General features: G+C 38.3%; 4 protein-coding genes across 5 annotated transcripts; 2 read left to right on the top strand and 2 right to left on the bottom strand.

The window, feature by feature from the left end:
* Positions 1 to 986: 986 nt before the first annotated feature.
* On the top strand, positions 987 to 3,396 carry hng1 (hinge1). Of its 2 annotated transcripts, none has more exons than XM_067777467.1 (3): positions 987 to 1,390; positions 1,467 to 1,699; positions 2,373 to 3,396. In XM_067777467.1, exons 1-3 carry the CDS (start codon positions 1,083 to 1,085, stop codon positions 2,876 to 2,878), a joined length of 1,047 nt encoding a protein of 348 aa, XP_067633568.1. In that variant the 5' UTR covers positions 987 to 1,082; the 3' UTR covers positions 2,879 to 3,396. The 2 variants fall into 2 exon arrangements, with proteins under 2 accessions (XP_067633568.1, XP_067633567.1); XM_067777466.1 differs by having other exon boundaries at positions 2,370 to 3,396.
* Positions 3,397 to 3,855: 459 nt separating this feature from the next.
* LOC137246370 (protein PET100 homolog, mitochondrial) lies at positions 3,856 to 4,369 on the bottom strand. Its single transcript, XM_067777465.1, has 2 exons — positions 4,327 to 4,369; positions 3,856 to 4,273 (listed from the first exon to the last, which is right to left on the bottom strand). The coding sequence occupies exon 2, from the start codon at positions 4,241 to 4,243 to the stop codon at positions 3,995 to 3,997; it is 249 nt and encodes an 82-aa protein (XP_067633566.1). The 5' UTR covers positions 4,244 to 4,273; positions 4,327 to 4,369; the 3' UTR covers positions 3,856 to 3,994.
* Positions 4,370 to 23,206: 18,837 nt separating this feature from the next.
* Positions 23,207 to 24,328, top strand: LOC137246369 (facilitated trehalose transporter Tret1-like). The gene has a single exon (XM_067777464.1). It carries the CDS (start codon positions 23,207 to 23,209, stop codon positions 24,326 to 24,328), a length of 1,122 nt encoding a protein of 373 aa, XP_067633565.1.
* Positions 24,329 to 26,464: 2,136 nt separating this feature from the next.
* Positions 26,465 to 27,208, bottom strand: LOC137245887 (serine-rich adhesin for platelets). Its single transcript, XM_067777084.1, has one exon. It carries the CDS (start codon positions 27,206 to 27,208, stop codon positions 26,591 to 26,593), a length of 618 nt encoding a protein of 205 aa, XP_067633185.1. The 3' UTR covers positions 26,465 to 26,590.
* Positions 27,209 to 61,603: the final 34,395 nt, after the last annotated feature.

Below are 61,603 nucleotides of genomic sequence, written 5' to 3'. Positions count from 1 at the left end.
ATGAAAGCTAATTTTTTACGATACGCTAGGAAGCGTTTATCGTCTATCGTATGAAAATTCATAATAGGGGTGTTAATATACTCTGTGAGCTCTGCTCAGCTGAGTATAATAACCAGCAAAGCTCTCGCGACACAAAGTTACTCATGGTAATATCAAATCCTTCCCGAGATGTTCGGGCAAGATTTTTTAAACAGAGCGTACCGGATTTACATCTATTAAAGGACCATCAACATCGAAAACTGTTTCCAAAACCTTCGGTGAAGGTCTGTATCGCTACAAGAAGAGACAGATACAGGTCCAAAGTCTAGAGAGGTGTAAAAAGACATATCATAGCGGCAGTATCTATGACTCGAAGGCGGAAATAAAAAATTTGGGTTCTATCAAAAGATATTCCCAAAAAGCCGAAAAAACTACCCCGTACCGCTCCGAAACAGGATATGGGATTCAAAGTATTTTTGCGTAGAACAAATATCTGCTCTGGCGGCCTTCGGTTGCCCGCAGCAAAAATAGCCCTAGGGTGGGTTCAACACCGGTTTAAGGATCAAAATTTTATCCGCGCATAAGCTTATTCCGCAAATTACTTCGGTGTTTACCTACTCCTCTCGTTTCAGAAAAACTATCGGTTATTCTGTTATTTCTCTTCTGCTTCCAGAATGAATTTATTAAACAACCCCAAAGGACCATCGCATCGATAACACTCTCCAAAGCTTCGGGGACTAACCTTATTGCTACAACAACAACAAATAACCTTGCGTTCCAATGAACAGTGAACCAGATACCGATAAAAATTTAACATTGTTGCATTTGCATGTTAAATTTCTATCCGTATCTGGATCACGCTTCATTGGAACGTCATATAAATAATTTAAGCCTATATACCAGTTTGAACGAATTTGCATTAGATGGCGCCTTACACAGATCAAAAATCAAAACGTCAATCATGGGTTATATGACGTCAATCCCGATCCGATTACTTCATACATTTATCCGTTTACGTGCATCTCTAAATAATTAGAAATATCAAATGCCAAATAGAAACAAAATTCTTTAATTTGGCAAAAATTTATAAAATCAGCTTAACAATGACGGGACATCGCTCATTGGAAGAGTGTGATTTGGCGTTGATTGGCCGCGTAAAAATGTCACCAGTATTATATGATCCACGACATCCAGATTTCCGTTTAGCCTATCGCAAGGAACAAGAATGGGATCAAGTGGGCGCCATGATCGGTATGTCGTCATCAGACGCACGACGTCGATGGACCTGTTTACGAGATCGCTATTCGCGTGAGCTGAAACAACTGCGTTTGCATCCGGATAAGAACGAATTTGGTAATAATCCATTTTTTCGACAAATGGATTTCCTACGTAGATATGTGCGAAAACGCAGGTGGGTATGGGCTGGTTAATTGTAATATTTCTATAATGGTTTATAACTGGTTGCTATTCCTCAATACTGCATGTAGAACACGACGACGTAATGGTTATGTTGAATACGACTGTCAAAGTGCTGATGATGCAAAAATGTCTAAAATCGCGCAGAATATGCAAATGCAAAATAGCAAATCAGAAATGACCGATGCTGAAGAAGAAGATGATTATAATTTACAAAGTTACGATGATGGCCATTCGAATGCTTATACGAACAAAATAGAGGAGGCTACTATGGAATCTGAAGATTATCCAGAATTTGTAGATGGTATATTTAGAGCAAAGCTTACGAGGGTGTTGACAAAAGGTCGCACAGTTGTGTCCCATTTAAGCAAAACAATGAGTTTTCAACGATCGCTTGAAATGGAGACGCGAGAATGTGTTTTGTATAACAGCCGGACGGAATCAATAGGGGTTTCCCTCTACCAAGGGCTGTTATATCAGTTACCTTCCATATACGTGAACGGATGAAACGATTAAGCCGGATTAAGTCTTGTTATACGACGACAATGAGAACCCCCCATCGGGTTAGGGGATCAGAATATACCCGCGGTAGGTATGCCTGTCGTAAGAGGCGACTAAAATACCAGATTCAAGGGGTTGTGTAGCGCAACCTTTTCAGGTTGCCAGCGCAATATATAGCTTCTCCAAACCCAATTGTCAACCTCACCTATCCGCGGCGAATCGTGTTTCACTAACAAACGAGGCTCTGGCGACTCCAAGCTCCTCATGGAACCCACGATGTCTTGCCCTCTATTTCGCTGTGTATCTAAAGAATGACAGGGCTTTATTACACTGGTATGAGAAATACTGTTATCTTAGCCCGGCGTCGCAATTTACCATTTTCAGGTGTACTGAAGTACATTTTGTTAGCACCCTCGTACCCGCTAATATTTACTTCTCTTTACACCATTATTTTTTGAATTATTTTTTCCCAGTAGATGCAGGTGAAGTATATGAAGAATGCGTGGAAACTCCAATAAATGAGGAACAACAGATTCATAAAAGCATTCCAACCACACAACCAATTAGCAGCTATAGTGTTACGCAAGTAATGGATAATCCTATAGTGCCAATTGCTGCACATCAGCAACAACAACATCATGATTCAAATCGCTCCATATACAATTACCCAGCATCAAGTCACGGGCAACACCATATACCATCGACAACCGGTATAGCGCACACACAATCGCGTTCACATCACACACAGTTGCCACAACATAGTATACCACATTTTAATAACTATCAGAATGTATGCGCCGCTGCAGAGACGGAAGATGATCTTTTTGGTAAATCTATAGCCGTTTATCTAAAGCAGCTCTCACGTCGCCATAAAATCAAAGCACAAGTAGAAATGTTTCAAATACTTGAAAAGTATATTGAATTGGAGGAGAGTGCGAAAGTAACGACAACAGCAACAGCAACAACAACTAAAAAGAATTGAATCTAACAAGAGTATAATAAGAAAAAGAATTGTTTAAGGCACAAGCTGCTATGCCATGAACAGCTTTTAGCAAGATTCAAATGCGTTTTAAAACTACTAGTTTTAAGATTTTAGTATACGATAAGCGGTTTTTTTTTAGGATTTTTCGATTGTCTCATATTCTTTCTGTACTTAGATGGGAAGGCTAAGACGAGATTTTAAAGAAACAGTATTGTGCTCGTCAACAGCAAGAAAGAAGAGCCAAACAAAAGATTGTAGTAATAAAAAGCGCTAATGCGCTAGATATTCAATAAGGTTTTTACCTTTTTTTTTAATTCTATTAAATAACTAATTTTTTTTTACTCAGTTACACGAAGTACTATAGAAATTGTTGTAAGTTCTAATTAAGTTTGAATGTAAAATTTAGATATGCAACGAATGTATATCTTCATCCACTTTTTAACATTAAATAAACATATTTGTTTACATAACTTCATATGATAATAAAATCTTCTCTTTGTATTTAATATTTTTTTTAAGGAAGGCCTTTTTCTGTTATTTGACGCTGTTGGACCCCATACCATTGTTTGTTTTCGTTGCTGTGCTCTATTCGTTTTTAAGCAACTTCACAGTAACATTTTTTTCTCGACGCCAAATTGATCTTTCTAAAAGACAAAAACAAAAAAAAAATATATATATATATGCAACACTTTGGTCCGGTGGCTGTTGTTTTAACAGCAAGAGCTACTTCAGAGGCGGTTAGGGTAGTATAGATATGGGCAGCCCGAGTACGTTTTGGGAACGTTTTGTTTGGCCTCTTCAAATCTTTGGGTCTGTGTATTGTGTTGTTGTTAACCCATTTGGTGCATTAACATGCTTGGAATTAGGCGTGCTGTGAGAAGTAGAATGCTTGGCCTACTATAAAATTATACCGACCTTTCTGGGATCTCTGATTTGTTAAAGACTGCAGAAGCCTTTGTTACACGATAAACACGACATTATTAAGGATATTCAAGATTTATAATTTCTTCTATATAAATGTAAACAATGCAATTGACAAATGAATAACCTTACATAACTATATTAGTGGATTTAGCATTAAACCAAAACCTTGTTTTTATGACATATTTCCATCCTTTACGTTTTTTCACGTTTCTCTATATCTTCTAACGCTTTCATCATTTCATTATCTCGCTTTTGTTGCATATCCTTTATCGCCTTTTGTAATTCGTCACGGTGCCCCAAGGCCTCTGGTGGATAGAGCTCACGTTTGGTTTTGGTGACCCATTCCTCAAAGTAAGCCGGCTGATTGAATATGTGAAACATTGCCACCGGAAAGCTCATGTACAATGTCATTTTAAATACTTCCAAGCCCCAGCTACCCATTTTTGATTTATTTATAATAACCGCAATTAACTGTTTTTAATTAAAAATATTAACTGCAATGAAATAATTACAAAAATACTAACTTGTATATTGTTAAACAGCTGACTATGTTTTGGGAAATTATCATTTTGCAGTGCTGCCATCTAGCCGAAGACATTTGACAGCACCACATATCACATAAAAGATTGCGCATTGCGCATGTAAACATTAGATCAGCTCTTTTTATCGCCGATTTATGTGTCATTTTTCTTAGCTCTTGTTTTTATCTCTCTTTCTTTCATTCGCTCAAGCAGTCAACTGTGACGTAGATGCTCAGAACGAAGCAATTTTGAACTCGTGAATACGCAATCTGGTTAGGTGATTTGGGAACAGATACCCTGCAACACATTCAAATGTGGACGACATGAAACAATTTGCAAACTAAAGCATGTATGACACTATTTTATTTTTGCTTGGATTCCAAGCTAAAAAAATGACGATACTTTATCGAAACTTCAAAACACAAAAACAATTTCTATCATGAAAAAGCGAGACCAGAATTCCCCCAAAATTAGTGGGTTTGACATGTTTTTGTTTATGTTTTACATTTTATTTTTACATTAACACTTTTAACAATAAAAACAATGCAAATAACACGCCAAAATTATTTCGGTCTCTAATGATTCACTTTTTCCTCAAGAAAGTTGACTTAAATTGTTTTTACGCACCAAATTTTCAAACTAAAAACAAAATTTTCATGTGACAAAAAAAAAAAAAAAATAAAAAAAGGCCGAATGTCAAACAAACCTATCGAAATACAAACTGGCTCGTTTGTTTTTAATGAACTAGATTGTTTTCCTTATATTTCGTTAGGTTTTTCAAATATAGTGTACACACACCAGTACTGAAGCCGTATTAGGAGGGAGTGCGATAAAAAATTGAAAATAAAATACAAGAAAAAATATACGAAAATAAAGCAGTGTTATATGGGTATAACTAAAAGCTTACAAAATCAAATATTGCACATATTGGCCCGTAATCGTAGTCGCTGACTAAAATACTCTTTAGTTAAAATCTTGCCTAAATTAAAAATGGGATTTAAAATTTTGGTCTATCTTAGACATATTAAACACAGATTTCAGCTAAAATAAGCATGGACAGGGTATCCGCATGAAAAAAGGCATTGATTGGTGCTATGAAGACATTTTTTAGAAATTTTAAAAGTTCACCCTGTTCCTTACAACAGTGGTTACTTGACTCCACGTATAAAAAATGGTAATTTTTTACTTGACAAAAACTCGTACAATAGCCGTGTTTTTTTTTCACACGCGTATACGTTTACGTTTGCGCGTAAAAAACGCTTATCCTCGCTTAGATAATGCTTAGGATACCCATCTAGCGGCAGTGGTTAAATAACTAGCTACAGCACAGGGTGTACCGAAAATCGGAGACGCAACCCTCTGATGGCCATAGGGTATAACATATAGCTGAATCAGTTGCGATGATATGTGGACACTCATAGAATACATAGAATTAGTGTATAGGGTGAAACATAGGCACATATTTCAGTTACATCTGCGTATAATGTGTATTGAAATTTAGTAGGACACATTTTCTGCGCAGCAATTTCAGAGGTGTATTTAAAGTTTGTCGCTTAGCAGTCCATATAAAGTTTAAGCGTAAACGTATATAGAATAAAAAAAAAACACAGCTAATACCACAAAAATTGTCAAAGGAATACCTGAAAACGCGTTTTGATCATAATCCGGTGGCGGATAATTATCATTCAATTCTATTTCAAAATTATTAGCAAACGTTTTGTAAAAATTCGCTGTTTTTGTTCAGCCGTCAATTAAAAATTGAGTGCACAATCTATTCGTTGAACATGAACTTACCTATTTAAAGAAAATTTACTTAATTTAATCGCAACATAAACGAATATGTAGTTAAAGCGGATTTGGGCTCCTTAAAGCAAATGAAGCAACAAGGCTATTCACTCATACACTCGTTTCATATAGTTTGTAAGAATGTTGTAAAGAAAAGTTGTTTGCATTAAGACAGATGTTACGGCCAAAATGATGTAAACCTTAAATGTTAGGTGGCCCTAACCGTTAAAGCCGTTTAATTAAATAGACCCCAAATTGAAAAAGAGTTATGTCTAACCTCGATACTAATAATAGCCGTGTTTTTTTTATACACGCGTATACGTTTACGTTTGCGCGTAAAAAAAACGCCTATCCTCGCTTAGATAATGCTTAGGAGACCCATCTAGCAGCAGTGGTTCAATAACTAGCCACAGCCACAGGGTGTAACGAAAAGCGGAGACACAACCCTATGATGGCCATAGGGTATAACATATAGCTGAATCAGTTGCGATGAATTGTGGACACACATAGAATACATAGAATTAGTGTATAGGGTGAAGCATAGACACATATTTCAGTTACATATGAGTATAATGCGTATTGAAATTTAATAGTACACATTTTATGAGCAGCAATTTCGGAGGTGTATTTAAAGTTTGACGCTTAGCAGTCCATATAAAGTTTAATCGCATAGACGTGTACGTGTAAAAAAAAACACGGCTAATATGCAGGACATTCATTGATAATCAGGTTAAATCAAATTTAGGTCTATCTTCGCAAAGTCTGCAAATATAAAGGGAGTTTTGTATAGTTTTCTATAGGAAAGAAGTGACCTAGAATGTTGAGCCATTAGCCTTGTTTTTTTATACACGCGTATACGTTTACGTTTGCGCGTGAAAAAAAAAACGCCTATCCTCGCTTAGATAATGCTTAGGAGACCCATCTAGCGGCAGTGGTTAAATAACTAGCTACAGCCACAGGGTGTACCGAAAAGCGGAGACACAACACTCTGATGGCCATAGGGTATAACATATAGCTAAATCAGTTGCGATGAATTGTGGACACACATAGAATACATAGAATTAGTGTAGATATATAGAAGTTAGCAGGACAAATTTTATGCGCATCAATTTCAGAGGTGTATTTAAAGTTTGTCGATTAGCAGTCCATATAAAGTTTAAGCGTATAGACGTTTACGTGTAAAAAAAACACGGCTATTGTACATGCAAAGTGTAAGTCCCTTTTACATTAGAAAATCATTGAACTCAAGTCGATCATGACATAGACTAAGGGGGTGATAACGGAGGGAAGTAGTACAACAGCGCCCATACCAAGCAGTTCTTCAAATTTTTGTTGCTAATTCTTGTTGTATTCCGTGTTTTATTTCACGCTTTCTTTTAAGAGGAATTGGCAAATGTTAATTCTTTTCTGTGTACAACAATATCACCAAAATTACATCAACCACATGAAAGTCTTAAACTTTTTTTTTGCAAAAATATCTTGACAGACTAAAAGTATTACTTTGGCGCGTTCGGATAAATAATTCCTTCCACTGAATATTTATTTCTAAATTTAATACCAAAATCAGTATAGGATGCTACTTTTTCCTCAAAAGATACTAATATATCAAAACTCACAAATTTCTATGAATGCGGAATAGTTTTAATGCAAGATTTCGCATTTTGGTCACAAACATATTGATACGCATTGTAGGTATAATAAATAAGGTCCTGACGTATATTTGCTTGTCGGGGAAGCCTTTTTTCACTTCCATTTAAGGTCATCGCGTTTAAATAGCAAATTGTTTAATTTCTCACAACTTTTAACAGCTAACCACCAACTTAAAACCTATTTTAAAAACTAAAATCGCGCTCATGTCATTTTAAATTTAAAATACTTTTTTAGAGATAAAATACTGTTTAAGTGGACTATAACAGACTTAAAATGATAATTAATTTAGAACCATGTTTAAACCAGTAAAACCCTATTTTATTTCGACTATGAATACGCGCCATTGTATACATTTTGAGAAATCCATAAGTGTGCGACATCTTCTATTCATCTAAATCATTCTTAATAGAATTTGCACAATTAGACTTACACCAACATTTTCCAATTGGGTATTCTAAGTCAGCATTTCTCGCACCATGATGGAATATTAGAAGGTGGCGCATTGCGCATATAAACATTATTTTAAAGACAATTTTTACGTAATTTTCCTTTAGCTTGCATTGCGCATGTAAACATTATTTTAAAGGCAATTTGTCTCTCTTTCTTCCATTCGCTGAAGAAGTCAAGTGTGACGTATATGCGCAGAACGAAGCAATTTTGAACTTGTGAATTCACAATCTTATGTGTGTGAATTGTGTTCTCGCCCTGCTCCCACGCATAATGACAGCTGAAAAGCGCGCCAGAATAGCAGTTATCTGAAATTCGAACATTCTAAAGTGAATTTCAAAGTGCGCGAACGTAAAAAAGTGATTTATTTACAAAAAATAGTGCCAATCTTTAAAAAAATGTGTTAGTTTTGTGATGTGTACGTACCAACCTGTCCAGCGCAAGTCCAGATTTTTTAAAATCACTATGAATGCAAAGTTGTTGTAGTAAAATGGATAGCCAACTTGGGGTTTGCACCAATTTCCAAGGCATTCATGTGATTTCCAGCTGTGTAATGCATTACCTAAGCTGAATTTATGTAAGTAAATATTTTTCAAAATATCAATAAATGGAAGTAAAGGGTTAATTAAACTTCCTTAACCCTAACCCCATAGTCGCAACCATACCCATATCCATAACCATATCCAATATGATCGATTAATGAGGCCTTAACCTAAAAATCGTAAAAATTTCATAAAAATGAAGAAAACGCAAAAAATTATAAACATATTCCACAAAAAATAAGTCTCTTAGTCATAACGTATCCAAAACAATGAATAAAATCTACAAAAAGTTATTAAATTAACCAACTCAAATATTTTTAGGTTATGGATATGGCGAGAAACCAAAAACCAATTAGTTGGCTATGGTATGGTTACTACCCTGTTTTCACATACGATTTCAGACGCTTTACATAAATTCTTGATCTTTCTTCAAATAAATATATAAATAAATAAATGTATATTTAATTTTTTTATGTTGCTATCGCCTTATTTATCCTGTTGAAACATACAATTTTTATAAGGAAATGGGTAATACTGTAACGAATTTAGGGGCATCCTGATTATTTGAAACCTTCTGCTAACGTTCGAATCGCTAAACTGTTGAATAAATCACTCCAATATTTAGTATGACAAACTGCTCTTATTTAGATTACTTTGGGAGTAGTACTTCACAACCAATAGCGTGTTTAAATCAAAACTGACTATTTATTACTCAGCTTGCGCTGATTTTATACTCTCTGTTGCCTCGTCCGCATATTTCTTCAAAGATCTAGACGTATCACCTTCTAGCACTCTTGTATCTCCTGCTTGGCAATTTACCAGCTATATACATGTATATCTGTAGTCCACGCCTCTCCGATAGCCATATGCGTGTGTATGTGTGAGTAACTACCTCGGCTGATGACTACATATATGTGTGAGTGAGATATCTCATCGTCGCCTTCTACATAAGAGTGGCAGCTTTATTGTTGTTGTGCATTTATTTAGTAGCAGCTTAGTGATGCTAATATTCATCACAATACTATACGACAGCCAGGTCCGTCGAGAGGGGGGGGGGGGCGGGGCTGGGGGAATTCCCCCGGGCCCTGGATTTCTTAGGGGGCCCGCGATTTAGAGGTACTAAGACATTTTTTTTAATTCAATATAGTCTTTAGTTGTTCCATGTGCAAATTTTAAGCCGAATTTCAAAAGCAACGAATATTGATTATGATTTTTTGCCTGGGCTTTCGAACAACGAGGAGACAATAAAAACATCACACAAAAATGTACATATGTTTACACGAATCCGAAATCATAAAGTTTCCGTGGTGACACTGATGAAAGTTCATCTTCAAAAAGTCTTCCAAATATACCACCAATTCTGTATCAAAGTCCAGATTATTTAAGCGACTTCGACATCGGTGCCGTGAAAAATTAGTTTTTGCGATCTGAAGAAGTCAACGAAATAACTCGTCGAGGTCATCTGAAATGTCCTGTTATTTTTCCACTTGATCGTCATGACGAGGCATTTTCTACCTCGTTGTTTAACAGAATCTTGCCAAATGAAGAGAAAGTGGAGGGTGACTGCTTAGTGTGGAGTGCCAGTAGCAATGCTTTTTATTACCTACCATGTCGCCTGTTAAGCACCAATACTTTAAGTCGAGCTAAAATTTGTTGTCCTGGGGGATATTCGAAACTCCAGGTATGGAAGAAGCTATACGATAAACTGCCATCACACGAAAATACTCAAGATCACATTAAATGTTATATTTAATGCCGATCTTTACAAAATCTAAATCAAAAGGAGGCTACAGCTGATACACTTATCAATGAACAGCTGATCACTGAAACTCAAAAGTGGAAAGACTTTTATATAGAATCTTAGACACTATTTTATTTTTGGGTGAAAGAGGCCTAGCTTTCAGAGGCGAAAGTATATATCTTGGTGAAGGAAACAATGGTAGTTTTTGGGCATCTTAGAATCCATAAGCCAATATGATCCGATAGTTAGAGATCATTTGGAGAAAGTTAGGATTTCACAACAGCAGCACAAACGTTTACAAGTTCTCTATCTTTCCCCAGACGTTCAGAACGAGTTTATAGAAATTTGTGCAAAACACGTGAGGTAAACTATATTAGATCAACGCAAGAAAGCCAAGTATTTTGCTATTATCTTTGATGCTACGCCTGATGCTAGTCACGTTGACTACGTTCATTTTGTGCTACCTCCATTTCAATTCGAAAGCAACAAATTTTACAATTCAAGAACGGTTTTTGGCTTTCGTGGATTGTAACCAAAAAACTGGTCAGGAAATCGCTGATTTAATTTGCCATACTCTAAGTAAACATGAAGTCCCACTAAAAGGTTGTCGTGCACAAGGGTATGATACCGGCGCCAACATGTGAGGAGCTTACAACGGAGCACAACGTCACATTCTCGACAAAAACTCGAATGCTGATTACTCGCCTTGTGCAACCCACAGTCTCAAATTATGTGGTGTTGATGCTGCAGAATGTTGTACGGCTGCAATTACTTTCTTCGGAGTTGTGCAAAAATGTTTTACAATTTCAGCAGCAGTCCACAACGATGGGACATCCTCAAAAAAAAAAAAAAAAATGCACCGAGATCTCTTCACAGTCTTTCAGACACTAGGTGGTCGGCTAGAATTGAGGCAATCAGACTATTCGCAAACCATGTTCCAGGATTAACACAAGCAATAAACGCATTACTTAAGCTAAATTTGACTGCACAAGCATACGGAGATGTTACCGCCATTCTCAAGTACATCAACAAGTTCGAATGTATCTTGCTGTCCTCAATATGGTTCAAAATACTGACTACCATTAATGAAAGAAACGTCGTACTCCAAGCTAGAGACGCCACAATGGATGTTGAGGTCCGACATCTAGATGCCTTATTAGCTGATTTTAAGCTAATCAGGAACCAATGGGAAATATTTTTAAACGAATGCAAAACAGGTGCTATTCCATTGAACATCTCGCCAAAGTTTCCGGACAATCGAAAGAGAAAACCCAAAAGATGTTTTGAAGATAATGGAAATGAGATGATTACGGATGATCCAGAGTCTGATTTTAAAAACAATACATTATTGGTGATCGTTGATTCGGCAATCGCTGGCATTACTGAACGATTTGCAGCTATGAGAAATTTGAAAGGGAAGTTTTCCTTTTTGTGGCAATTTGAAGACATGAATGACATGAAAAGCCACTCTTTGATATCCGAACCTTCTATATTGAATAATTGAAATTTATAATCATCATTATATTTATCAGAAATGTACTAATATGTTACCAAATAACTAGAAAAGATTATTTGAAGCAATATGTGACTGTTAAAAGAGAATTTTATTTCCACGTTACAATAAAACAGTATAAATAGTAAATATTCTGTGCTAATTTTATTTTCAGCTCTTAGTCCAAAAATCATTTAGTTGATGTGGCAAAAATTTTGTTTGATGTTATCCAAATTAATCAAATGTATTGGTGGATTTTTTATAGGGGGCCAGGAAATTGTTTAGTCCCGGGCCCGGATTTTCTCTCTACGGCCCTGACAACAGCATGACGCTCTTGTAACACGTCCAAAATATTGGGAGGGGTGTAAAAAGACCCGATCGCGAATTCAAAAACAGAAGTAAAAAATCTTGCGTCTATTAACGAAAAACTGAAAAATGACACCGGAGAACTTTTCCTTTCCGCATGGGCGGCCTTTGACCGCGGTTATATGAAATTACCCTGGAAGGGTCCAACCACGCCTTGGAGACCAAAACTATAGCCGCGCAAAACATGTGTCACAATTTACAATCTTTTTTGTGGGTTCAATCAAACTATCAAAATAACAAAAAACACATGAAAATTTTCAATTTATTTTCCAAATATATCTGACAGACGCAAAGTTTCAAGCTTTCGTTTTCGCATTCGTGGTGCTAGGTCAAAAACGGGTCTTTTGACACCTCTCCCGATTCTGGTTGACGTGTATTAAAAGTATCATGCTGTCGCATATAATTACCGACTGCCAATAAGGAATACTAGCCTGGGTTGGTCCCCAAACGAATAGAAAAAATTACAAAAAATTTGAAACTTCCGCTGAAAGGATCTCGCCGTTATTGAGAGAGCCATAAAAATACGCCATAAAGATTTTGGCTAGCTCCATGGAAATACCAGTCATTTGCTGTATTTAAACGTGGAACATTCGCGTATCAGGACGGCTTAATACTAGCCCTACTGTCATGCGAGAGAATTCCTTTCACTACGTGAATCCTTCCAGGAGATTTCACATGCTTAATTGTGCCACCTAAAGAAGGGGGTATACTGGGATAGGGAAGGATAAAATACGCCATATTCGTACACTGGCCTTCGAGTTGGCCGTCACCCAACTTTTCTACCCTCTTTCCACAATTAAGAAAAACAGGGCTTCCGAAGCTAAATACGTGTACGTATACGTTAATACTTACAATGCTATCATCATCATCCTTAATTGGCGCTTAACCGCCTAAGTGATTTTGGCCGTTTTGTAAGAAGTCACGTCAGGGAGGTCAAGTTTTCCTTCACCTGCCTCTCCCAACTCAGTCAAGGTCTCTTCGCTCCTATGCTTCCAAAGTGCGGTGTCGACTGAAAAACTTTCTTGGCCGAAGCTTCTTCGCCCATTCGCATAAATGACCTATCTAGCGAAGAAAGATTAAACTCCCGGCAACTCTAGCTAATTCTAAAGGACCACTGAAAGCCCGGGCCTAAATATTTTATTTTCGAGTGCTAAGTGACTGAAACATAAGAGCTACAACAATAAACAAACAATACCTTAAAGTCGCTCAAATTTGTTTTGTTTATCTGTTTTAATAGCAAATACAAAACAATTTTTTCGACACGTGAGTAATGTCTTCCTCAGTTGATCGTTTGCAAATAATCATTGTCAACAGATAATAACTAAGCCTAAAATTATCAACAGAGGCCAAACAATAATTTATAAAACAATATATATGACCCGGTCTATGAAAAGGTGGCTTATGACCCAAAAAAGAAATTGCGAGAAACAGCAAACAGCTGTTTTTTTGAGTCACAAGCCACCTTTTCACAGAACGGGTCACATATAAACAAAATCTGAGAATGAGGGCAAATGCAATAACAAAGAGTAACCAATAACACATAAGTTTTACTACAAAGCCGTAAAAAGGTTAGAGTACAGTACAGGACTACTATCTCGACTTTGACATATAGCGAAAATCTGGTCGACGGTGGATTTTCCAGGTTTGAAGGCGCACTGATAAGATCCATGTGCTCACTCGTGGTGGGCTTCAATCTTTCGCAAAATACGCTAACCATATTGATAAGGCTGATTCCTCGATAGCTACCACAGTTTGCAGGATCGACCTTCTTGTGAACTGGGCCAAGAACACTTAGATCGCAAACGTCGGGCACGTCATAATCTCACGTCATAACCGGGTGGGGGGACATGATTTCTTTCTTTCTTTCTGCTTCTGCATTCCCTCGAACTGAATTGTGCTCTTAGGGAGCAGGTGTGAGAGTAGAGTTGCGAAATCACTGGCGAGTTGCTATTGCAGCCTTCCGACGTCTAGCTTTCCTTGGGTTTAATGTCCGTGGGGTTTTGCCGCGCAGGGGGGGGGGGTAGTTCTACCACCATTTATAGGGTGTCATTTCCAAATGGAAGTACGAAACAAACGGGAAACGTGAAAATTTCATAGCTAATAACCTAATTCCCAGAGATAGGACATATGTAAACGTCTCGATTAACTATTTTGGATGCGTAAACGTGGTTTAAGTATGATAAAAACACTTAGAAGGTATAACCGTTCTGTCTTTTGGTCGGCCACGACCGTTTTTTTGTTTTTTAAGCCAATTTCATATTTTAAAATCATTCTCTCAACAAAAAGAAAAAAAACATAAATATGTATGTGCGAAACTTGGAAATTAAAAAAAATCAAACGTCAGTAATGTTAGAAACGGTTATATCTTGTAGTTGTTTTTACAAGCACGTAGTTCGCATTCATTTCTACATCATATACATATTGTAACGAATCTGCCGCAAATCCTCTTATTTGCAATCCTCTGCTAAGTTCGAATCACTAAACTGTTGAATAAATAACTCCAATATTGAATGATGGAAAAAAGGCCTTTATTAAGTACTTCACAATAACACTTATACTTTGCTACTCGCTGGCTTAATAACCAAACTGATTGATCACTCAAATGAAACTTTACTATTGGCCGCCAGATCGCGTGCTTAATCAAACTGATTGATAGCTCAACTCAAACTGAATTACATTTTACTCGCTTGTGCTGCTTTTATAGTTTACGCTGCATACATCTAGGCTCTTCTATTTCCAGAACCTACCAACTATTTCGAGTGTTTATAGTTCTCATATAGTTTCTATTTGTTTACAATTTTCTACTTTTCAGCGTCTCTCAGATGCATGTGAGTTTGTAGTTTACAGTCTCTCGCACACACATAGGCGTATAAGTAAATGCATCTGTGTGTGACATCTCTCGGCTGCCTTATATATGTGTATACATGATTTGATTATTGACGTGAACATCGCTTAGCATCGCCTTAGTGATGGTATAGCTTAGGGATGCTAATATCCGTGACACAGCCCTCCACCTAAGTCTGATCGTCCCGATCAGACAAATCTCTCGATCTAAACGCTGCTAGCATCGCCAAATGTACCACTCTTCTACTCCGTGGTTTCTCAATGCTTGTATGCGGTAGATGGTATCACTGATCTTCTTCACAACCTTGTACGGGCCTTCCCAACTGCACCGAAATTTGGATGGAACACCTTTCCGCCGGTGAGGGTTGTATAACAGTACCAAATCTCCCGCCAAGAAACCTTTCGAATTATTTTCCTTGTCGTACCTGTGTTTCATCTTACTACTCATTATCCTGGATCGTTCCCTCGCACTCTGTTGCTTGACCAATGAAGAACTACTTCGCAGAGCTTGCCCTGGACGGATTTCCTTTGCATAATCAGTATCGTTCCGACGCTTCACAACAGTAGTGTGCCTTGGCTTGAAACCACCCTTGCATTCTTTCTTCGTTTCAGTACGTCCGTTAGGGCTTTTCAATGCCAGAGTTTCTCTCACAGGTACCTTCGGTTTTGATTTGTTTGGCCCATTTGTTCCATCAACCTTTACCTTTGAATTTCGTGGCCTTCGTCGAGTCTTCTCCACCAGTACCCGATTACTGCTGAACTCTTTTTCCAAACTAAAGTTAAGTGGCACATCTTGGTTCTCATAACACATCACCCTTCTCTGCATATCGATCTTGATGTCATGGTCAACCAAGAAATCCACTCCCAATATAACTTCATCAACAATCTCCGCCACAACAAATTTGTGTAGAACCATGACTTTCCCAATCAATACTTCACATATCACTTCTCCCTGAACTTGGTTATACTCGCCAGTGACCGTACGCAACTTTGCTCCAGGTAACGGTTTTACTCTCCTGTTGACCAATTCAGATCGGATCAAGGAATGAGATGCGCCCGTATCTACAGTCAGTACTCGTTCTTTGCCATCCACATTCCCTCTGACGGTAAGACTGCTTGATTTCCTTCCAATTTGCGACACAGATATCACAGGGCATTCAATAGCTGGATCTAGCTCTCTACCTCTTACTCGCTCTTGCTCATCTCTTCCAGCTTTGCGTTTACGGCCACCCACATTGTTGGAACTATTAAGACCAAGATCGCAATGACGTGCTATGTGACCGGACTTCCCGCATTTGAAGATTTGATAACTTTTTCACATCGCTTTTGCGATCCTTTCAGTGCCTCCAATATTGCGTCTACCCACTCTGGCCTTTCTACTTCTACACGGCGTGCTTTGAAAACTGGCTTACACAGAAGCGACGCCGTTTCCTGAATCAGAGCTTGTGACACCGTTTCTGCGAATGTTGGCTTTGGGTTCGCGTATGTGGCTCGCTTCGCTTCGACGTCCCTTATGCCATTTATAAAGCTCTGAATCTTCACTCTTTCCGTGTATTCCACGGGTGCATCCGCATTTGCAAGATGAGCCAATCTTTCAATGTCCAAAGCAAACTCCTGCAAAGTCTCGTTAGCTTTTTGGTAGCGGTTTTGCAATTCTATTTGAAATATCTGTTTCCTGTGTTCGCTTCCGTATCGCCGTTCTACAGCAGCCATCAATGCCTCATAACTGTTCCGTTCGTACTCTGGAATGGTCTGTAAGATTTCGGCGGCTGGTCCTTTCAATGCTACGAAGAGTGCGGCAACTTTATTTTCCACATTCCAGTTGTTCACTGCTGCGGTCTTCTCAAACTGTAGCTTAAAGACCTGGAAAGGAACAGAACCGTCAAAGGATGGTGTTTTTACCTTTGAATTACTAGTTGAAACTGCTGGGCGATTCAGTTGCAACTGCTCGATACGTCCTCTCAAAGCATCCACCTCGGCCTCGATTTTTTCTTCAAACTGTAAATTTTTTGTATCTTGCGCCTCCAACTTCGAGGAAATACGTCCTTCTTGCTCTTCCAGTTGAGCAGAGATCTGCAATGATATATGTGCTGAAATTTGAGCCGACATTTCGGATATACGCGTTTCTTGTGCTTCCATCTTCGATGTAATCTGTGTCGACATTTCTGACATACGCGTTTCTTGTGCTTCAATCTTTGATGTTATACGCGTTTCTTGTGCTTCCATCTTTGATGTTATACGTGTCTCTTGAGATTCCATCTGTGATGACATTGTCGATGTTTGAGCAGATATTGCAGCCAATATCATGTTCAGGTCTGTGTTCGCCATTGTCTGCGGTGTTTCTTCCATTTTTGTTATTTCCTCGCCATCAAGATGAAAGTCATACTCTTCCACATCGATTCCTTCTGCTTCCATTGCCTCTCGTAGCCGTGCCTGAAGTTCAAATTTAACGCCGCTTGTATTCAATCCACGGCTCTCCAACTCCTTCTTTAGTTGCTGGATCTTCAATTCACTGAACTTTGCCATGTCCTTGTTGTCCTCTGGAATTTATTCAACAATTCCTCTTCTGACACCAATTGTAACGAATCTGCCGCAAATCCTCTTATTTGCAATCCTCTGCTAAGTTCGAATCACTAAACTGTTGAATAAATAACTCTAATATTGAATGATGGAAAAATGGCCTTTATTAAGTACTTCACAATAACACTTATACTTTGCTACTCGCTGGCTTAATAACCAAACTGATTGATAACTCAAATGAAACTTTACTATTGGCCGCCAGATCGCGTGCTTAATCAAACTGATTGATAGCTCAACTCAAACTGAATTACATTTTACTCGCTTGTGCCGCTTTTATAGTTTACGCTGCATACATCTAGGCTCTTCTATTTCCAGAACTTACCAACTATTTCGAGTGTTTATAGTTCTCATATAGTTTCTACTTGTTTACAATTTTCTACTTTTCAGCGTCTCTCAGATGTATGTGAGTTTGTAGTTTACAGTCTCTCGCACACACATAGGCGTATAAGTAAATGCATCTGTGTGTGACATCTCTTTCGGCTGCCTTATATATGTGTATACATGATTTGATTATTGACGTGAACATCGCTTAGCATCGCCTTAATGATGGTATAGCTTAGGGATGCTAATATCCGTGACAATATGAAAAATGTTACTCATACGCCCCCACCAACTACTCTGTACATTGTACAGTAAACAATGACTCTGTATGTATAAAAGACCGTGATCACCAGACCTTCGTCATTTTATGAAAACGGAAATTTCCAAACAGGACCCTATTTTAGGAGCGGCTACTTTTTGACAACCGCGTAATTTTTTGAACCGGTTACATTTCTTAGAGCCACATACCTTCTCACAACCGAGTACTGTTTTAGAACTTTGGTCTTGCGGTAAATGAGACAAAGACGAATTACTTGCTGTCATCCAAGAAAGAATCGGCGCATTGGCGCCTTGGCAACCACGTCACTCTTAGTGGATATAAATTCGAAACTATGACGGAACCAGCATTAACAGCAAAAATAATGTCAGCTTAGAGAACAAACGGAGAATAACTCTTACCAACTAGTGCTACTTTGGACTGAGTAAGCAATTGCTCAAGTCGCTCATCCTGGCCTGATGGTCAGAATCATGGACGGTGCGGAGAGATGATGAGATTGTCCTTGGAGTGTTCGACAGAAAAGTTTTCCGGAAGATTTATGGTCCTGTAGGTGATGCCAACGACGAGTATAGAAGGAGGTATAATGATGAACTCTATGAGCTTTAAGCCGATATGACTATAGTGCTGCGAATAAAAACACAAAGGCTTCGCTGGCTCGATTATGTTATGCGAATGGACGAAGACACTCCTGTCAAGAAATTATTTCAGTCCACACCGTAGTTCGGACGCAGAGGAAGGGGGAGACATCCAATGAGTTGGGAGAGGCAGGTGGAAGACGACTTGACCCCCCTTGGTGCTTCCAACTGGCGTCAGTTATCGCGAAACAGGGATAGCTGACGTGACTTGTTACGAAACGGCCATCATAAATGATGATGATGATAGGTACTTTTTTTTAGAACCTAGTGATTTTTGGAATCGGGTATTTTTTTGAACAAGCTATTTTTTCTATAGTCGGGTGCTACTTTAAATCGAGTAATTTTTCAGAACCGGGAACTTATTTAGAGCCAGGTACTTTTTTTAAGCCCGGCATTTTTTGTAGAGCAGCGTGCTTTTGGAGCCGGGAACTTTTTGAATCGGGTACCCTTTCAGAGCCAGGTACTTCTTTATAACTAGGTGAGTTTTTAGAGCTGGGTTCTTTTTTAAATAGAGTCGGGTTGAACCCGGTACTTTTTAAGAGCTGGTTATGTTTCTGAAGCGTGCACTTTTCGAGAACCGTGTGCATCTTAGAATCGGGTACTTTTTGCAATTCGTGTATTATATTGGAATCGGGTGCTATTTGGAGCCGGGAAACATTTTAGAACCGGGTATTTCGTTTTAGAATTGGATAATTTTTTTAGAGATGAGTGCTTTTGTGAGCCAGGTACTTTTTCAGAACCGGGAATTGTTTTGGAACCGGTTACTTTTTCAGAAACGGGTACTCTTTTACAGCGTGGTAATTTTTTTCAGAGCGGCTTCAGCTCTTGAAGAGTTCGTTTTTTAGAACTAGATACTTTTGTAGAACCGGGTACTCTTTTAGATTTGGGTAATTTTTTTATTAGGATACTTTTTAAAACCGGATACGTTTTTAGTCTTGTAATTTTTTGAACCCCGTTTTTTTACAGCTGCTTATGATCTTTAAGCGAGTATTTTTGAGAACCGTGTACTCCTTAGAACCGGGTTCTTTTTGCAAACCTGGTATTCTTTTAGCATCGGGTGCAATTTGGAGCCGGGCAGTTTCTCTGAACCGGGTATTTTGTTTTACAATTGAGTACTTTTTTTAGAGGTGGGTGTTTTTTGAGCTAGGTACTTTTTCAGAACAGGGAATTATTTTGAAACCGGGTACTTTTTCAGAAACGGGTACTCTTTTAAAGCCGGGTACTTTTTCTTAGCGCGGCTTAAGCTCTTGAAGATTTTCTTTTTTGGAACGCTTTTAGATTTGGGTAATTTTTTTATTAGGATACTTTTTAAACCGAATATGTTTTTAGTCTTGTAATTTTTTGAACCCGGTTTTTTTTAGAGCTGGTTATGTTCTTGGATCGGGTAGTTTTGAGAACCGTGTACTCCTTAGAACTGGGTGCTTTTTGCAAACCTGGTATTCCTATGGAATCTGGTGCTATTTGGGGCCGGGCAATTTCTTAGAACGGGAATTTTGTTTCATGGTTTAATTATTAAAGGTTACCCATGTAGCCTTAGACCACCCTGTGCGTTTCACATTCCAAACTCCCAAGTCGCTCCTAAAAATGAAAAGTGTTATTTCTTTTCAAACTCCTTTCTGAATAATGAAAAAAAACTTTAAAACAGTTCTGAAAGTGTTACTTTTCAGAAAAAAAAATGTTAATTGGGTACACTTTTTTAATTTTGATAGTTTCTTTTGATAACATTCGTGAAAAATTTAATAATTTTGCTGTAAACTTTTGGGTAAATTACAAATAAAAACGCAATTTTGTAACAATGTTGAGTACTTGAACTTTCTAATTATTTTGCAGATGCCACAAATAAGCGCAAATCCTGGTTGCTGTGCTGCCCGTATGTTAAAAACCCGAAAGTAAATAACGAGGTGCTGTTTTGATGCACTTCCTGCTGATCAAAAGGATGTTCGGCGCTCTTTTTAAAACATTTGGCTCGGGCGTTTGAACTTCAGATCTCATTTACGGAGTACTAAGCAACTTCCGGAAGTTCCGGCTGTGTGTAACTGCCAATAGTTTGAAACCTAGCGTGTGATCAAGCTGGGCATAGCTAAAGGCAGTGCGTCACTATTTCGTTGTAGCTCTCCTCAACGCAGCTCAAGCCAATGCTGTAAAAGGGGATCTCGGTTCTTTCTTCATGCAGGTGGCCAGTGATTATGGCAATGATCCTAAAGATTTATTTTCTTAAATGATGCACCTCTGCCACCTATGATGCATCCATCGGTGCCTGTTGCGTAGTTAGCAACAGCCTAAAGCGACCTCTTGCAGCTGCAGACGATCTTAGACGATGTGATGGGGGAGGTTAGCGCCATTAGCGCTGCTTGAGTAAGTCCTCGGATTAAATTTTTTTTTTATTTGAAAGCTTTTGAAACGTATTTTTCTTCGAATATAGTTACAGGATAAGACCCCAGGAATTCTGCTGGGAAGATACTAGCCGAGTTTGAAAGATGACAGCGACAGCTAAAATTGCTGAGAAGTTTTCAGCTCCTAAACTTCAGTCCATATATCCATCTTAGGATTTATGTATGACGCGTTACGCACACCACCATTTTCCCTCAGTGTCAACAGGTTGTTTATTACGGCCATATTCTCTAACAAAGCCCCTGGCTAAAGCTATATCAATCGTCATGTCTAAAAAGGAGGTTTTTGTCGAATTTGTGCCTTTTTTAAAAAAGGGGATCTCATTATTCCCCCTTCTCCTCTTCTTCTTAAAAACAACCATGAGTGCGGAGTGTCACATTTTTAAAAAATCTACATGCGAAACCTCGTGTAATTGAATCATGGATTTTCGCCTGTGCAGCGCTACTGAAAGCTTTCGAGAAATGTGCAAGAACACCAAAACTGTCGTATTACACCTTATTTATGTAAACACTTCGCTAAAACAATGGATTTCTAAATACAATTACAAAAAATTGTTACTCGCTATTGTTGTTTTGGCCTAAAAATTAGACCACTAAGATAACAGGAATGTTACAGTTATGGATTGTAATTTAGAATACATGAATCCGGCTCGCTCGAATTAGTACCTTCTGGTTCTAGGCCCACTCCTATTATATCCCATGACATATTTTAGTAAATAATAACTTGGGAACATTAGTAATACATCATGAATTAACTGTCAAGAGCTTATGGGAGATCTTCTGATCAAGTTTGTATGATATATTAGAAGGTCATATGTTTTACTTCCGACTCTCAATGTCAAATCAACAGAGCAGATGGAAAGAACAATGGATTTTTAGAGATCGAAACAGTATTACGATCACTCCCAAGTGTGACTGTAAAACTTTTCATCAAACCCGAAACCCATTTAAGTGCGCAAAGTTCCTACAGTTCAACTATATAATGGTTAACACCTCTCCCACTTATGTTCGATTTTTCGATAAAAGCTTCAACTGCAGTTGAAGTTGAGGTCAGTTTACTTTAGACGCATTATTGTATTTTACTAACCATCGCAGTTTAAGTTTTTAATTTTATTCGATCCCTAAAGTAATATAATTTTGCACTGGTCCTGTGTATCCCTTTTGTATTGGCATTAGGTTGCACTGATATGCTGAAAAAAAAACAGTCTGTAATGGCTTTCGTAGCAAGGCATTTGTTTTTCTACTCCTACTTTTCCAAAGCGGGTAAACATTTTACCCTCTTCTGACCGTTGAAAAAACATCCCTAACGTTTCAGATAGTGTACATCTTCTATCTCTTTTTATTTACTTCACCTGGTGATTCCACCATGCAGTAAATGGTTTTACCTGGTAATATTTATACCATGGCACCAAGGAGTATCAAAATCAAAAAAAAAAAAAAAACAAAATAATAATTTTTAGAGACAACTATTTTACGTGAATTTTGCTTATTTTTTTTTTTAAATCCAGACCATAAATAAAATATAAAGCGTATCTATTTTTTGGAGTCTATCTCTAGTAAAGCAACAAATATGTCGGTTAAACTCTATAGACAATACTTAGCAGGTTTAGCGGCTGCTGGTGGTGCATTAGCGTGTGGCTCAACAATTGGCTGGTCCTCACAGGTGCAAGAAGAATTGACTGGCGAAAATAGTTATGGCTTCAAATTCTCGAACACCGAATTTGCAATGGCTGGTTCATTAATGACCCTTGGCGCGGCTACAGTTTGTCTACCTATTGGCGTACTAATCACACTTATCGGTCCGAAATGGTGTATGATGCTAATGGTTATACCCTTTGAAATTGGTTGGTCATTAATTATACTCGCACAAAATAAAATTATGATATTGATTGCACGCTTTATAACGGGTATGGCTGGTGGTGCATTCTGCATTTGTGCGCCAATGTATTGTACGGAAATATCACAAAAAGAAGTGCGTGGCATAATTGGTAGCTTCTTTCAATTGCTCATAACAACTGGTGTATTATTTAGTTATGTTGTTGGTGCCTTCATAAAAACATTCACATTTAGCATGATATGTGCCATTATACCGTTAATATTCGGTTTGATATTCTTCTTTTGTCCAGATTCACCACGTTATCTAATAGCAAAGGGTAAAACTGAAGCAGCACAAAAATCAATGGAATGGTTACGTGGCAAGGATTATGATGCTAGTGGTGAAATGAATGAAATGAAAGTGGATGATGCTAAAAATAAAGAGAATAAAGTGAGTGTTGGTAAGGCTTTATGTCGCAAAACTACACTCAAAGCACTCGGTTTATCGATATCGCTTATGGTGCTACAACAATTTTCCGGTATTAATGCAGTCATATTCTATTCAACATATATATTCAAATCTTGTGCGGGCGGTCTATCACCGGAAATTGGTACAATTATTATTGGCATTATGTTGGTATTGGCAACTGTTGTTTTATTATTTGTTATCGATATTTTGGGCCGTGTACCGTTATTATTGATATCGGGCATATGTCAAGTGCTATCGTTGGCTTTATTATCGGTCTATTTCTTTATGATGGAAAGCGATGAGGATTCTGTGAAGAGCTTAGGTTGGCTGCCATTACTAAGCCTTTGCCTATATATACTTTTGTTTTCGGTTGGTTTTGGTCCGATTCCATGGTTATTTATGGCTGAGATATTCCCTGAAGATATAAAGAGTATTGCTGGTTCGCTGTCGGGTACCACAAATTGGTCATGTGCTTTTATTGTAACACAAATATTTCCGATTTTAAAAGACGACATTGGCGGTGGTTCTTGCTTTGCGATATTCGCTGGTATATTAGCGGTGGGCAGCGTTTATATATACTTTTGTGTGCCTGAGACGAAGGGCAAAACTTTTGCTGAAATTCAAGCGGAATTGGCGGGAGAGAACAAATGAGAAAAATTGCAGAAATATCGATACATTTGGGATATATATATTTTTTTTTTATTATCGATTTTATATATAAATACACATTATACTTTAAAATCCATATTATATTCCTGATAAAAATGTTATCTTTTTTTGCATTTCGAAAGTATAAAAATTATATGCTTCATATTGAAAACAACGAGCTTATTTATTTTCTTTTAATCACGTTCTATTTATGGCTCAACTATATGGTTGGCTCATCTCATCAGTTGATTTTATATTTTTCATTTCACTGGAGTAGAGATTGTGAAAAGGAGATGGCAAACTCAAAATAAACCAACACATTGACACCGTTTTCTTCCAACACACAAAAATTGCTAAGTTTTATGTTTTCATTCCATTCTATTCGCTTAATACCAACACGCAGATTTTGACAATCTGAACAAAAGCTATGTTGTTGGTGTAGGGATAAGCCAACCATATGTTGAGCCATGGTCATAGCTACAGTAAAAGTTTGAAGATTGAACATAGATTTATCTTCTGTTCTCGCTTCGTTAATTTTTTACGTTCAACACGCCTTTCTCTAGTCCCTGTTTACTTTGCAAATCCGATATGAAATGAGTAACAAAAAACCAGCATGTGAAGATATTTCCTTTCTTTTGATACCCATAGAAACTGCTAACTCTGAAAGATTTAAACGGTTATGGCGCGCCAGTCGCTTCTTAGTTGGATAAACTGGCGCCAATTGGTCCCACCGAAGGGAATTTATATCGTTTTCCACCAGATCCATCCAGCGGAGTGGCCACCCCCTCTTCCTCTGCTTCCATCGGCGGGTTCTGATAAAAATACTTTCATAGCCCGGGCAATATCTTTCATTTGCATGACATGGCGTAGCCGTTGGGTTCCAATTCTCTGGACTATGTTAATGTCTACGCTCGTACAGCTCGATGACAGCAGGTACCTCGTTTTGTCTTCATTCACCCATCAACCCCATCTTTACCGCTTCTTTTTCCAGTTTGGAGTAAGCAGAAATTAATCGGATGTTCAGGCCGATGATATCAAGTCGCCAGCATACGCAAGTAAATGTGCGCTTTTATAGAATATAGAATAAGCGGTTAAGCTCTGCAGCTAGCATAATTTTCTCCACCCTGTTTGCAACCTCGTTTAGTTTTGAATAACTCGGAGAGGTCCTTCGAAATCCTGTTTGAGCTGATGATATTGCTCAACGTCATTTTGCACAGTCGTGTGAGTTTTGCGGGGAAACCAAATTCAGACATAGCGGCATATAGGAAGCTCCTTTTCGTGCTGTCGAGGGCGGCTTTAAAATCGACGTAGAGGTGATGTGTGCAATTATTTTTTCGCAGGGGTTTTCCAAGATTTGACGCATAGTGAAAATCTGGTTGGTTTGCCAGATCTGAGGTCGCACTGATACAGTCCAATCAGGGGATTAAAGGTGGACTACTTTCTTCATTTCTCATAATAAGATTGACAGGACCTTATATGGGAATTTAAGAATGCTGATTCTGCGTTGGTTGGCGCAGTTTGCAGGATCTCCTGAGGACTGGGGACTGGGAAAAGAGCACTTAGATTCCAATCGCCAGGCATGCACTCTTCCGATCAAATTTTGCAAAGAAGGTGATGCATGTGCCTTATATTATATTATATATTATGTGTCCTTGCCGCCGTATGAATAGCTCCGCAGAAAATCCCTCAGAGCCCGCGGCCTTTTTGTTTTTTAATCTAGTTATTGCTATTCTGTCTTCTTCATAATCAGGTGGGGCGACATTAATTCCATCATTGTCAATTGCGGGCTTCTGCCGGTCATCTGCATCAATCCCATTAAGGGACATTCCAGGTGCATGCCTTCAATCATAGTTAAACTTTTGCATGGGTCATCAGCTGTCTTCATGTGCGCGGCTTTGTTTTCTTTTTAATTGGAGTATGGTTTTATGGCAAGGAAAGTAAGAGAAAAGAAAGTAAAGGAACGGAAAGGAAAGGAAATGAAAAAAAAAGAATAAATAAAAGGGGAGTGGAAATTTAAAGCTTTTCAGACAAAACTATTTTTTTTCTTAAGCTTTCACAATTGCAACTTTTTAATCGAATTGCATTCAATTTCAATAATTTAAATTTTTTAATATACACATCCACAAATTCATATTCACACTCGCCTAATACACATAACAAGAAAGATTTCAGGCAAACTTCTACGAATGCCAGTAGCGCCAACAAATCGTGATATGATTGCACTACTTGCATTTCGTATTCGTTTACATTCTGCTGATAACTTTCTCAAATTGCGACACCCGGTTTAGTCATTTGATTATGAAACCAACCGATACGCCAACTCGTCGCTTGGGGATAGTTATATTTGCGATCGGGTGAATGTTCATAGCGCACAGCCAAGTAGGCGCCACGTTGACCACTTTTCAATAGATCACGTTCTTTATCGGGCACTGCTTTCATGGGACCCTTAAAGGTGCCCATAAATTTGGACTCATCTTTGGATAGATCATAAGCGAAATCATTGGCTTGTGCCAATGGTTGACGCATACGTGGTCCCCTCGTGATGAATGAACGAAAAGGTGATGATGCACTATTGTTGCTGGTATGTACTATGAAACGTTTGCTAGTGGAGGAGTTTTTGTTGGCTAAAGAACATTTGGTTGTGTTGTTGGTACCACTCTTGCTCAGTATTCTATCGGTGCTAATACCGCGCCGGTTGTCGCATGAACTTGCGCTGCTTGATGTTGAGTTTGTGGAACGCGTTGTGGGTGAGCCACAGCTCGCTGAAGATCGTACAGAGGTGGAGCTTTGAAGCTTTTGTGATTTGGTTGTTGTTTGCCGCAAATTTGTTGATATTTGAATTGTGGTTGGTTTGTTTTTTGAACACTGCAATTTTGTCGACATTTCAGTATGATGATTTAATAGAAATATACACAAGATAATACAATTAAAATCAGCTTTTTTTTATACTTAAATAATATTGATCATTTACACTTATTTGACAAGCTGCTTGATTTAAACAAAAATCATAAGCAAAGGAAACAATCAATCGTAAGCATTAGGGGGTTTTAAAACGCATACGGGATTTTAAAAAACTTTCTCAGACCATAATTACACATGAAACATGATCCCGACAGGTGAAGTTAATATTAAAGATTACTGCAGCGTCTTTCAGGTGGAAATTATAATAATATCGGCGATTGTAGGTGAAAGTGGGTTTCCCATTGGCATTCCAAAAGTCTGAGTGTATATTTTGTTATTGCACATAAAGTAATTATTCTCTCTGAGACAAAAATCTAGAATTTGTTGGAACTTGGCTTTATTAATCTCAGTTGTATTTTGCATTTTCGTAAACACAACATCAAAGGAAACTAAAACATCTTCGTCACACACATTAATATTATTCAATCGGTCTTTCAATATGAACACATTTTTCACATTATATTCGTCTGAAATAAGAGGTTTAAGTATTTGTCATGGTTCAACTATATACGGGTTGGCTCATCTGCAAAGCAACAAAATATGTCTGTTCAAATTGTCAAAATCTGTGTATTGGTGTTGGTGCGAATGGTATGGAATGGAAACATAAAACTTAGCAGTTTTTGTATGTGTAAGTAAAATGTTGCCAATGTGTTGATTTCATTATGAGTTTGCCATCTCCTTTTGACAATCCATTCGACCATGCAATGGCATAAATAAAATCAGCTGATGAGATGAGCCAACCTGTACATAATTGAACCATGGTATTTGTCCAACGAATTTTGACTGGTTATAACAGGGTACCATAATTGATGAAGCAATAGGGCGTAAAAGTATCTGTGGCTTATGGATTTTTGGTAGCCCATACAGCCTCGGCGCTGCTGCGGCCGTGCAAGTTAATTGCAGTTTCTCTTTTTTATTTATTTGTGTTGTTTTGTAAAGTTCCTCTACTATTTTGTTGTTTTTTCTTTGTAGCATACTAGTTGGATCTGTTCTAATAGATTTATATGTATTCTTATCCTCTAATAATTTATTCATTTTGTCTGTGTACTGAGATTTGTACATTGCTACAGTCTTATTTCCCTTGTCCGCATCTGTTATAACAATGTTAGTGTGAGCTTTAAGGAACGTTTTCGTTTGATTAAACCCCGCAAGTATGGATTTTTCGGCCGAGTTGTGTTTAATGTTGCGTTTGAAAAGTAGTATACTATTGCTCACCTTGTTTCGCGCTATATCTTTAACCTTTTCGCCTTTTATGCCCATGATTACTTGTTCCATTTCCGCTATAATACGTATTGGCGAGAAACTTTTGCTTGTTGTTGGTACTGCGAACTTTCTTCCGAGCGAAAGTAGCCACCTTACCTCCTCAGGAAAACTTAGGTTGGTTTTTTTTTTATGATGGTAGCGTGCTCCGCCAACCACACCGTATGCCCGGGTTCAACCCCCGGGCAAAGCAACATCAAAATTTTAGAAATAAGGTTTTTCAATTAGAAGACAATTTTTCTAAGCGGGGTCGCCCCTTGGCAGTGTCTGGCAAGCGCTCCGAATGTATTTCTGCCATGAAAAGCCCTCAGTGAAAACTCATCTGCCTTGCAGATGCCGTTCGGAGTCGGCATAAAACATGTAGGTACCGTCCGGCCAATTTGTAGGGAAAATCAAGAGGAGCAAGACGCAAATTGGAAGAGAAGCTCGGCCTTAGATCTCTTCGGAGGTTATCGCGCCTTACATTTATTTTTATTTATTTTATTTAAGAATACATATAAATCTATTAGAACAGATCCAACTAGTATGCTACAAAGAAAAAACAACAAAATAGTAGAGGAACTTTACAAAACAACACAAATAAATAAAAAAGAGAAACAGCAATTAACTTGCACGGCCGCAGCAGCGCCGAGGCTGTATGGGCTACCAAAAATCCTTCAGCCACAGATACCTTTACGCCCTATTGCTTCATCAATTATGGTACCCTGTTATAACCTGTCAAATTTCGTTGGACAAATACTTAAACCTCTTATTTCAGACGAATATAATGTGTACAAGTAAGAACGGGACTGTCTTCGGCTGTGCCGAAGAATTCATACCTTTCATGAATGGGGCTGAACAATAATCTTATCCCGTTCGTAATCTCCGAATAATGGGATGTATAAGATAAGAAATATATAGTGAACAGATCTACATACCTAAAACGATTTTTAAGATAAATATAAAATAAACAAGTAAGGAAGGTTAAGTTCGGGTGTAACCGAACATTACATACTCAGTTGAGAGCTATGGTGGCAACATAAGGGAAAATAACCATGTAGGAAAATGAACCGAGGGTAACCCTGGAATGTGTTTGTATGACATGTGTATCAAATGAAAGGTATTAAAGAGTATTTTATGAGGGAGTGGGCCATAGTTCTATAGGTAGACGCCATTTAGGGATATCGGCATAAAGGTGGATCAGGGTTGACTCTAGAATTTGTTTGTACGATATGGGTATCAAATGAAAGGGGTTAATGAGTATTTTAAAAGGGAATGATCCTTATTTCCATAGGTTGGCGCCGTTTCGAGATATCGCCATAAAGGTGGACCAGGGGTGACCCTAGAATTTGTTTGTACGATATGGGTATCAAATGAAAGGGGTTAATGGACATTTTAAAAGGGAGTGGGCCTTAGTTCTATAGGTGGACGCCTTTTCGAGATATCGCCATAAAGGTGGACCAGGGGTGACTCTAGAATGCGTTTGTACAATATGGGTATCAAACGAAAGGTGTTAATGAGTATTTCAAAAGGGCGTGGGGTTTAGTTCTACAGGTGGACGCCTTTTCGATATAGCGCAATAAACGTGGACCAGGGGTGACTCTAGAATGTATTTGTACGATATGGGTATCAAATTAAAGGTATTAATGAAGGTTTTAAAAGGGAGTGGTGGTAGTTGTATAGGTGGTCGCCTTTTCGAGATATCGGCATAAAGGTGGACCAGCGTTGACTCTAGAATGCGTTTGTACAATATGGGTATCAAACGAAAGGTATTAATGAGTATTTTAAAAGGGAGTGGATCTTAGTTCTATAGGTGGTCGCCTTTTCGAAATATCGCCTTAAAGATGGACCAGGGGTGACTCTAGAATATGTTTGTACGATATGAGTATCAAATGAAAGGTGTTAATGGGTATTTTGAAAGGGCGGGGGGCTTAGTTCTCTAGGTGGACGCCTTTTCGAGATATCGCCATAAAGGTGGACCAGGGGTGACTCTAGAATGTGTTTGTACGATATGGGTATCAAATTAAAGGTATTAATGAAGCTTTTAAAAGGGCGTGGTGGTAGTTGTATATGTGAAGACGTTTTCAAGATATCGACCAAAATGTGGACCAGGGTGACCCAGAACATCATCTGTTGGATACCGGTAATTTATTTATATATATAATACCACGAACAGTATTCCTGCCAAGATTTCAAGGGTTTTTTCATTTCGCCCTGCAGAACTTTTTCATTTCATTCTACTTAATATGGTAGGTGTCACACCCATTTTACAAAGTTTGTTTCAAAAGTTATATTTTGCGTCAATAAACTAATCCAAATACCATGTTTCATCCTTTTTTCGTATTTGCTATAGAATTATGGAATTTTTTCGTTTTTCGTAATTTTCGTTATCGAAAAAGTGGGCGTGGTCATAGTCCGATTTCGGCCATTTTTTATACCAATACAAAGTGAGTTCAGATAAGTACGTGAAATGAGTTTAGTAAAGATATATCGATTTTTGCTCAAGTTATCGTGTTAACGGCCGAGCGGAAGGACAGACGGTCGACTGTGTATAAAAACTGGGCGCGGCTTCAACCGATTTCGCCCTTTTTCACAGAAAGAAGTTATCGTCCCAGAATCTAAGCCCCTATCAAATTTCACAAGGATTGGTAAATTTTTGTTCGACTTATGGCATTAAAAGTATCCTAGACAAATTAAATGAAAAAGGGCGGAGCCACGCCCATTTTGAAATTTTCTTTTATTTTTGCATTTTGTTTCACCATATCATTACTGGTGTTGAATGTTGACATAATTTACTTATATACTGTAAAGATATGAAATTTTTTGTTACAATTTGACTTTAAAAAAATTTTTTTTTTAAAAGTGGGCGTGGTCGTTCTCCGATATTGCTAATTTTTATTAAGCATACATATAGTAATAGGAGTAACGTTCCTGCCAAATTTCATCATGATATTTTCAACGACTGCCAAATTACAGCTTGTAAAACTTTTGAATTACCTTCTTTTAAAAGTGGGCGGTGCCACGCCCATTGTCCAAAATTTTACTAATTTTCTATTCTGCGTCATAAGTTCAACTCACCTACCAAGTTTGATCGCTTTATTCTTCTTTGGTAATGAATTATCGCACTTTTTCGGTTTTTCGAAATTTTCGATATCGAAAAAGTGGGCGAGGTTATATTCCGATATTGTTCATTTTAAATAGCGATCTGAGATGAGCGCTCAGGAACCTACATACAAAATTCCATCAAGATACCTCAAAATTTACTCAAGTTATCGTGTTAACGGACAGACGGACGGACGGACGGACGGACATGGGTCAATCAATTTTTTTTTCGATCCTGATGATTTTGATATATGGAAGTCTATATCTATCTCGATTCCTTTATACCTGTACAACCAACCGTTATCCAATCAAAGTTAATATGCTCTGTGAGCTCTGCTCAACTGAGTATAAAAATAGGTAGGTACTTTGTGTGAGGATGCAAAGCTTCACGTTTTTTGTGGTCTGCATGTAAAAACTATGACTACGAATCACGTATTTCAAAAATATATGACGTAAACGTAACTATTTGATGAAATTTGATGAATTTTGAAGCTTCTAGCCGTAAAAAACGGCAAAAATTACAGTTTATATGGGGTATATAATATATGATTTTTTCAGACAATAATATATGCTATATACGTAAGCATTTGGTGAAATTTGAAGCGTATAGCTGTTAAAATGGGGAAGAAATTGCGCAAAGTTTCTTATCTGAACAATCGGTTGTATGAGATATAAACTATATATACAACTGATCTCTATGATTTTTTCAGACAACAATATATGCTATGCACGTAAACATTTGGTGAAATTTGAACATATCTAAACGATTTTTAAGAAAAATATAAAATAAAAAATAGGTAGGTACTTTCTGTGAGGATGCAAAGCTTCACGTTTTTTGCGGTCTGCATGTAAAAACTATGACTACGAATCACGTATTTCAAAAATATATGACGTAAACGTAACTATTTGATGAAATTTGATGAATTTTGAAGCTTCTAGCCGTAAAAAACGGCAAAAATTACAGTTTATATGGGGTATATAATATATGATTTTTGCAGACAACAATATATGCTATATACGTAAGCATTTGGTGAAATTTGAAGCGTATAGCTGTTAAAATGGGGAAGAAATTGCGCAAAGTTTCTTATCTGAACAATCGGTTGTATGAGATATAAACTATATATACAACTGATCTCTATGATTTTTTCAGACAACAATATATGCTATGCACGTAAACATTTGGTGAAATTTGAACATATCTAAACGATTTTTAAGAAAAATATAAAATAAAAAATAGGTAGGTACTTTCTGTGAGGATGCAAAGCTTCACGTTTTTTGCGGTCTGCATGTAAAAACTATGACTACGAATCACGTATTTCAAAAATATATGACGTAAACGTAACTATTTGATGAAATTTGATGAATTTTGAAGCTTCTAGCCGTAAAAAACGGCAAAAATTACAGTTTATATGGGGTATATAATATATGATTTTTGCAGACAACAATATATGCTATATACGTAAGCATTTGGTGAAATTTGAAGCGTATAGCTGTTAAAATAGGGCAGAAATTGCGCAAAGTTTCTTATCTGAACGATCGGTTGTATGAGATATATACTATATATACAACCGATCTCTATGATTTTTTCAGACAACAATATATGCTATATACGTAAACATTTAGTGAAATTTGAAGCTTCTAGCTGTTAAAATGGGGAAGAAATTGCGCAAAGTTTCTTATCTGAACAATCGGTTGTATGAGATATAAACTATATATACAACTGATCTCTGTGATTTTTTCAGACAACAATATATGCTATGCACGTAAACATTTGGTGAAATTTGAACATATCTAAACGATTTTTAAGAAAAATATAAAATAAAAAATAGGTAGGTACTTTCTGTGAGGATGCAAAGCTTCACGTTTTTTGCGGTCTGCATGTAAAAACTATGACTACGAATCACGTATTTCAAAAATATATGACGTAAACGTAACTATTTGATGAAATTTGATGAATTTTGAAGCTTCTAGCCGTAAAAAAGGGGCAAAAATTACAGTTTATATGGGGTATATAATATATATACCACCGATCTCTATGATTTTTTCAGACAACAGTATATGCTATATACGTAAGCATTTGGTGAAATTTGAAGCTTCTAGCTGTTAAAATGGGGCCGAAATCGCAAAAAAAAAAATATATATATACTATATATACCATCATATATATATTATATATATCACTGATCTCTATGATTTCTTGACACAACAATATATGCTATATACGTAAACATTTGGTGAAATTTGAAGCTTCTAGCTCATAAAATAGGGCAGTAATTACGAAAAGTTTCTTATCTGAACAATCGGTTGTGGGGGATATATACTATATATACGACGATCTCATCAATTTTTTCAGGCAACAATATGTGTAATATACGAAAGTATATGTTGAAGTTTGAAGCTTCAATCTGTTAATTTGCGTAAGATATTACAAAAATTCTCTTTTTCTGAAAAATCGGTTGTATGGAGGATATATGCTATAGTGGTCCGATCCGGCCGGTTCCAACAAATGTCTAATCGGACACCCAAATACACCCGCTCACCAAATTTTATCAAGATATCTCAAAAATTGAGGGACTAGTTTGCATACAAACAGACAGACGGACAGACGGACATGGCTAAATCAACTCAGCTCTTCATCCTGATTATTTCGGTATACTTAATGGTGGGTCTATCTATTTTCCTTTAAGGACTTACAATTTTGGGTTTCGTGACGAAATTAATATACCATTTCATTTTCATGAAAGGTATAACAAGAAATACCTACTCGTAGATGAAGGCTATTACGATCAATACATCGTACAATTTGTATGTAAATTTGTATGTCCCTTTGAAAATCAAATATTTCTGCTGAAATAGTAACAAAAAATTTACTTTTACTTATTTTCAGGAAGTATGTAATTCGAAACCAGAATTTCGGCTGTTAAAAAACTGAAAAATGTTTACTTAAAAATAGTTGATCATGAAATACTTATAGCTTCAAAGTACAGTAAAATATTCAACTTTTTTTTTTGCTGACGACGACAGCTCGCATCCATTGAAGTAATATCTGAAGTAAAATGAAAAAAAAAAAAAATAAATTTGTTTGCTTTCTTTTTTCTGTTCAAATTTAAATTCAAGCAGCTTTGTAATACTGTAAATTAGTTCAGCATTTTCAAACCCTGCTTACGAGTAATTCGAGATTCGAGAATCTCACGCGAAGCCGCGTTCTTGATGCCTCGTTGAAAAATAAAATATTGCCATCAAACCTATATGTACATATAATAAATATGTTTTGAGTTAAATGTCATTGAAGTAATATAATCAACAAAAAAGTAAATAAGTAAAAAAACCAAGTGTATAAATACTGTCCATACAGCGATTAAGTAAGAATGTCGAGAAGCTCGTGAGATTTACGAGTACTTCGAGACACGAGAATCTCGCAAGAAGTCGGGGTCTCGAAAATCTCGCTTGTGTTCGAGAAGAAATCGCAAGCTCTAGTCTCGATCGATAAACTTATTTTATTATTTTTACAGGAAAAGTATTTCTTCATAAATCATATTTCCTTGTTGTACTACCTTTAATTTGTGTTAGAAACTTTCCCGACTAAAAACAATTTTTGGATAAAGAAGCAGAATATAACTCTATTTTGGTTCAAATTCGCATCCGAAGACTTTTGGTAAATTTTTGTATGATTTGGTAAATTTTCGTCCTCGTTTGGTACAAAATGAAAAAATCCATTTATCACCACTGTGGCAGCTTCTAACCGCGAGTGGTATGGAGCGTTGTCGCATACAACGACCAAGTCACTGATGCTATTACCTGTTGGGGTGGCTTGAAGAGAATTGCAGCTTGACGTTAAAACAAATCGGTGAGCGTATTCAACGCGATTTTGGCATAGTCCTCTCCCGATCTACAGTGGGCAATTACCTCGATGGTAAACTGTATTCCCTGAAAAATGTTGACTTGCAGCCGGTTACCATGAACAGCGTGGAGAATAAAGAGAAAAGTGCTAGCTATGTCGTGGAACTTAATAACAATATAAAAACAAGTAGTTTGGATCGACGAGACCAATTTTATTTTTTGTTTTGTAGGCATACTAAGGGACAGTCGAAAGTCGGCAGTCGTGCTGTACAGCAGGTTCCCGCAGCCAGAGGGCCGAACGTGCATCTAATTGGAACAATTTCAGTTTCAGGCGTAGTGACTATTGATAGACAACGAGGGTCGTACAGCGCATCTACCTGGCTGAATGGGCAAAAAATATGCTTGACAATTGGGAGCAACAAGGCAATAGCATCATTGACTTGGTGGTATCATAAGCATATATCCTTCATACAACCGATTTTTCAGAAGAGGAAGATTTTTGTCTTATCTTCCTCAATTTACAACGAAATTTGACACATTTGTGAATTGCCGAATTGTTTGTAAACCAATTAAAGAATACAAAAATTTGGTTCATTTCTTTGAGATTTGGTCATGTTTTTCGATGAATTTGGTCCCAAATGAGAACATGGTGTGGCAGTCGTGCTCTTTGCGCCCCTAGCCTAAAAAGTTACAAACATACAACTGCAGCTATTATAAGAGTGTTAAAAATCAAATCAACTCTCTCGCTTCTTGTTCGTCTCTCCCTGATGCATCGTTCTTTGCTAACTAACAGGGATGCCAAACTCCTTCCCACAGGAGCAGGGTCTGCGGTATACTGTGCTGATCCGGAAATAAACAGATCAAGCAGTAGAAACATTGGAAGAAAATGGCTTAAAACAGGGTCCTGCGCAAGGGGGCGGTTTGGGGGTTCAACCGTATCATAAGCATGTAAGCCCCCATAGGCTTACAACGACTGAATTTTTTTCATAAAAAGTGATAGATAGAAGAGTGCATTTGTTGACTGATAGCCAATAAATATGGTAAATGTTTTTATTTACTCCCGTTTCTATTAATTTTTATCGCAAAACTAGTCTTGACAATAACGGATGCTTACTATGAGCTTCCATATGTTCAATGGAAATATTTCAAGAACATTTCAAAAAAAAAACCATTTCAGGGGAGTATGAGAGTCTACCTCTTTAAGAAATCCAGTAAATCTTTCCTCCTGTTTATCACTGTGTGCTTATCTCCGCTACTGAGAATGTTTTGCAATTTATTGGGCCACGTAAGTTCGAGCAGTGTTGTGCTCAAAATTTAGTGCACTGCTACCAATTATGGCTTTCTGGCAGTATACAATGGAACATATTAGCAGTTTGGAAACAATACAAACTAATTAAGTGTATTATTTGTACTTTTCTGTATTTATTTACTAAAATTACGGTAATTGTACACATATCAATTTGATAACACATTTCAGCTGTGCAAACACATATCCCGTATAAAGAAACAAGTACAAGAAAATTTGCTTTTGAAAAAGTATTTTGTCAAATCCGCGTTTATTTTATTTCGCTGAAATATGCGTAAAAACCTTGAATCTGTTATATTAATAGCGGAGGGTGGAGCCGTGTGCAGAAGTCCACGAAAATGGGGAAAGCTTCTGACAGCCATTCACCTGGGAATGGTCAGAGCTATTCTTCTGCATGCTGTTCAAGCAGCTGACTACTTCCGGTTGCTTGCGGCCAAGTATCCTCCGTTTAGTTGTGAGCTAATGTGAGAAGGCGATAAACTGGTTAGGCCACTCTGACATAGTCGGTTTAAGGTCTAGCTGGGGGATCTTTTATCGGCAGCGTCTGTCGACCACGAGGTGCGGCTGCAAGCGGGAGTCTGTCTTGGATCAAGCGCCTCGCTATATAAAACCGGCAAATATTATTTTCATCCCCGCTGAGCGGGTTGTGCGCTATGCTTGGAACCCACCACGTCAAACAACACTCCAATGAAAAACTCAACAAAGCCTCGGATAACTTACAACCTTTTACTGATGACGACCATGGCAAACGTTTGAAGGACAATAATTTGAGAGCATGCATCTGCAACGTCCGCTCCCTGAATGGGATTGGTGCAGATGCCCGGCTGGTTGATGTCCTCGTCATAGCAAAATCTGACATCACCGCCATCCAAGAAATGCGTTGGACAACGCAAGGAAGAAAGAAGATTAAAAACTGTGACATCTATTGGAGTGGCCATACAAAAAAGCGCAGTTTCGGCGTCGGATTCCTGGTGGGAGAGAGACTTTGTCGCCAAGTATTGGCGTTCACGCTTGTGGACGAACGTCTCGCCGCTATCCGAATAAACTTTTTTAATATATCATTCATCTGTGCCATGCGGCGACAGAGAAGAAAGACGCTTTTTATGAACTATTAGAACGCACATAGGAGCGCTGCCCCCGCCATGATATTAAAGTCGTGCTTGGCGACTTTAGCGCCATGGTGAACAAAGAAGGTGTTGTTGGCACCACAGTCGGAAAGTTCAGCCTACACAAAGAAACTTCTCCTAATGAACTGAGGCTGAAAAAACACGAGGAAAGCTAGACGTCGAAAGGCTGCAATCGCAACAGACTGCCAACGATTTCGCAACTCGACTCTCACACCTGCTCTCTGAGAGCACAACTCAACCTGACGGAATGCAGGAGCAGTGGGAGCATATCTCCAAAACTCCTCGTACTGCCGCCGAGGAAAAAATTAAATTGGTTACCGGCGACCACGGGAAAACAACTGGTACGTTGCAACCGAAAGAAAAGACGCTGCTAACAAGGCTAGCGTAAAACGGAGCGCAACAAGAGGAGTGTGTGCACGATATCGCGAATTGGAAAGGGAAGCAATTCGCCTTTTCAGGAAGAAAAAAGCAGAAGCAGAAAGGCGTGAGTGCGAGGAGCTTGAGCTACTAGCCACCAAGAATAACGCCCGAAAATTTTACCAAAAAATTAGGCGACAGAGGGAAGGTTCGAAGACCGGAGCAAACTCTTGTAAAAACGAAAACGGCGACCTTGTAACTGATGTCCAGATACTACTTAGATTATGGAGGAACACGATTCACCGTTACGGGATGATGAACCCGATACCGTAATTCATGATGATGGAGTAAATGTCCCCCCACCCGATTATGACGAAGTAAGAAAGCAATAACCATATTGAAAAGACCAAGGCCGCGGGCGCTGTTGGATTGCCTGCGGAGCTATTCAAATAGTGTGGCGAGGAGTTGGTAAGACGCATGGATCAGCTTTTTTGCAAAATGTGGTCGGACGAGTGCATGCCCGACGATTGAAATCTAAGTGTTCTTTGCCCAGTCCACAAAAAGGAGATACTGCAAACTGCGCCAACTATCGCGGAATCAGCCTTTTTAATATCGCATACAAGGTCCTGTCAAGTGTATTCTGCGAAATATTGAAGCCCACCGTGAATCGGCTGATTAGACCTTATCAGTGCGGCTTCAGACCTGGTAAATCTACCATCGACCAGATTTTCACAATGCACCAAATTTTGGAATAAACCCGTCAAAAAAGAATCGACACACATCACCTCTTCGTCGATTTTAAAGCCGCGTTTGACAGCACGAAAAAGAGCTGCCTATATGCAGCTATGTCTGAATTTGGTTTCCCGGCAAAACTTATACGGCTGTGCAAAATGACGTTGAGCAACACCTTCAGCTCAGTCAGAATTGGGAAGGACCTCTCCGAGCCCTTCGAAACTAAACGAGGTTTCAGACAGGGTGACCCCCTATCTTGCGATTTCTTTAATTTGATGCTGGAGAAAATTATACTAGCTGCAGAACTTAAACGCTCTGGAACAATGTTCTGTAGAAGCGTGCAATTACTGGCGTATGCTGATGACATTGATACGGTATAAACACCCACGCTGTAAGTTCGTCTTACAACAGCAGCTCTGCAAGCGAGCGAAGAATCACTCTTGCCAATAAATGCTTCTTTGGACTAGGTAGTCATTTGAAAAGTAAAGTCCTCTATCGACAAAGAAAGAAAATCATACTCTACAAACCACTTTTCGTACCCGTCCTGCTATATGGTGCAGAAGCATGGATCATGACAAAAGCAGATGGAACGGCTCTGGGAGTGTTCGAGAGAAAAGTTCTTCCAAAGATTTATGGACATCTACGCGTTGGCAATGGCGAGTACCGAAGAAGGTGGAAAACGATTTAACGCCCTTGATGTGACCAATTGGCACCGATTGGCAGATAGAAGAAACGACCCGGCGGGCCCTTATTGCACGGCCATAACCGTTTAAATGTTTAAGCGCCAATTAAGTAAGTAAATGAGCAAATCTGTTTGTTTAACTAATTAAAAACTAAGGAAAGGAGATAAGAGCGGCCTAAAATCTCTTCGGAGGTTATCGCGCCTTGCATTTATTCACTTATTTTTTTTTATAATGAACCGAATGAAAACAAAACAATATTTTTTATTGTATAGCTTTAACTTTAATTAGGATGTATTGTTGTTATTTAAAATTCCTGGAATTTTGACTGAAAAGATTCTTCTTTTTTTCTATTCACACCACTCAATTGGGTATAAGTAGTGCTCACAAAATTAATCTCGATGTACTTTATACTTAAAAAGTGTTGCGAAAGGTCTTAAACTCAAATGAATTCTCTCATTCATTTCCCGATCCTTTTTGTGAGCCTAAGCTGCCATTTCACCGTTATGGATGCGCAGTTTCGTATTATAAATGGCGCAAATATAGGAATAGAGAAGAGCCCACATGCTGTTTCAATAATATTTGACAATAACGTCTATGGTTGCGCTGGTACCTTAGTCAGTATGAAATCGGTGGTTACTGCTGCGCATTGCGTAGTAGGGCAAGAAGCGCGGAGACCCGTCGTACTAGCTGGTGTAACCGATATACGTGAAATAAACACAGAAGGAGGGCAAACACGCATTGTGAAGCGTATAATTTCCGATTGTACGTATAATGAAAAAACGGGCATGATGGATATAGCCGTGATTAGAGTGGATAAGAACTTTGACCAGAATAATTTCGTAAAACGAATACATCTTTGCAATGTTGAATTATCACCGGGAACAAAGATGCAAGTTAGTGGATGGGGTTCGAGAGTTACAGGTGTTAGAACTCATTATCCTATTCTCCAAACAACTGTAGTGCCTATAAAACTAAAGGCAATGTGCCAGATTCTTTATTCGAGTATAGCGAATCCGCAAATTTTACCAGACACAATAATTTGTGCTGGATGTAGTGAAAGTGATGTGTGTTATGGCGATTCTGGAGCAGGGGCCCTTGTGAACGGACGACTTTGTGCGGTGGTAGGAAGTGGTTGTGACAGCCTCGTTGTTCCCAGTTTATATACAGATGTAACAAATTCAAGAGTTAAACGATTTTTAATATCCAATATCAAGTAAGGGGTGTTGTTATAAATGGACTGTTGAGTGGAATATCACCCTTACTCGGCAGAACACCGTATTTCGAAACATTTTGATATAGGGCGTTTTCGAAACATTATTTGAGATATGGTGATATTCCACTCAGCAGTCGAAATGGTGATATTTTTGTCTTGTATCATGTAAAAATAAATTGTTATGACGAGTAAATAAATATTTTTGATTGTATGCAATGTATTGATCACGACTGTAAAGTTTCCTTGTGTATAAATAGATCATGAGATAAAAAGAAAATTGCGGAATAACTACTCTGAGGCCTTGGCAAACTCCGTGTAAAACAGCTGATCCAAACAACTCTATGGAAGTCAACGTAATCGGTTATTGAAGTCATATAATAACGCTTTAATCCTAACGATACCATAGCAGCCCAAACAGTGTATAAATTATAAAGCTCGTAGTGTCCGCCTGTCCGCCTGTAAACTAAACGAATTTAAATGATGCAATATTGATTGTGCAATTCAATGTTTCATACCAGTTGTAAGTATTGTAATAGTCATAAACAGTTTAGTGTTAGAAAGTTACTATTGATAAACTACAAACATAGGGAGTAGGATGGGTCGAAAAACATTTTTTTTCGGAACGCTTTAGTAGTTTAAAAATTTGGAGTCCCTTCAAGTTATGCCGAAAAAAGTGAAAACAAAACAAGTAAGGAAGGCTAAGTTCGGGTGTAACTGAACATTACATACTCAGTTGAGAGCTATGGAGAAAAAGGAGCGAATCACCTCGTAGTAAAATGAACCTAGGGTAACCCTGGAATGTGTTCGTATGACATGTGTATCAAATGGAAGGTATTAAAGAGTATTTTAAGATGGAGTGGGCCATGGTTCTATAGACGGACGCCATTTAGGGATATCGCCATAAAGGTGGACCAGGCCTGACTCTAGAATTTGTTTGTACGATATGGGTATCAAATGAAAGGTGTTAATGAGTATTTTAAAAGGAGTGGGCCTAAGTTCTATAGGTGGACGCCTTTTCTAGATATCGCCATAAAGGTGGACCAGGGGTGTCTCTAGAATTTGTTTGTACGATATGGTATCAAATGAAAGGTGTTAATGAGTATTTTAAAAGGGAGTGGGCCTAAGTTCTATAGGTGGACGCCTTTTCGAGATATCGCCATAAAGTTGGACCAGGGGTGACTCTAGAATCTGTTTGTACGATATGGTATCAAATGAAAGGTGTTAATGAGTATTTTAAAAGGGAGTGGGCCTAAGTTCTATAGGTGGACGCCTTTTCGAGATATCGCCATAAAGGTGGACCAGGGGTGACTCTAGAATTTTTTGTACGATATGGGTATCAAATGAAAGGTGTTAATGAGTATTTTAAAAAAAGGGAGTGGGCCTTAAATCTATAAGTGGACGCCTTTTCGAGGTATCGCCATAAACGTGGACCAGGGGTGACTCTAGAATGCGTTTTTACAATATGGGTATCAAGCGAAAGGTGTTGATGAGTATTTTAAAACGGAGTGGGCCTTAGTTCTATGGGTGGACGCCTTTTCGAGATATCGCCATAAAGGTGGACCAGGGGTGACTCTAGAATTTTTTGTACGATATGGGTATCAAATGAAAGGTGTTAATGAGTATTTTAAAAGGGAGTGGACCTTAAATCTATAAGTGGACGCCTTTTCGAGATATCGCCATAAACGTGGACCAGGGGTGACTCTAGAATGCGTTTTTACAATATGAGTATCAAGCGAAAGGTGTTGATGAGTATTTTAAAACGGAGTGGGCCTTAGTTCTATGGGTGGACGCCTTTTCGAGATATCGCCATAAAGGTGGACCAGGGGTGACTCTAGAATTTGTTTGTACGATATGGTATCAAATGAAAGGTGTTAATGAGTATTTTAAAAGGGAGTGGGCCTAAGTTCTATAGATGGACGCCTTTTCGAGATATCGCCATAAAGTTGGACCAGGGGTGACTCTAGAATTAGTTTGTACGATATGGTATCAAATGAAAGATGTTAATGAGTATTTTAAAAGGGAGTGGGCCTAAGTTCTATAGGTGGACGCCTTTTCGAGATATCGCCATAAAGGTGGACCAGGGGTGACTCTAGAATTTGTTTGTACGATATGGTATCAAATGAAAGGTGTTAATGATTATTTTAAAAGAGAGTGGGCCTAAGTTCTATAGGTGGACGCCTTTTCGAGATATCGCCATAAAGGTGGACCAGGGGTGACTATAGAATTTGTTTGTACGATATGATATCAAATGAAATGTGTTAATGAGTATTTTAAAAGGGAGTGGGCCTAAGTTCTATAGGTGGACGCCTTTTCGAGATATCACCATAAAGTTGGACCAGGGGTGACTCTAGAATTTGTTTGTACGATATGGTATCAAATGAAAGGTGTTAATGAGTATTTTAAAAGGGCGTGGGCCTTAGTTCTATAGGTGGACGCCTTTTCGGGTTACGCCATAAAGGTGGACCAGGGGTGACTCTAGAATTTTTTGTACGATATGTATCAAATGAAAGGTGTTAATGAGTATTTTAAAAGGGAGTGGGCCTTAAATCTATAAGTGGACGCCTTTTCGAGATATCGCCATAAAGGTGGACCAGGGCAGACTCTAGAATTTGTTTGTACGATATGGGTATCAAATGAGAAGTGTTAATAAGTATTTTAAAGGGGAGTGGACCTTAGTTCTATGGGTGGATGCTTTTTCGAGATATCGCCATAAACGTGGACCAGGGGTGACACTAGAATTTGTTTGTACGATATGGGTATCAAACCAAAGGTGTTAATGAGTATTTTAAGAGGGAGTGGGCCTTAGTTCTATGGGTGGATGCTTTTTCGAGATATCGCCATAAACGTGGACCAGGGGTGACTCTAGAATTTGTTTGTACGATATGGGTATCAAATGAAAGGTGTTAATGAGTATTTTAAAAGGGAGTGGGTCTTAGTTCTATGGGTGGATGCTTTTTCGAGATATCGCCATAAACGTGGACCAGGGGTGACTCTAGAATGCGTTTGTACGATATGGGTATCAAATGAAAGATGTTAATGAGAATTTTAAAAGGCGTGGGCTTAGTTCTATAGGTGGACACCATTTAGGGATATCGCCATAAAGGTGGACCAGGGGTGACTCTAGAATTTTTTGTACGATATGGGTATCAGATGAAAGGTGTTAATGAGTATTTTAAAACGGAGTGGGCCTTAATTCTATAAGTGGACGCCTTTTCGAGATATCGCCATAAACGTGGACCAGGGGTGACTCTAGAATGCGTTTTTACAATATGGGTATCAAGCGAAAGGTGTTGATGAGTATTTTAAAACGGAGGGGGCCTTAGTTCTATGGGTGGACGCCTTTTCGAGATATCGCCATAAAGGTGGAAGAGGGGTGACTCTAGAATTTGATGTACGATATGGTATCAGATGAAAGGTGTTAATGAGTATTTTAAAACGGAATAGGTCTTAATTCTATAAGTGGACGCCTTTTCGAGATATCGCCATAAACGTGGACCAGGGGTGACTCTAGAATGCGTTTTTACAATATGGGTATCAAGCGAAAGGTGTTGATGAGTATTTTTAAACGGAGTGGGCCTTAGTTCTATGGGTGGACGCCTTTTCGAGATATCGCCATAAAGGTGGACCAGGGGTGACTCTAGAATTTTTTGTACGATATGGGTATCAGATGAAAGGTGTTAATGAGTATTTTAAAACGGAGTGGGCCTTAAATCTATAAGTGGAAGCCTTTTCGAGATATCGCCATAAAGGTGGACCAGGGGTGACTCTAGAATTTTTTGTACGATATGGGTATCAGATGAAAGGTGTTAATGAGTATTTTAAAACGGAGTGGGCCTTAAATCTATAAGTGGACGCCTTTTCGAGATATCGCCTTAAACGTGGACCAGGGGTGACTCTAGAATTTGTTTGTACGATATGGTATCAAATGAAAGAGTTAATGAGTATTTTAAAAGGGAGTGGGCCTAAGTTCTATAGGTGGACGCCTTTTCGAGATATCGCCATAAAGTTGGACCAGGGGTGACTCTAGAATTTGTTTGTACGATATGGTATCAAATGAAAGGTGTTAATGAGTATTTTAAAACGGAGTGGGCCTTAAATCTATAAGTGGACGCCTTTTCGAGTTATCGCCAAAAACGTGGAGCAGGGGTGACTCTAGAATGCGTTTTTACAATATGTGTATCAAGCGAAAGGTGTTGATGGATATTTTAAAAGGGAGTGGGCCTTAGTTCTATAGGTGGACGCCTTTTCGAGATATCGCCATAAAAGTGGACCAGGGGTGACTCTAGAATTTGTTTGTACGATATGGGTATCAAATGAAAGATGTTAATGAGAATTTTAAAAGGCGTGGGCTTAGTTCTATAGGTGGACACCATTTAGGGATATCGCCATAAAGGTGGAGCAGGGGTGACTCTAGAATTTTTTGTACGATATGGGTCTCAAATGAAAGGTGTTAATGAGTATTTTAAAACGGAGTGGGCCTTAGTTCTATGGGTGGACGCCTTTTCGAGATATCGCCATAAAGGTGGACCAGGGCTGACTCTAGAATTTGTTTGTACGATATGGGTATCAAATGAGAAGTGTTAATGAGTATTTTAAAGGGGAGTGGACCTTAGTTCTATAGGTGGACGCCTTTTCGAGATATCGCCATAAAGGTGGACCAGGGCTGACTCTAGAATTTGTTTGTACGATATGGGTATCAAACGAAAGGTGATAATGGATATTTTAAAAGGGAGTGGACCTTAGTTCTATAGGTGGACGCCTTTTCGAGATATCGCCATAAAGTTGGACCAGGGGTGGCTCTAGAATTTGTTTGTACGATATGGGTATCAAACGAAAGGTGTTAATGAGTATTTTAAAAGTGAGTGGGCCTTAGTTCTATGGGTGGATGCTTTTTCGAGATATCGCCATAAACGTGGACCAGGGGTGACACTAGAATTTGTTTGTACGATATGGGTATCAAAAGAAAGGTGATAATGGATATTTTAAAAGGGAGTGGACCTTAGTTCTATAGGTGGACGCCTTTTCGAGTAATCGCCATAAAGTTGGACCAGGGGTGACTCTAGAATTTGTTTGTACGATATGGGTATCAAACGAAAGGTGTTAATGAGTATTTTAAAAGGGAGTGGGCCTTAGTTCTATGGGTGGATGCTTTTTCGAGTTATCGCCATAAACGTGGACCAGGGGTGACACTAGAATTTGTTTGTACGATATGGGTATCAAACGAAAGGTGATAATGGATATTTTAAAAGGGGTGGACCTTAGTTCTATAGGTGGACGGCTTTTCGAGATATCGCCATAAAGTTGGACCAGGGGTGACTCTAGAATTTGTTTGTACGATATGGGTATCAAACGAAAGGTATTAATGAGTATTTTAAAAGGGAGTGGGCCTTAGTTCTATGGGTGGATGCTTTTTCGAGTTATCGCCATAAACGTGGACCAGGGGTGACACTAGAATTTGTTTGTACGATATGGGTATCAAACGAAAGGTGATAATGGATATTTTAAAAGGGGTGGACCTTAGTTCTATAGGTGGACGGCTTTTCGAGATATCGCCATAAAGTTGGACCAGGGGTGACTCTAGAATTTGTTTGTACGATATGGGTATCAAACGAAAAGTGTTAATGAGCATTTTAAAAGTGAGTGGGCCTTAGTTCTATGGGTGGATGCTTTTTCGAGATATCGCCATAAACGTGGGCCAGGGGTGGACACTAGAATTTGTTTGTACGATATGGGTATCAAACGAAAGGTGATAATGGATATTATAACAGGGAGTGGACCTTAGTTCTATAGGTGGACGCCTTTTCGAGATATCGCCATAAAGTTGGACCAGGGGTGACTCTAGAATTTGTTTGTACGATATGGGTATCAAACGAAAAGTGTTAATGAGCATTTTAAAAGTGAGTGGGCCTTAGTTCTATGGGTGGATGCTTTTTCGAGATATCGCCATAAACGTGGGCCAGGGGTGGACACTAGAATTTGTTTGTACGATATGGGTATCAAACGAAAGGTGATAATGGATATTTTAAAAGGGAGTGGACCTTAGTTCTATTGGTGGACGCCTTTTCGAGATATCGCCATAAAGTTGGACCAGGGGTGACTCTAGAATTTGTTTGTACGATATGGGTATCAAACGAAAGGTGTTAATGAGTATTTTAAAAGGGAGTGGGCCTTAGTTCTATGGGTGGATGCTTTTTCGAGATATCGCCATAAACGTGGACCAGGGGTGACTCTAGAATTTGTTTGTACGATATGGGTATCAAACGAAAAGTGTTAATGAGCATTTTAAAAGTGAGTGGGCCTTAGTTCTATGGGTGGATGCTTTTTCGAGATATCGCCATAAACGTGGGCCAGGGGTGGACACTAGAATTTGTTTGTACGATATGGGTATCAAACGAAAGGTGATAATGGATATTTTAAAAGGGAGTGGACCTTAGTTCTATAGGTGGACGCCTTTTCGAGATATCGCCATAAAGTTGGACCAGGGGTGACTCTAGAATTTGTTTGTACGATATGGGTATCAAACGAAAAGTGTTATTAAGTATTTTAAAAGGGAGTGGACCTTAGTTCTATAGGTGGACGCCTTTTCGAGATATCGCCATAAAGGTGGACCAGGGGTGACACTAGAATTTGTTTGTACGATATGGGTATCAAACGAAAAGTGTTAATAAGTATTTTAAAAGGGAGTGGACCTTAGTTCTATAGGTGGACGTCTTTTCGAGATATCGCCATAAAGTTGGACCAGGGGTGACTCTAGAATTTGTTTGTACGATATGGGTATCAAACGAAAGGTATTAATGAGTATTTTAAAAGGGAGTGGGCCTTAGTTCTATGGGTGGATGCTTTTTCGAGATATCGCCATAAAGGTGGACCAGGGGTGACACTAGAATTTGTTTGTACGATATGGGTATCAAACGAAAAGTGTTAATAAGTATTTTAAAAGGGAGTGTACCTTAGTTCTATAGGTGGAAGCCTTTTCGAGATATCGCCATAAAGGTGGACCAGGGGTGACACTAGAATTTGTTTGTACGATATGGGTATCAAACGAAAAGTGTTAATAAGTATTTTAAAAGGGAGTTTACCTTAGTTCTGTAGGTGGACGCCTTTTCGAGATATCGCCATAAAGGTGGACCAGGGGTGACACTAGAATTTGTTTGTACGATATGGGTATCAAACGAAAAGTGTTAATAAGTATTTTAAAATCGAGTGGACCTTAGTTCTATAGGTGGACGCCTTTTCGAGATATCGCCATAAAGGTGGACCAGGGGTGACACTAGAATTTGTTTGTACGATATGGGTATCAAACGAAAAGTGTTATTAAGTATTTTAAAAGGGAGTGGACCTTAGTTCTATAGGTGGACGCCTTTTCGAGATATCGCCATAAAGGTGGACCAGGGGTGACACTAGAATTTGTTTGTACGATATGGGTATCAAACGAAAAGTGTTAATAAGTATTTTAAAATCGAGTGGACCTTAGTTCTATAGGTGGACGCCTTTTCGAGATATCGCCATAAAGGTGGGCCAGGGGTGACACTAGAATTTGTTTGTACGATATGGGTATCAAACGAAAGGTGTTAATGAGTATTTTAAAAAGGAGTGGGCCTTAGTTCTATGGGTGGATGCTTTTTCGAGTTATCGCCATAAACGTGGACCAGGGGTGACACTAGAATTTGTTTGTACGATATGGGTATCAAACGAAAGGTGATAATGGATATTTTAAAAGGGAGTGGACCTTAGTTCAATAGGTGGACGCCTTTTCGAGATATCGCCATAAAGTTGGACTAGGGGTGACTCTAGAATTTGTTTGTACGATATGGATAGCAAACGAAAGGTGATAATGGATATTTTAAAAGGGAGTGGACCTTAGTTCTATAGGTGGACGCCTTTTCGAGATATCGCCATAAAGTTGGACCAGGGGTGGCTCTAGAATTTGTTTGTACGATATGGGTATCAAACGAAAAGTGTTAATGAGCATTTTAAAAGTGAGTGGGCCTTAGTTCTATGGGTGGATGCTTTTTCGAGATATCGCCATAAACGTGGGCCAGGGGTGGACACTAGAATTTGTTTGTACGATATGGGTATCAAACGAAAGGTGATAATGGATATTTTAAAAGGGAGTGGACCTTAGTTCTATAGGTGGACGCCTTTTCGAGATATCGCCATAAAGTTGGACCAGGGGTGACTCTAGAATTTGTTTGTACGATATGGGTATCAAACGAAAGGTGTTAATGAGTATTTTAAAAGGGAGTGGGCCTTAGTTCTATGGGTGGATGCTTTTTCGAGATATCGCCATAAACGTGGACCAGGGGTGACTCTAGAATTTGTTTGTACAATATGGGTATCAAATGAAAGGTGTTAATGAGTATTTTAAAAAGGAGTGGGCCTTAGTTCTATGGATGGATGCTTTTTCGAGATATCGCCATAAACGTGGACCAGGGGTGATTGTAGGATGCGTTTGTATGATATGGGTATCAAATGAAAGATGTTAATGAGAATTTTAAAATGCGTGGGCCTTAGTTCTATGGGTGGACGCCTTTTCGAGATATCGCCATAAAGGTGGACCAGGGCTGACTCTAGAATTTGTTTGTACGATATGGGTATCAAATTAAAGGTATTAATGAGGGTTTTAAAAGGGAGTGAGGGTAGTTGTATATGTGAAGGCGTTTTCGAGATATCGACCAAAATATGGACCAGGGTGACCCAGAACATCATCTGTCGGGTACCGCTAATTTATTTATATATGTAATACCACGAACAGTTATCCTTCCAAGATTCCAAGGGCTTTTGATTTCGCCCTGCAAAACTTTTTCATTTTCTTCTACTTAATATGGTAGGTGTCACACCCATTTTACAAAGTTTTTTTCCAAAGTTATATTTTGCGTCAAAAAACTAATCCAATCACCATGTTTCATCCCTTTTTTCGTATTTGGTATATTATTGTGTTATTTTTTTCATTTTTAGTAATTTTCGATATCGAAAAAGTGGGCGTGGTCATAGTCGGATTTCGGCCATTTTTTACACCAATATAAAGTGAGTTCGGATAAGTACGTGAACTGAGTTTAGTAAAGATATATCGATTTTTGCTCAAGTTATCGGGTTAACGGCCGAGCGGAAGGACAGACGGTCGACTGTGTATAAAAACTGGGCGTGGCTTCAACCGATTTCGCCCTTTTTCATAGAAAACAGTTATCGTCCTAGAATCTAAGCCTCTACCAAATTTCACAAGGATTGGTAAATTTTTGTTCGACTTATGGCATTAAAAGTATCCTAGACAAATTAAATGAAAAAGGGCGGAGCCACACCCATTTTGAAAATTTATTTTATTTTTGTATTTTGTTGTATCATACCATTACTGGAGTTGAATGTTGACATAATTTACGTATATACTGTAAAGATATTAACTTTTCTCTTAAAATCTGACTTAAAAAAAAATTTTTTTTTAAAGTGGGCGTGGTCGTTCTCCGATTTTGCTAATTTTTATTAAGCATACATATAGTAATAAGAGTAACGTTCCTGCCATATTTCATCATGATATCTTCAACGACTGCCAAATTACAGCTTGCAAAACTTCTAAATTACCTTCCTTTAAAAGTGGGCCGTGCCACGTCCATTGTCCAAAATTTTGCTAGTTTTCTATTCTGCGTCATAATTTCAACTCGCCTACCAAGTTTCATCGCTTTATCCGTATTTGGTAATGAATTATCGCACTTTTTCGATTTTTAGAAATTTTCGATATCGACAAAGTGGGCGTGGTTATAGTCCGATATCGTTCATTTTAAATAGCGATCTGAGATAAGAGCCCAGAAACCTACATACCAAATTTCATCAATATACCTCAAAATTTACTCAAGTTATCGTGTTAACGGACGGACGGACGGACGGACATGGCTCAATCGATTTTTTTTTCGATACTGACGATTTTGATATATGGAAGTCTATATCTATCTCGATTCCTTTATACCTGTACAACCAACCGTTATCCAATCAAAGTTAATATACTATGTGAGCTCTGCTCAACTGAGTATAAAAATAAAATATAAAAATATTCAGGAAAATCTGCGAATTGATAAAAATCTATTTAAACTGATACAGACATTTCCACGAGTCTGCCTGCAAAAATTCAGCTCGATTGGATCACGGAAAAAGGGTTAAAAATCGATCCAAAGTCTTTCACACAGGCGGACAGACGGACACGATGAGCTTTATGCATAAAAAAAAATTCTGACGTGTACATGAAAATCGCCGATGCACGTGTATTTTTATTTTTTCTTCCCTTTATGAAAAAGTATATTTGGTTCATAGGACAGAATGTGTGTAACGCGGTGTGAGCTGTTTTTTAAAACTGCCGTCCGTAAGGCCCAGAAATTGTTTAAATATTCATTTGTTTATAGAAAATTTAATGCAAACCAACAAGAAAAACAATTTTTGCAAAAAAAAAAAAATGATTTTGCACTGTACTTGAATGTCTTTTGAATTTATATCTAAAATTGTCCCGTTTGGACGCTTACTTTCGGATAAACAATTAATTTCCCAAAACAATCCAAAAATTTGTAATTGCTAATTCAAAAAAAAAAAAAAAAACTATGCAGAATTTTGCAACAAACAGTGTTCTTCGACGACCTTCTACCGGAGTGGGTGCCGCCCTCTACCTCTGCTTCTATAGGCGGGTTGCGATAGAAACACTTTCTTGGCCGGAGCGTCATCTTTCATTCGCATAACATGGCCTAGCCAGCGCAGCCGCAGCGTTTTAATTTTCTGGACTATATTGATGTCTGCTAATAACTCGTACAGCTCGTCGTTAAATCTTCTTCGGTACTCGCCATCGCCAACGCGTAGAGGTTCATAAATCGTTCGAAGAACTTTTCTCTCGAACACTCCCAGGACGGCACCGATAAGTGACTTGTAGAGTATGATTTTTGTTTTCCGAGTAGGACTTTACTTTTCAATTGCCTACCTAGTCCAAAGTAGCATTTATTGGCAAGAAGGATTATTCGTTGGATTTCAGAGCTGATTCCTGCAAAAATCGTTGGATCATGTGGTCCAGTGGAGTACTTACCATTATACTCCACTGTAATGCAGCAATGGACCTACTCATGTTTCTACACGATCAAATAAACGAAGTCTTTTACTATTTCGGCGGCCACCGTGGTGTGATGGTAGCGTGCTCCGCCTATCACACCGTATGCCCTGGGTTCAACTCCCGGGCAAAGCAACATCAAAATTTTAGAAATAAGATTTTTCAATTAGAAGAAAATTTTTCTAAGCGGGGTCGCCCCTCGGCAGTGTTTGGCAAGCACTCCGGGTGTATTTCTGCCATGAAAAGCTCTCAGTGAAAACTCATCTGCTTTGCAGATGCCGTTCGGAGTCGGCATAAAACATGTAGGTCCCGTCCGGCCAATTTGTAGGGAAAATCAAGAGGAGCACGACGCAAATTGGAAGAGAAGCTCGGCCTTAGATCTCTTCGGAGGTTATCGCGCCTTACATTTTTTGAAATTGTGACTGCCAACAGTAGCGTGGTTGCCAAGGCGCTTATGCGCTGACTGTTTGCTCGATGACAGCAAGTACTTCGTTTTGTCCTCATTCACCATCAAACCTATCTTTACCGCTTCTTTTTTCAGTTTGGAGTAAGCAGAACTAACGGCTAAATAGCATCGCAAAGTATTGATTTTGGTGAAAAAGGGGTTCAGTTGAAAAAGCCTTACCCGCGGTTTAGAGAGCGTTGTTTACGAATTTTTTAATTGAAATTTATACTAAAAGCTTGTAACATGAAATATAGTTCAGAACCCGACGACAATGCAAAAAAGAGAAGAAAAAACTTCGATAGTTGGCTTATGGATCGATATATTTCAAAAAATCGTATTTATGGTCCGTTTTGGCTCACATTTGGAACAAATATTACATACGGTCCGGTAGAAGTGGCATCAAAATAGAGTTCGGGGAGGGACAAGCATACGTGGCGCTAAGTCGAGTAAAGTATTTGGAAGGATTATGTATTGAGGACTTAGATTGTAACAAATTGTCAGTAAATGAACTAAATAGAATGAGAAATAATAGATAGGCAATTAAATAAATACTAAAAACGCCACGCCGTTTGTAAACTTCGCAATTTTTCTCTAATTTAAATAACAAGAACTGAAAACTTGAAAATAAAAAAATTAAAAGGAAATTTTTAAGTTAAACAGTTTTATTGAAAGGAATACTTACATTAAGTAATAATAATACTAAAAATTAGAAAATAACTTGGGAGGTCCTCGATACTAGCCATCCCACTCCTCATCAATCTAGGGCGTTGATCAGACAAATAAATAAAAGCGTGGGCGGCGTCAAATTTCTATTGATAGTCATAAGTAAGACCAACAACTCTGATCAGGTTATGCTACGCCTTACATTTTTAGAAGAAAAAGCTTAAAATACAGCCGCGTCAACTTTTACATTGACAGCCAAACAGCAAATAAGGCAATAATCTCGCATTGCACCGCATCTAAAAGTAAACAACCCTTCGAAATAATCGGGAAAGGGGAAGGATACATCTATATTGGGGCCCAGGGCATAAGCGAATAGATGCGAATGGGAAAGCGGATGAACTAGTTAACGGCGCATGCCAACTAACTTGATCATGAATGTCAATGCAATGTTGTGCGTTTTACACAATTTAATCTTAAGGTTTAAACTTACTCTGCAGTTTTTCAGTATACTTTAACTGAAGTTTAAGCTGAGTTTAAGCGGCCGAACTGGCAGGGTTAAACTCTAGATTACCTATCAGTTATTTGCGTTCGTCCGAAATGGCGCCGAATGTACCCAACAAACATTTGGGCTTGAATACCGTTAGAGCTAATGTTGATAACCAAGCATACTTCTAAAATCTCAAGGATTATTTCGAAACAATGGCTCAGCTCGAGAATCATTGCATACTCAATAAAAGAGTGAATTTTTTATGAAGCAAAAAATGCTATTACTTAAGTTGAAAAAATTTAATTTCCAACTTGTGGTTATCTAACTGAACTCAAATGTAAGATTACATACTACATATTTTCACGAAAATAAAATAAAATATACATAATTTGTTTTGATCAACCAGGTGTTTCTTTCTCAAAATAAACAGCTGCTGGTTTTGGTGGTACCACCTTGGAGATTTTTTTCATCTCCACCTCAGCTCGATATGCAATGTAGGATATCAACTGGAGAAATGTGTTAAATATACATTTGAGAACTGTATATTTCTCAAAATCTCTCGAAATTAGGATAATAATTGGAAAATATTAATGACGTTGGAGAACAACTCGAAGACCTTTAGTTTTAAAATTTTTTTTCAAAGATTGGTAGTGGTTGGAGAATGAAGTTGGATATCAACTTAAGAACTATCTGGTTTAAGAATAATTAATGTTCGATATCACTTCCGGAACTAGATATATATTTCGCTGGAGAATTGTTTTTCACGTTTGCTGGGTAAACAAAATCCAGCTGTTACCGTAGCTACAAATTATCTAGAAAATAAAAAAACCAATGTTGCCGCACAAAAAGACTGGGACTGAAAAACTACTCAGTAGTTTAACTGGAGTTTAAATTTGACTAGAGTTTGATCAAACTTAGTTTAAACTTAGCTTAACCAACTACTGAAAAACCGGACCTAACAAATAAACAATATGGATATTAATGGAACTATTTCAAGAACATTTCAAAAACAGGCATTTTAGGGGAGTATGGGTGCCTACCACTTTAAGAAATCCAGTAAATCCTTCCTTCTATTTATCACTTTAGCCTTATCTACGCGACTGCGGATATTTCGGCATTTGTTTGGACTATTTAAAGATTGTTTTCTGGCAGATCTCGGTACTGTTTTCAAGATCAAATCTTGGTATATCACAGTACATACTTTTGTGTTGTATTTTCTTCATGGGGACTGGCCCGCGGGCATAGGGCTAGTTTTATGAATATATGAAAGATGAACAGACGTTTCAATCCACAACAAATTAACGCCTCATTCACACTTAACTGAAAATGTTTTGCAATTTATTGGGCCACGTAAGTTCGAGCAGTTGCTCAAAATTTAGTGCACTGTTACAAACTACGGCTTTATGGCAGTATACAAAGAACATATTAGCAGTTTGCAAACAATAAAACCTAATTAAGTGTACCCTTTGTTCTTTTCTGTATATATTCATTAAAAATACCGCCATTGTACACATATCAATTTGATAACTTAATTCAGCTGTGCAAATACAAATACAAAGCAACAAGTACAAAGAAATTTTCTTTTGAAAAAGTAAAGCAAAATGTTTTGTCAAAGCCGTTTAAATACATATGCGTAAAAACCTTGAATTCGTTATATCAGAGGCGTAACTATACTATCTAAGGCCCGTGGCAAAGTCTGTTCTGTTGTTCTTGACTTAACGGAGATTCGGTGAAATTGATCGAATTATGGTTAATTTGACCGAGTTCTTTGTCAAGCGAATAAATTAGTTTAGTCATTTCAACAGAAGAGAAATTGTCGCTCTTAAGTTAACAGAATTCTATAAAATTGACTGATTCCTAATTAATCTAACTGATTTTTCTGTTAACACAACTGATCTCACTGGTCATTTCAACAGCGATCAACAGTCAATACATGAGCAAATTTCAAAAAGAATTGTACGCTCACTGCTCTCTCTACTTTGTACTTATGACGATGGTGCCACTTGTTAAAAAAAACACCAAAATACGAAAACCACCAAATATAAAAAATACACAAAACGGAAAAACAACAAAAAACTATTTTTGGAATCGTTTCAACTTAAAGTATTACGAAAGTAAAACTTGCCGAATTACATGTGGTGAACTACCCTCCTGCGATTTGATTCTTTACTTTTCTATAACTTACAAGTTCTCTATTTAAAATGTTATGTCAAACATTTTTACTACACGCTTTGTTCGAAACAATCAAGTGTGGCAATTACATGCGAGAGAAGAAATTGAGAATGAGCTGAGCTGCAACTGAAAGAATTGAGAATCAGTTTTGTGACTACTATTTTCATTTCTATTTGCAAAGCGAAGTTCAAAACTATAAATTAACAAGTAAGGAAGGTTAAGTTCGGGTGTAACCGAGCATTACATACTCAGTTGAGAGCTATGGTGGCAACATAAGCGAAAATAACCATGTAGGAAAATGAACCGAGGGTAACTCTGGAATGTGTTTGTATGGCATGTGTATCAAATGAAAGGTGTTAATGAGTATTTTAAAAGGGCGTGGGGCTTAGTTCTATAGGTGGACGCCTTTTCGAGATATCGCCATAAAGGTGGACCAGGGGTGACTCTAGAATGTGTTTGTACAATATGGCTATCAAACGAAAGGTGTTAATGAGTATTTTAAAAGGGCGTGGGGCTTAGTTTATAGGTGGACGCCTTTTCGAGATATCGCCATAAAGGTGAACCAGGGGTGACTCTAGAATATGTTTGTACGATATGGGTATCAAACGAAAAGTGTTATTAAGTATTTTAAAAGGGAGTGGACCTTAGTTCTATAGGTGGACGCCTTTTCGAGATATCGCCTTAAACGTGGACCAGGGGTGACTCTAGAATGCGTTTTTACAATATGGGTATCAAACGAAAGGTGATAATGGATATTTTAAAAGGGAGTGGGCCTTAGTTCTATAGGTGGACGCCTTTTCGAGATATCGCCATAAAGGTGGACCAGGGGTGACTCTAGAATGCGTTTGTACAATATGGCTATCAAATGAAAGGTGTTAATGAGTATTTTAAAAGGGCGTGGGGCTTAGTTCTATAGGTGGACGCCTTTTCGAGATATCGCCATAAAGGTGGACCAGGGGTGACTCTAGAATGTGTTTGTACAATATGGCTATCAAACGAAAGGTGTTAATGAGTATTTTAAAAGGGCGTGGGGCTTAGTTTATAGGTGGACGCCTTTTCGAGATATCGCCATAAAGGTGAACCAGGGGTGACTCTAGAATATGTTTGTACGATATGGGTATCAAACGAAAAGTGTTATTAAGTATTTTAAAAGGGAGTGGACCTTAGTTCTATAGGTGGACGCCTTTTCGAGATATCGCCTTAAACGTGGACCAGGGGTGACTCTAGAATGCGTTTTTACAATATGGGTATCAAACGAAAGGTGATAATGGATATTTTAAAAGGGAGTGGGCCTTAGTTCTATAGGTGGACGCCTTTTCGAGATATCGCCATAAAGGTGGACCAGGGGTGACTCTAGAATGCGTTTGTACAATATGGCTATCAAATGAAAGGTGTTAATGAGTATTTTAAAAGGGCGTGGGGCTTAGTTCTATAGGTGGACGCCTTTTCGAGATATCGCCATAAAGGTGGACCAGGGGTGACTCTAGAATGTGTTTGTACAATATGGCTATCAAACGAAAGGTGTTAATGAGTATTTTAAAAGGGCGTGGGGCTTAGTTTATAGGTGGACGCCTTTTCGAGATATCGCCATAAAGGTGGGCCAGGGGTGACACTAGAATTTGTTTGTACGATATGGGTATCAAACGAAAGGTGATAATGGATATTTTAAAAGGGAGTGGACCTTAGTTCTATAGGTGGACGCCTTTTCGAGATATCGCCATAAAGTTGGACTAGGGGTGACTCTAGAATTTGTTTGTACGATATGGATATCAAACGAAAGGTGATAATGGATATTTTAAAAGGGAGTGGACCTTAGTTCTATAGGTGGACGCCTTTTCGAGATATCGCCATAAAGTTGGACCAGGGGTGGCTCTAGAATTTGTTTGTACGATATGGGTATCAAATGAAAGATGTTAATGAGAATTTTAAAAGGCGTGGGCTTAGTTCTATAGGTGGATGCTTTTACGAGATATCGCCATAAACGTGGACCAGGGGTGACTCTAGAATGCGTTTGTACGATATGGGTATCAAATGAAAGATGTTAATGAGAATTTTAAAAGGCGTGGGCTTAGTTCTATAGGTGGACACCATTTAGGGATATCGCCATAAAGGTGGACCAGGGGTGACTCTATAAGTTTTTGTACGATATGGGTATCAAATGAAAGGTGTTAATGAGTATTTTAAAACGGAGTGGGCCTTAGTTCTATGGGTGGACGCCTTTTCGAGATATCGCCATAATGGTGGACCAGGGGGGACACTAGAAATTGTTTGTACGATATGGGTATCAAACGAAAGGTGATAATGGATATTTTAAAAGGGCGTGGGCCTTAGTTCTATAGGTGGACGCCTTTTCGAGATATCGCCATAAAGTTGGACCAGGGGAGACTCTAGAATTTGTTGGTACGATATGGGTATCAAATGAAAGGTGTTAATGAGTATTTTAAAAGGGAGTGGGCCTTAGTTGTATGGGTGGATGCTTTTTCGAGATATCGCCATAAACGTGGACCTGGGGTGACTTTAGGATGCGTTTGTACGATATGGGTATCAAATGAAAGATGTTAATGAGAATTTTAAAAGGCGTGGGCTTAGTTCTATAGGTGGACACCATTTAGGGATATCGCCATAAAGGTGGACCAGGGGTGACTCTAGAATGCGTTTGTACGATATGGGTATCAAATGAAAGATGTTAATGAGAATTTTAAAAGGCGTGGGCTTAGTTCTATAGGTGGACACCATTTAGGGATATCGCCATAAAGGTGGACCAGGGGTGACTCTAGAATGCGTTTGTACGATATGGGTATCAAATGAAAGATGTTAATGAGAATTTTAAAAGGCGTGGGCTTAGTTCTATAGGTGGATGCTTTTACGAGATATCGCCATAAACGTGGACCAGGGGTGACTCTAGAATGCGTTTGTACGATATGGGTATCAAATGAAAGATGTTAATGAGAATTTTAAAAGGCGTGGGCTTAGTTCTATAGGTGGACACCATTTAGGGATATCGCCATAAAGGTGGACCAGGGGTGACTCTATAAGTTTTTGTACGATATGGGTATCAAATGAAAGGTGTTAATGAGTATTTTAAAACGGAGTGGGCCTTAGTTCTATGGGTGGACGCCTTTTCGAGATATCGCCATAAAGGTGGACCAGGGGGGACACTAGAAATTGTTTGTACGATATGGGTATCAAACGAAAGGTGATAATGGATATTTTAAAAGGGCGTGGGCCTTAGTTCTATAGGTGGACGCCTTTTCGAGATATCGCCATAAAGTTGGACCAGGGGAGACTCTAGAATTTGTTGGTACGATATGGGTATCAAATGAAAGGTGTTAATGAGTATTTTAAAAGGGAGTGGGCCTTAGTTGTATGGGTGGATGCTTTTTCGAGATATCGCCATAAACGTGGACCTGGGGTGACTTTAGGATGCGTTTGTACGATATGGGTATCAAATGAAAGATGTTAATGAGAATTTTAAAAGGCGTGGCCTCAGTTCTATAGGTGGACACCATTTAGGGATATCGCCATAAATGTGGAACAGGGGTGACTCTAGAATTTTTTGTACGATATGGGTATCAAATGAAAAGTGTTAATAAGTATTTTAAAACGGAGTGGGCCTTAGTTCTATGGGTGGACGCCTTTTCGAGATATCGCCATAAAGGTGGACCAGGGGTGACTCTATAATGTGTTTGTACGATATGGGTATCAAAAGAAAGGTGATAATGGATATTTTAAAAGGGAGTGGACCTTAGTTCTATAGGTGGACGCCTTTTCGAGTAATCGCCATAAAGTTTTACCAGGGGTGACTATAGAATTTGTTTGTACGATATGGGTATCAAACGAAAGGTGTTAATGAGTATTTTAAAAAGGAGTGGGCCTTAGTTCTATGGGTGGATGCTTTTTCGAGTTATCGCCATAAACGTGGACCAGGGGTGACACTAGAATTTGTTTGTACGATATGGGTATCAAACGAAAATTGATAATGGATATTTTAAAAGGGAGTGGACCTTAGTTCTATAGGTGGACGCCTTTTCGAGATATCGCCATAAAGTTGGACTAGGGGTGACTCTAGAATTTGTTTGTACGATATGGATATCAAACGAAAGGTGATAATGGATATTTTAAAAGGGAGTGGACCTTAGTTCTATAGGTGGACGCCTTTTCGAGATATCGCCATAAAGTTGGACCAGGGGTGGCTCTAGAATTTGTTTGTACGATATGGGTATCAAACGAAAAGTGTTAATGAGCATTTTAAAAGTGAGTGGGCCTTAGTTCTATGGGTGGATGCTTTTTCGAGATATCGCCATAAACGTGGGCCAGGGGTGGACACTAGAATTTGTTTGTACGATATGGGTATCAAACGAAAGGTGATAATGGATATTTTAAAAGGGAGTGGACCTTAGTTCTATAGGTGGACGCCTTTTCGAGATATCGCCATAAAGTTGGACCAGGGGTGACTCTAGAATTTGTTTGTACGATATGGGTATCAAACGAAAGGTGTTAATGAGTATTTTAAAAGGGAGTGGGCCTTAGTTCTATGGGTGGATGCTTTTTCGAGATATCGCCATAAACGTGGACCAGGGGTGACTCTAGAATTTGTTTGTACAATATGGGTATCAAATGAAAGGTGTTAATGAGTATTTTAAAAAGGAGTGGGCCTTAGTTCTATGGATGGATGCTTTTTCGAGATATCGCCATAAACGTGGACCAGGGGTGACTGTAGGATGCGTTTGTATGATATGGGTATCAAATGAAAGATGTTAATGAGAATTTTAAAATGCGTGGGCCTTAGTTCTATGGGTGGACGCCTTTTCGAGATATCGCCATAAAGGTGGACCAGGGCTGACTCTAGAATTTGTTTGTACGATATGGGTATCAAATTAAAGGTATTAATGAGGGTTTTAAAAGGGAGTGGTGGTAGTTGTATATGTGAAGGCGTTTTCGAGATATCGACCAAAATATGGACCAGGGTGACCCAGAACATCATCTGTCGGGTACCGCTTATTTATTTATATATGTAATACCACGAACAGTTATCCTTCCAAGATTCCAAGGGCTTTTGATTTCGCCCTGCAAAACTTTTTCATTTTCTTCTACTTAATATGGTAGGTGTCACACCCATTTTACAAAGTTTTTTTCCAAAGTTATATTTTGCGTCAAAAAACTAATCCAATCACCATGTTTCATCCCTTTTTTCGTATTTGGTATATTATTGTGTTATTTTTTTCATTTTTAGTAATTTTCGATATCGAAAAAGTGGGCGTGGTCATAGTCGGATTTCGGCCATTTTTTACACCAATATAAAGTGAGTTCGGATAAGTACGTGAACTGAGTTTAGTAAAGATATATCGATTTTTGCTCAAGTTATCGGGTTAACGGCCGAGCGGAAGGACAGACGGTCGACTGTGTATAAAAACTGGGCGTGGCTTCAACCGATTTCGCCCTTTTTCATAGAAAACAGTTATCGTCCTAGAATCTAAGCCTCTACCAAATTTCACAAGGATTGGTAAATTTTTGTTCGACTTATGGCATTAAAAGTATCCTAGACAAATTAAATGAAAAAGGGCGGAGCCACGCCCATTTTGAAAATTTATTTTATTTTTGTATTTTGTTGTATCATACCATTACTGGAGTTGAATGTTGACATAATTTACTTATATACTGTAAAGATATTAACTTTTCTCTTAAAATCTGACTTAAAAAAAAATTTTTTTTTAAAGTGGGCGTGGTCGTTCTCCGATTTTGCTAATTTTTATTAAGCATACATATAGTAATAAGAGTAACGTTCCTGCCAAATTTCATCATGATATCTTCAACGACTGCCAAATTACAGCTTGCAAAACTTCTAAATTACCTTCCTTTAAAAGTGGGCCGTGCCAC

Source organism: Eurosta solidaginis, chromosome 3 (assembly GCF_040869045.1).
Source record: "Eurosta solidaginis isolate ZX-2024a chromosome 3, ASM4086904v1, whole genome shotgun sequence".
Lineage (NCBI taxonomy): Eukaryota > Metazoa > Arthropoda > Insecta > Diptera > Tephritidae > Eurosta > Eurosta solidaginis.
The sequence above is the reverse complement of the archived record's forward strand: the minus strand, read 5'-3'. Positions and strand labels throughout refer to the sequence as shown.

Bases quoted from the DNA above. Each gene is read 5' to 3' on its own strand.
- hng1 (XM_067777466.1), top strand. From the start codon at position 1,083: ATGACGGGACATCGCTCATTGGAAGAGTGTGATTTGGCGTTGATTGGC. The intron at 1,391-1,466 runs GTGGGTATGGGC...TACTGCATGTAG, and splicing joins AGATATGTGCGAAAACGCAG to AACACGACGACGTAATGGTT. The intron at 1,700-2,369 runs GTATATTTAGAG...ATTTTTTCCCAG, and splicing joins TTATCCAGAATTTGTAGATG to TAGATGCAGGTGAAGTATAT.
- LOC137246370 (XM_067777465.1), bottom strand. From the start codon at position 4,243: ATGGGTAGCTGGGGCTTGGAAGTATTTAAAATGACATTGTACATGAGC.
- LOC137246369 (XM_067777464.1), top strand. From the start codon at position 23,207: ATGATGCTAATGGTTATACCCTTTGAAATTGGTTGGTCATTAATTATA.
- LOC137245887 (XM_067777084.1), bottom strand. From the start codon at position 27,208: ATGTCGACAAAATTGCAGTGTTCAAAAAACAAACCAACCACAATTCAA.